Genomic DNA, 72,089 nt, shown 5'->3' with positions numbered 1-72,089 from the left:
CATGATAGTGGCTCAGTCTGAACCTTCAACCTCATAACAAGTAGAAGACATTGATCCTGAATGGAAGTGGGTATAATTGTAGAGAAAGAAAAGATAGGAGAAAACCAGCATTTATTAATTGTCTACTATGTACCAGGCACTGGGCTAAATGTTTTACAAAGATCATCTCACTTGATCCTCCCAACAATCCTCTGAATTGCTATTATTATTTCCATTTGCAGATGAGGAAACTGAGCAAATAAGGTTAAGTGACTTGCCCAGTGTCACACAGCTAGGAAATGTCTGAGGCCAAATTATAGCAGTCGGGGAAAGAGGTGGCAAAATAGAGTAGACTAGAGTGAAAAGATCTTCTAGAAAAATGAATATATATACTTAGCTATAACCTCTTTAACTAGGGTCAGAGCCTAATTATACCCCCTATCCCACCAATTTGAGAATATTGACAGCATCCAAATTTGGGATTCTGTGGAAGGGAAACTATGCACGACAATAGAAGAATGGGACAGAAAATAAGGGGGAGGGAGGAAACTGAAGCAAATTATGGAGAATAGAATAAGACACGAAGGAAGACCTAGATATAAGCCTAGTTTTCAAGCAGATAAATAAATAGTGAAATGCATGAAGAAAAAAGAAAATTAGCAAAATAGTCCTCAGAAAGGTCAGCACAAAATGAATACATATTTTTTATCTTCACTATTATTTGATAGAGTTCTTGAAATGCTATCTATTATCTCAATCTTATTAAAAAGTTTTCTCCATTAGAGAAGTGCTGTTTTGGTTTTAGATAGACACTATCTGCCATATTAAAGATTGCCATTTATTTCTAAGATTTTTTTGTGTTTTTAAAAGAAATACTTATTTTGTCAAGCATTTTTTGCACTTACTGATATAATTGTGGTTTCTACTGTTTTAAGCAATAGCCAGGACACAGACTGGATACTATAAGAAGAGTATTTACTCTAAACAAAGGCACCAAATTTACACTTCTTTCTACAACTGGTTCTTTTTTCTTATTAAATTTCAAAGTTTAGCTCAGAGGGTATTACTAATAATAAAGAAATTTTTTCTCTAATTTGCTCCTTCCTTTGTCCATACCCCATCAGCCTGAGCTGGGAAAATCTCTCCACTTTGGTTTGGAATTCCCTCTCTCAATTGCAAACTGTTGGTATTTAATTTTGGACTGAAATTGCTATATAAAAGAATGTATAGAAAAATTTTACATCTATATATACCTATTTGTGTCTAATAGTAGCCATCTGTAGGCAGGATGGGGGTGGAAGTGGGAAGGAGGAAAGGAAAAAAAATTACGTGAAAATTTTCTTTTGTATTTGAAAGGAATAGCAAGTTGTGCAGAGCAGATCTGAAGTTTCATGTACAATCATCTGTTTTATTGTACTGTTATGGAAATGTTTTTCCATAAATTAAAAATAATTTTTAAATCCTCAAAGAAAAAATAGCAGCTTCAAGGGACATAAAAATGCAACAACAACAAAAAGCATTTAAAGAAAAAGATTTCTTTTACGGAGGAGGCAAAGGCTACATATAACCAGGAGTTTGAACCTCTTTTCTACCCACCGCACTCCCCAAACTCCCCATCTCTTCTCTCACCAAGTGGTACGAAAAGTGGGTAAAGTGGAGCTAGAGATCATCCAGAAAGCATTCCAAATGGTAAGCAGAAGACCATGGTGGGACCTGGGTTCTGGGCTTCTCAGCAGCTGCTATAGATTCTCTATAGCAGGCCAGCTCTCTACACCTGTTTGTTCTCAATGGCTCATCCAATCAACTCTCTCCCTTCCCCTGTACACATTCCATGCCATCTTTATTTGCTTTTTCTGTTCCCTGTCACAAAGACAGTACACACAATCCTTCAGTCTCTTATCATCTCAGCAAGAGAAGCATGTAGGAAGCATCAATGCCCTTCCAACTCTCTCTCTATCTCCTCTCTCTCTCCTCATGGCTTCTCTCAATTTAAGCCACATGGATTTTTAGGTCTATAAGTTTTTTCAAGGCCAAAATCTTCAAAAATAAGGAACTGTGAACAATAACTCTGTACTATCATTCCTATTCCACCAAGTCTTCAAAACAGTATCCCTGGGAAAAGGACAACTTGTTATTAATGTGTAGTATTTATGACTTGAAGAAATGGTGTGGAGGACTGAGTTTGGAGTCAGAAAGCCCTGAATTCAAATTCTGCCTCACATTTACTAGCTGTATGACCCTGAGCAAGTCACTTAATCTTGCTTCTAGTCATCCTCTTTTTCTCTATAAAATGGTGGTAATAATAGTACTATATCACAAATGAGAGAATATATTTAAAATGCTTTGCAAACTGTAAAAAATTAAATAATTTCTAGCTATAAGCTATTATTGAACTGATGCTATATTTCTGTTATTAATTCTCTAGGTCACAGAGGATAAGCTTTCAAATCTATTGTGTCTTTTGGAGGCTATTGGAGACCTGGTCATGTTTGAAGGCAGCAGAGGAGGCTCTAGGAGAAAGGGAGAAATTAAGAATTACAGAGAGGATGATTGCAGAGGACATCTGGCCAGAGAAGATGTGAGATAATGTTATCAAGAATATAAGTAGATGGTTTGACTTTGGTGAAAGATGGGCTCTTTATCAGAGACAGAAATAAAAGAGATATTGGGGGAAATGATGAAAAGGAGTTTTAAGATCTAGAGTATGAAATAAGGAGCTCTCTGTGATTGGTTTCTATTTCCTCTTCTGAGAGGGAGGTGAAAGGGGTGATGGGGAGGCTTGAAGAAATAAGAAGTCTGGAGCAGCTGTGCTGTCCATAAATATGTATTAATTCTAAAAAAAATAGTTCATTTGCCTTGCATATGTCATAATATATTCAGTCTAGTACTATTTATCTGCATATCAGCTGAATTTGCTCCAACTTCCATTCATGGAATGATTCTTCCATATCTGCCTAACAATGTAAAGCATAGTGATAAAGACAGGAAAATGAGACATAGAGAGTTAGATTTAACTAGAACATAGAGACAACATTTAGGAAAGTAGAATAAGAGAAGGCTGGAAAGATAGATTCATGCTATTCTGTAGTCACCCTACGCAGGAGTTCAAACTTCATTCGACAAATCATTGCAGGATTTTGACCAAAATGGTCACATAAATAAGGAAGATGCTTCTGAAAAAGGAAGATAAGTCTGAAAGTTTGGGTCTTTAGGGATTGTGGCAGGGAAAGTTGCAGCAGATTTCTATTTCTGTAACTCACAAGTCCCCACTGGTATGCTTCCCATTATATTTTTCAGTTGATATCAAGTATTCAGCCAGATTTAGTTTTTAGAGAGAAATATTTACTACAGTAGCAGAGTTGGTATTCTCCCAAAAAGATTATTCCCCCACAATACATAAAGTCCAGGGAAAAATGAGCTCAAATTTGGAGAGCACATTTGGCAAAGGGGTGACATACGGCTCTTAGAAATCCTTTCTGGAGTCCTCAGGATGTTACCCTTAAGGATGACTTAGCTTTTTGTAAAACATTGAATCTGCTTTGTTCACTTTGTCTAGGCTGTCCCTGTCTACCCAAAGCAAATATTTCCACTAGCTGTTATAGAGATGTTGCTAGGATACCAAGAAAAAAAAATCAAAATCCTTTGGTTCTTTCAAAGTTCGTGAAACTTTTACAGCCAAGGGGAAAGGAAGAAAAGAACCAAACTGAGACTTGGGGGTCTGATCTGTTTGATTATCTCCTCTTCCCCTTCCCCCTTTTCCCCTTCCTGTTCTATACAACTTCATTCCTAGCTCAATCAGTTCCTTCTCAGGGCCTTTATCTGGAATGTTCTCTTCCCTTTCCCTGCCAGATGTGTGAATTCTCAGGTCCAAATGAACTAGACTATGCAGAAGGTGTAACCAAGGTTTCTCAGCCAAGCCAAACATTTCCAGAGCAATGTCCCTCCAGTAGATTAAGTACTTGTTCACATGTAGTCAGTCTAAAGCCTGTGCTTGAAGGATTTAATAGGGAAGGTTTCTCATCTCGTTAATGTATCAAGGCTTAACATCTAGATACTCACTTTATATGGGTAGCATTTATGTTGCACTTTGTGAAGAGCTTTACATTTTATTTCATTTCTTACAAATAGATGAGTATAATACAAAGGAAGAAATAATGAAGACAAAGGAGGGAGCCAAACAAAGATCTCTAAGAATATTTGAGGAGACAGAAAGACTAAAAGTTGAGGGAATCAGTACTTGTGAATCCCAGTGATGAACAGATGAATCACATCTTTTGAATTTAGACTTTCTACTTTGTTTGTCTTTTTATATTACTTGAACTACCTTATTTCCTTAAATTAGTTATTGTTGCTCTGGTGAATTTTTTTCTCCAAACTAGTTGTGTGTTTATCCACTAACAAGTGATGATATTTCACTTTTTTTAAATTAAAAAAAAACCTTATCTAAGAAAATAGCTCTCTGAAATTTTAGAATTAATGAAATAGAAGCTAATATCTTCATGAGACATCAAGAAATTTTAAGGTCAAAAGACTGAAGAGAAAAAAATAGAAGAAAATGTGAGATTATTGCATAGTAAAAATGACTGACCTAAAAACAGTTTTCAAGTTTCCCTGAAACCATCCCCTTCATCACTTCCTACATCACAATAGTATTTCATCACATTCATATATCATAATTCAGTCAGCCATTCCTCAAAGTATAGTCACTTCCTCTTTCCAATTCTTAATAAATATTTATTAAGGAAAATGAAGCAATATGCTAAGCAGTGGATATACAAATACTGTTCCTGCCATCAAGAAACTTATAAATGAATGGAGAAAGACAGCACACAAAAGAAAATTATAAAGGAGACAGGGAGAGTACAGGTAAAGATGGTATTCAGTAGACAGGATAGGAAAGGAGAATAATGAATTTCAAAAGCAGTGTAATTGGTAGGAAGTAGGGTTATGCCTTGTTTCTAATTCTTTGCTACTCTGACAAGAACAGCTATACATTTTTTGTACATATGAATACTTCTCTTTTTTTGACCTATTTGGGGATGGAGAATAAGTAGTGGTATTGCTGGGTCATTTGAACTGAAGTTAGGAAACAGAAAACTGGAGATCCATAGGATAGTAGCCCTGTTGCTCACAGTTTCCTGATTTGGTTCCTTCCCTGGAAGGAAGCTTAGGAGGAAAGATTTAATTGATTATGGAGCTTCTTTCTCCAAAAACATAAAGGTATTGATTTCACATTTTAGGGGTCAAGACAATTTGTGCTGTATAGAGAAGGTACACATACAAGGCATTATTCAATAAATACTCATAGTGCATTCACCATATGCACAGTATGGTAATAACAATAATCATAACAATAGCCATAATCACAAGTATTTATACATCACTTTAGGCTTTGCAGAGGCACTTCAGCAATGTTTTCTTGTTTGTATTGGTAAGAAAAGAGGATTTACTATCCAACCTGGCTCAAATATTTTGTAGAAAATTGATGATCAAAGAAGCCGAATGATTTTCCCATGTTCATACAACTAAATTTTTTGCCTCTGTGAGGGCTTAATAAATTTTTACTATGAGAAGCATATCCAAATTATATATGCTTTTGAGATGACAGTACTAGTTTTTTTTTGTAATATCTTTCCCATTCTTGGCTTATTAAAGGAAAGTATTTAGTTCTTACAAAGCTTTTTTGGAAGGCAATCAGAGTTAAGGGATTTGTCCAGAATCATACAGCTAGTGTCTGAGTCCTCATTTGAACTCAGGTGCTTCTGTCTGTAAGAATACTGCTTTACCAAGTACAACACTTAACCGCCCCTAAAAACTTTTTTAAAATTTATTTTGTACCCTTCAATCTTGCAATACCAATATCAATTTAGCAGCACTCTTTGCGGAAAATGTTGAGCATATTTCTCCCTTAACAGCTCTGAAGATGGACCCAGCAATTGCTTCTTAAGCTTAACAAATAAAAAGTGGATGTAAGGTAATAGCTCAAGAAAACAATTATAAAAAATTTATCTTATGCTTAATAGCTAATGAGTACTTTTTAGTCATATAATAGTCAAATGATTTCAGTAAACCATGAAGTTCAGGAAATAGTTTTATTTCAGTGAATTAACTGGAAGACCTCAAGAGCCAAGTTATACAAAAACTTTCCAGATTTGTTTTGCTCTCTGTAGATAAATAGTATCAATGATAGTATCTAAAACCTAATAATCTTGATTGTCTTTATCATGAGGAAATTCCTTCTAATTCAAGGAATTGTGCTGGTTACTATGGTATCCGAACTAAGTCCTAGTATTGTTGAATAAGGAAAATAAACCAATTGTAGCCCACCCTTGAAACAAATAGTTCTCACAGAAACCCCCATATGTTAGCACTGCAAGGAAGGTGCCATAAGGCAGGAGGGAATCCGGTGTAGTCATAGTGCCAAAAAGTGTATCAGTGGTTCTAATTTGGTGGAGGCTACAGATATATTTAAAGAGAGGGAATATCAGATTAATGTTTGAGCATTCAAATAGTCATTGTAATTATGGTATAAAAGACTGAAAAAGTGCAAAAGAGGAGAGAGAAGTCAGAATTTCCAGCTCATTGAATTATCGTCTTACTCGTGTGCTATCAATGAATAAATGTAACAAGGAGAGCAAGTTTATCATATATGTTGACTTGATTACAGCTGGAGAAGACCACCGCACACCTGGAAAAGATAGAGGTGACCTCAACTACATTGCTGAACTAACTGGACAGTAAAGGATAAGTGACCATTGTGCTACCCACTATAAAAGATATGTTGGACTTGTTTTTTGCAAGACAAGTTCAAATCCTACCTCAGACATGAGCTATGTGGCCCTGAGAAAGTCAAGAATTATATGAACAAAATTACAAAACACTTTCCACATAGTCAGATTTAAATAATTGGAAAAATATTAAGTGCTCTTCGATAGGCCGAGCAAATATAATAAAGATGACAATACTCCCTAAACTAATCTATTTATTTAGCGCTATACCAATCAGACTCCCAAGAAACTATTTTAATGATCTAGAAAAAATAACAAAATTCATATGGAAGAACAAAAGGTTGAGAATCTCAAGGGAATTAATGAAAAAAAAAAAATCAAATGAAGGTGACCTAGCTATACCTGATCTAAAATTATATTATAAAGCAGCAGTCACCAAAACCATTTGGTATTGGCTAAGAAATACATTAGTTGATCAGTGGAATAGGTTAGGTTCACAAGACAGAATAGTCAACAATAGCAATCTAGTATTTGTCAAACCCAAAGATTCCAACTTTTGGAATAAGAATTCATTATTTGATAAAAACTGCTGGGAAAACTGGAAATTAGTATGGCAGAAATTAGGCATGGACCCACACTTAACACCATACACCAAGATAAGATCAAAATGGGTCTATGACTTAGGCCTAAAGAACAAGATTATAAATAAATTAGAGGAACATAGGATAATTTACCTCTCAGACTTGTGTAAGAGGAAGGAATTTGTGATCAAAGATGAACTAGAGATCATTATTGATCACAAAATAAAAATTTTGATTATATCAAATTAAAAGGTCTTTGTACAAACAAAATTAATGCAAACAAGATTAGAAGGAAAGCAACAAACTGGAAACATATTTTCACAGTTAAAGATTCTGATAAAGGCCTCACTTCCAAAATATATAGAGAATTGACTCTAAATTATAAGAAATCAAGCCATTCTCCAATTGATAAATGGTCAAAGGATATGAACAGACAATTTTCAGATGATGAAATTGAAACTATTTCCACTCATATGAAAGAGTGTTCCAAATCATTATTGATCAGATAAATGCAAATTAAGACAACTCTAAGAGACCGCTACACACCTGTCAGATTGGCTAAGATGATAAGAAAAAATAATGATGATTGTTGGAGGGGATGTGGGAAAACTGGAACACTGATGCATTCATTGTTGGTGGAGTTGTGAAGGAATACAACCATTCTGGAGAGCAATCTGGAATTATGCCTCAAAAGTTATCAAACTGTGCATACCCTTTGACCCGGAAGTGCTACTACTGCTTATATCAAAGAGAAACTAAAGAAGGGAAAGGGACCTGTATGTGCCAAAATGTTTGTGGCAACCCTCTTTGTAGTGGCTAGAAACTGGAAAATGAATGGATGCCCATCAATTGGAAAATGGTTGGGTAAATTGTGGTATATGAATGTTATGGAATATTATTGTTCTGTAAGAAATGACCAGCAGGATGAATACAGAGAGGCTTGGAGAGACTTACATGAACTGATGCTGAGTGAAGTGAGTAGAACCAGGAGATCATTATATACTTCAACAACAAAACTCTTTGAGGATGTATTCTGATGGAAGTGGATTTCTTTGACAAAGAGAAAATCTAACTCAGTTTCAATTGATCAATGATGGACAGAAACAGCTACACCCAAAAAAACCCACTGGGAAATGAATGTAAACTGTCTGCATTTTTGTTTTTCTTCCCGGATTATTTTTACCTTTTGAATCCAACTTTTCCTGTACAACAAGAGAACTATTCAGTTCTGCACACATATATTGTACCTAGAAAATACTGTGACATATTTAACATGTATAGGACTGCTTGCCATCTAGGGGAGGGGTGGAGGGAGGGAGGAGAAAAGTCAGAACAGAAGTGAGTGCAAGGGATAATGTTGTAAAAAATTACCCAGGCATGGGTTCTGTCAATAAAAAGTTATAATTATTAAAAAAAAGAAAGAAAGCAAAGTACTCAAATAGATGCTAGCTTTGTGTAGTATCAAGAAATCTAAAGCTACAACTTACTACCTATTAGGGAACCCAAAGCCCGAGCATTTAAATTAAATACTACTGAATATTTTTAGGGAAATTTGGACCAGAGCAAAAATCACTGTGGGGTCAGCATGTGGCTTTCCTAATGCATGTATACAACTCCATTAGGAATCATACCACAACACTATCTTCTGATCTTTGGATCAGCCAGTCAATTAGTATTTATTAAGTGTCTACTATGTGTCAGACACTATCCTTAGTGCTAACGATAAAAAGAAAGGCAAAAAGTAATCCCTATCTTCAAAGAGCTCACAGTCTAATGAAAAAGACATGAAAATAACTATGTGCAAGATCATCTGGAGATACACAACAACATGAAGGCACTAGCATTAAAGGGGAAATGGGAAAGGCTTCTTGTAGAAGGAATGATTCTAGTTGGAACTTGAAGGAAGTCAGAGAAGCCAAAAAACAGAAATGAAGAGGAAAAGACTTCCAAGCATGAGATGCAGTCAGTGAAGATGCCCAGCGTGGAAATGAAGAGTCTCATGTGAGAAATAACAAAGAGAGTATGGCAAGATAAGTAGGGATCATGTTGCAAAGGATTGAAGATTTTATATTTTTGTTTTATATTTTACATTGGATCCTGCAGTTACTTCTATCTATTGATGTCCTTCAGTTTTTGACAATAAAAAGAATAGACACTCACAACCAGCATATTTCTCAGCTGAGAGCTATGCCCAGAGAAAGAACTCTGGGAGATGACTAAAAACCATTACATTGAATTCCCAATCCCTATATTTATGCCCACCTGCATTTTTTATTTCCTTCACAAGCTAATTGTACAATATTTCAGAGTCTGATTCTTTTTGTACAGCAAAATAACGGTTTGGTCATGTATACTTATTGTGTATCAAATTTATATTTTAATATATTTAACATCTACTGGTCATCCTTTCATCTGGGGTAGGGGGTGGGGGGTAAGAGGTGAAAAATTGGAACAAGAGGTTTGGCAATTGTTAATGCTGTAAAGTTACTCATACATATAACCTGTGAATAAAAGGCTATTAAAAAAAAAAAGAAAGAAAAAGAAAGTGATAGGGAAAATGTTAATAATGCAAATTTTAAAAAAAATATATTTCTCAGCTGAGAAAGAAGCTTACAACCTAGCTACAACTTCAGCTCTGAAGTTCAATTAGAGAAACAAATGATGGCATGGCGCCTGAGTCCACTGCCAAGTCCTTCGTTAAAGTGAAAGAATTTTGCTGAAAAATATTGATATTCAGGGAACACACAAAGTTGCAGGTCTACAGGAAGCTGATTCATCCCCCTTAGAGACCGGTAGGGGGCTTGTAAAAACACTGCAGCTACTTAGTACCCATAGCTAAGTTGGCTGAATTCCCTAATGAGCAGGGAGAGTCTGATGACAGATACTTACCTAAAGGGACTGTTAGCAAAAGACACTGCCTGCCAGTCATGAAAAAATTATCTGAACTGGAACATGACTTTGAATCACACATTTTAAATAAAGAAAGCTCTCTCTACTTTAACACTCAGCTTCTTAGACTGTGGTTTATACCTTATGCAATCCTGTAACTGAACATGGAGATCATTAAATTCTGATTCATTATCAATAAATGTCCGATTTGCACACTTATTTTATATACCTATGTACCTGGGGTCACAAAAAAATTCCTTGGGTAAAAAGGGTCATAAGCAGAAAAAGTTTTAAAAGCCTTGTTCTAACTCAAGAACCATTTGAAATAACAGGAAAAACCTGAATCCTAATCCCTTTTGACCTAGAAATTTAACTATAGAGTCACCAAGAGTATAAACATGTCTCATAGAGCATAGTATCACTGATGGCTCTTCAGATTTAGATTTACACAGACTGGAGTTATGACAAGGGCCATAACTAGCTTATTCCCTTCCTTACTGTGCTTCTAAATTTCTGGACATTGCTACTATCACTCAGCTGCCTTTTGGCCTGGAGTTTCACTTAATTCCTGGAGCCTTCTTATCTGGAACATTTCTCTATCATGCCAGTCTATTGGCCCTCTTTTTCCATTCGTGAGTTCTAAAAAACAAAACCAGCTAAATGGAAAAAAAAGAGGCACAAAAATTCACTGAAGAAAATAATTTTTTAAGAAAGAAATAGCGTTGAGGAAATGAAATCTAATGACTTTATGTGAATCAAAGAGACAATAAAACAAAATGAAAAAATGAAAAAAAAATAGAAGAAAATATCTGGCCTGGAAAAGAGATTGAGTACAGATAATTTCAGAATTAAATTTCCTGAAAACCATATTTTTAAAAATGGCCTAGACATTATATTTTGAAAAATTATCAAGAAAAATTTCTCTGATATTCTAGAACCACAGGAGAAAATAGAAATGGAAAGAATCCACTAATCACTTCTTGAAAGAGATATTAAAACTAAAACTTACTGGGATATTATAGTCAAATTCCAGAGTTTCCAAGTCAAGGAGAAAATATTGCAAGCAGGCAGAAAGAAACAATTCAAATATTGTGGAACTATAACTAGGATCACACAAGACTTAACAGCTTCCACTATAAAGATTCACAGGTCTTGTAATAAAATATTTTGGAAGGCAAAGAAGCAAGGATTACAATCAAGTATAACCCACCCAGAAAAACTGATTATAATCCTTCAATGGAAAAAATAGATATTTAATGAAATAGAAAACTTTCAAGCATTTCTGATGAAAAAAGCTGAATAGAACATTTGACTTTCAAATACAAGACTCAAGAGAAGTATAGAAAGTTAAACATGAAAGAGAAATTATAAGGAATTCAATAAGGTTAAATTGTTTATATTCCTATATGAGAAGATTATATTTGTAATCCTTAAGAACTTTATCATTTTTAGGGCAGTTAGAAAAAGAATATATAGATAGAAGGTATGAATGTAGGTTAACTATGATGGGATTTTTTTTTAATGAAATTAATGGGTAAGAAAGAAGAATGCACTGAAAAAAAGAGAAAGAGAAAATTGGAATGGGAAAATTTATTTCACATAAAAGAGGCAAGAAAGAGTTTTTTATGAAGCAATTGAGGTTAAGTGACTTTGCCTGGAGTCAAATAGTATCAAGTGTATGAGTTCAGATTTGAACTCAAGTCCTTCTGACTCCAGCAACAGCACACTATCCACTGTGTTACCTAATGACCACCCAAAGAGCTTTTATAGGAGAGGGGCAGGTGGTAGAGATGGTAGGCTATCATTGAAAGTACTCTTCTTGGAATTGGTTCACAAAGGGAATAACATACACACTCAATTTGGTATAGAAATCTATCCTACCCTACAGCAAAATAAGAAGAAAAAGATAAGAGGACAGGGCTGATAGGTAGGAAGGTAGATTAAGAGAGGCAGTTATTAGAAGCAAAATAGATTTTTGAGAAGGAACAAGGATAACCTAAGTAAAAAAAAAAAAAAAAAAAAAAGAGAAGGAACAAGGTAAAAAGAAAGGAAGAGAAGAATAAACAAGAAAAACAGGATGAAAAGAAAAATACAATTAATAATCATACCTATGAATGTGATTGGAATTAAATCACAGATAGAATGGACAAAAACCAAAATCTAACAATTTGTTGTTTACAAAAAAACACTTTAAATGGAGAGACACACACAGAGTTAAAATAAGGATATGGAGAAGAACCTAATATACTTAAAAAGACAGGAATAGAAATCATGGTTTTGAATAAAGCAAAAGCAAAAACAGACCTAATAAAAAGAAAATAACCAGGGAAACTACATTTTGCTAAAAGATACCATAGGCGACGAAGTATTATTAACACTAAACATGTATAACTAAATGCCATAATATCCACATTCTTAAAGGAAAAGTTCAATGAATTACAGGAGTAAATAGACAATAAAACTATATTTGTTGGGGACCTCAGTTTTCCCCTCTCAGAACTAGATAAATACAATCATAAAATAAGCAAGACAGAAGTTAAAGAAATGAATAGAATTTTAGATAATGTAATGTTCAGGCTAGCTTTCTGGAGGTCCTTCAGCCAGGTATTGGTCTCGGCAAGATAGACACCATGAGAATGGTCAGGAATAGAGTCTAGAGTCTTTATTCTGGCCAGTCTTTATCTTAGTGGTGGAATGCAGGAGGCAGGAGAGCCACCAAGAAGATGGTCAAAAATGGAATGTCTCCCTTCCAGTCCTTCTCAGCCCTTATATACCTTAGTACAATTACATCATTACAGCATACTGAATATGTGTGAACTAGAGAATCATTACATCACCATATTAAGTACATCTGCGAACTAGAGAACCATCATCTCATCAATTCTACTGAGTTAACACATTGTTTCAAGTGTACTTCTCCAGAGTTCCAGCCCTTTATAAAATAAATTAGATATGATAAAATTAGAGAAAATTGAAGGGGAATGGAAAAGGACACACCTTTTTTTCTCAGTTGAACATGGCACTTTTACAAAAATTGACTATTAAGGTATAACAATCTCACAATCAAATAAAAAAAATATTAAATGCCTCCTTTTCATATCATAATGCAATAAAAATTACATTTAATAAAGGGCTGTAGAAGCATAAATTAAAAGTTTACTGGAAATAAATCCAAAAGCAAGAGCAGGGGCAGCTAGATGGCACAGTAGATAGAGCATTGGTCCTAGAGTCAGGAGGACCAGCATTCAAATCCAGGCTCAGATACTTAGCACTTCCTAGGCATGTGACCCTGGGAAAGTCACTTAACCCAAATGCCTTGCCAAAAAAAAAAAAAAAAAAAATGAGGCAAAAAAACCCTCCTGAATTAAAGAAATAATAATTTCATAAAAGAGAATAACAATGAGACAACATAATAAAGTTTATAGGATGAAACCAAAATGATACTTAGGAGAAAATGTGTATCTCTAAATACTTAGATCAATAAGACAGAAAAGAGCAAATCAATGTACTGGGCATACAATTAAAAAAAAGAACTATTTTTTTTTTAATTTCCAATTAAAACCAAATTGGAAATCCTGAAAATCAAAGGAGAGATTAATAAAATTGAACATAAGAACTAACTAAATCATTGAACATTAAATAAAACTATGAGTTGGTTCTATGAAAAAAGACAAAAAAAAAACCAAACAGATAAACCACTGGTTAATTTGTTTAAAAAAAAAAAAAAAGAAAGAAAGAAAACCAAGTTAGCACTATGAAAAATGAAAACAGAAAATTCACCACCAATGAAAATGAAATTAGAGTAATTATTAGAAGCTATTTTGCCCAATTCTATATCAACAAATCTAGCAAGTTATATGAAATTAATGTTTACAAAAATATAAATTGCCCACATTAGTTGGTTTTTGTCCTTTGTTCTCAAAGAGGACCAAAATGACATCACTATGTTAGGCCGAGTTTCAGTGGTTCCAACTGTGACTAATCAGACCAACACCAGCTCAGATTGCTCTGCCACAGGGTGCACACAAATAGTCCCCATGAACATTTGGGGTGGATTCTCTAACTTTGCACATCTCATGTTTCTTCTGAGTTAATTCAATTCTGCACAGCACCTTCTCTGATGAAGACAGCCAGGCTGGGCCATACCAGGGTCTCCCATGTCATGCAATTAATTCCAAAGCTAATGAGAAATCTTGAGGGTGTCCTTGTATTACTTTTTCTGATCACCTTGTGAGCTCTTGCTCTGTCTGAATTCTCCACAAAATAATCTTTTTGACAAGCATACATTTGGCATTTGAACAATGTTGCCAGCCCAATAAAGTTGTATTCTGTACAGTGGAGTTGGAATGTTTGCCAATTAAGTTTGAGAAAGGACCTCAGTTTCCTATCTTCCCAAGTCATCTTCAGAATCTTCCCAAGATAATTCAAATGAGAGAATTCAAATTCAAATTCAAAATACCAGGAAACTGGTAGGCCACTGGTATCCTATCCAGATATCAGAGGTATACAACAAGGTCAGCACAATGGCTCTATAGACCTTTGGTTTGTAGTCAGTCTAATACCCTTCCTCTTCTTCAGAATTTCCCAAACACTGAGCTAGCTCTGGCAATGTGTGTATCAATCTCATTATCAATGTGGACATTCCTGGAGAGTATATTGCCAAGATAAGTGAACTTGTTCACAGCATTAAAACTTTTGCTATTACTGATGTTCCACATATGGATGGTGTGGTGCTGGCTGATGGAGCACCTGAGTTTTCTTGATGTTAATTGTTAGGTCAAAATTAGCACAAACAGTAGAGAATTGATCCATACTTTGTTGTATCTTCAGCTTCAGAGTCTGCATTGAGTGCACAATCATCTGCAAATAAACAAACAAACAAAAAAATCATGCACCAACACTCCCTCCACTTTAATCTTAGCTTGGAGCCTTTTCACATTGAAGAGTTTATCATCTATATAAGAGCTGACTTTGATTCCATATTTGTCTTCATTGAAGGCGTTTGACAACATGGCTGAAAACATCATGCTAAAAAAAAAAAAAAAAAGCATGGGAACAAGCACACAGCCTTGTTTCACTCCATCGGTGACAGGGAAAACCCAAAAGCATTGTCTATTGTCCAGAACCCAGACAAGTATGCCATCATGAAATGGATGTACAGTACTGATGAATTTCTCTGGGCAACTAAATTTTGACATAATTTCCCATAAAGCCTCATGACTGACAGTATCGAAGGCCTTGGTTAGATCCACAAATGTTGTGTATAGACTTCTATTCTACTGCTGACATTTCTTTCAGGTAGCAAATACTATATCCTCTGTTTCTTGGCCCCTTCTGAAGCCACACTGGCTCTCAGGTAGATGACCTTTTTCCAGGTGTAGGGTTAAGGAGAATTCTGGAAAGACTCTTGCCAGAAATACCGAAGAGAGAGACACCCCTGTGATTGTTATATGACAATTTATTCCCTTTACCTTTATAAAGCTGGACAAAGGAGGCATCCTTGTACTCCTGGAGCATAACCTCCTCTTGTCATATAATCTGGAAAATTTCAGCCAGCTTTTATATGAGCAATGGACCCCTCACCTTGTAAATCTCAACAGGAGTAGCATCAACATCTAGTGTTTTACCACACAAAAGTAGCCTAATGGCAAATTTCTTCAGTTGGAATTTTAGCTAGGAAATGATTGATTTCAACTTGACATAAATGGTCAAAAGCTTCAACATTGATTAATGATAATCTGTTGAGGACGTTGTTCAGCCCATTTCTTTAGAATCATATCCTTATCACTAACCAATGTGGCTCCATTGGCACTGACTAGTTGAGATGCACCATAGTTCTTTGACCCATAAATAGCTTTCAGTGCAACCTAAAAATGCTTTGGATTGTTACTCTCAGCATAAAACTCAATTTTGTCTGCTTTCTTACTGAGCCAAAAATCCTACATCTCTCTAAGTGTCAACTGTACTTTATTTTTTATGGAATTAAATGCTACTGTTTTAGAGATGGATGAATTATCCTGATAGTACATACACCTTGTAGAGTTCTCATTTTTCATTTAGCAGCTTCTGAATTTTCCCATCATTTTTTTTTTTAGACCAGTCTTGATGTTTGCTTGTTTTGGGCCAGAACTCTATACTTGAAACAAGGATTCTTACAAGGTGCAAACTCAGTGGAATTGATAAAGACAATGGTTATCTAGTTCAGCATGGTGATTAATAGTTGTCTAGTTCAGCACATGTACTTAGTACTTAATATAGTTCTGTGAGATTGGCACCTATTCTACAAGATTCACACCTGAGATGATGTAATTAAAACAGAGCATATAAACTGGGACAACTCAGCCAGATTCTTTCACTCCATCTCACACCACTGTGGTGGCTGGCCTGTCCTGCATTTCTTCCACTGAGACCAAGCCGGCCCAGGGCCCCAGGCAAGGAAACTAGACTTTGAAGGAGATAATAAAGAATTTGTATTTTAACACCTGAATATTCTCGTGGTGATTAATTTGCTGAAATGACAGCTGATCAGAGACTTCCAGAAAACCAAAAAGAGCATTACATTTGCTAGTGTTCTGACCCAGATGAGCAAATGCAGTGCAGTGCTATGCACCAAATCTCTGAAAGCTGCTCACTCCTTTTCTGTTCCATAGAATTCACAAATAGCTCTATCTTAGAAAAAGAAATGAAGAAATGGAATTACTAATGGGCTCCCTAAGAAAATATCCCCAGGGTCAAATGGATTTACAAGTGCATTCTACCAACATTTAAATAATAATTAATTCTAATACTATATAAATTATATGGAGAAAATAGCTAAAGAAGGTGTCCTATAAAATTCCTCACAACACTAATATGGTGCTGATACCTAAACTGGAAAAACAAAGAAAGGTAGCTATCAACCAATTTCCTTAATGAATATTGATAGAAAATTTTTAAATAAAACACTAGCAAGGAGATTACATCAATATAACACAAAAATCATATATTATGACTAGGTGAGATTTATACCAGATATACAGGGCTAGTTCAATATTAGAAAAATTGTCAGCATAATTGACCATATCAATTTTTAAAATCCTATGATTATCTTAATAAATGCAGAAAAAGTTTATTTTGACAAAATATAGCACTCATTCCTTTTAAAAACACTAGAAGGTATAGGAATAAATGGAGCTTCCCTTAATCTGTTAAGTAGCATTTATCTAAAACCATCAGTAAGCATTATCTGTGATGAGAATAAACTAAATATCTTCCCAATAAGATAAGGGGTGAAACAAAGATGGCCATTATCACCACTATTTTTAATATTGTATTAGAAATGCTAACTATAGCAACAAGAGAAGAAAAATTGGAAGCAATTAGAATAGGCATGTAATTGAGAAATAAAATACATTCAGTCTTATTTTCTTCTCTGGTTGCCCCAAAGTGGTAGTTGACTATTGTTATTTTGAACTTCATGACCTCCTTATTACTACATCCTACCACTCATCCCCCCTCCCAAATACCAAAACCACATAATGCACCAAATTTCCTTTTGTTTGAGGCTCTGTGGGAATCTTTCTCTTGCTATCACCCTTGAAAGGATGGTAAATGCTAAGAGAAAAGCATGCAAGGACAGACTAATTTACCTTCTTTCTCAAAATCTGAAAGCATTAAGAAAGCAGCTATTCAAAGCTCTACAATGGACATGTTTCTCTCAGACTAAGTTTCTCCAGCTCTAAAATGAGGAGGACACTGAGGCAGAGAAGTAAAGTGGAAAGAGGGAAAAATTTGGAGTCAAAGGACCTGGATTCAAATCTTATTCCTATTACCTGTGTTATCCTGAGCAAACCACTTAATCACCAATTTCCTCATCTCCTAAATAAAAAAGAGCTTAGACTGGATAACCTCTAAATCCTATTATCAGAGGAACAGGATCTTTTCAGTTCTTTCCTACTCCAGTGTTCTATGAGAAATAATTGTTGTTCAATCATTTCAGTTGTGTCCAATTCTTCATGATCCCATTTGGGGTTTTCTTGGCAGAGTTAATAGAGTAGTTTGCCATTTCCTTCTCCAGCTCATTTTACAGATGAGGAAACTGAGGCAAACAGGGATTAAGTGACTTGCCCAGGATCACACCTTACTAAGTATCTGAGGAAAGTTTTGAACTCAAGAAGGTGAGTTTTACTCCTTCCAAGCTAAGGTCTCTATACACTACACCAAGAGATATAATAGATGAAGTTTCTTTGCTTTGATCTTCACTCTAATATTATTTTTTTTAATCTAGAGCTGAAAGCAATCTCAGAAGCCATCTAGTCAAATCTCTTATACTCACAGCACATTCAAATTTAGTTTGTAGTATGAATATTTTTCTCCATCCCTTTCTTAGCCCTGCAAAGGTAGTAAGGAGAAGAGCCAGGGACCCCAGAGGCAGTGTTCTTCTTGTACCAGGCTTTTGTTTTCTAGAAGAGTTTGGTCTGCTTACAACCACTCAGATAAAGGATGACTTTCTTACTTTAACATTCTATATTTCAAATTCTAATCATATTCTAGTCAGTCACCTGTGTTCTTGTTAACTGACTATAAATACAGATAATAATTTCCTAAATAAAGTAGTCCACTTGATTTGGATGGAGGCAAAAAATCCTTTTTCTTTGCAAGTTGCCTGGAACCCAGTAGCATCATCTACGGTAGAGTAAAGACAAGTCTCAAGATGTCAGCCCAATGATCTGGGAAAAATTGGGAATTCTTAAAGCTGATTTTTCACTATTGACCATTTGTATAAATTTTGGGAAAAGAAAAAAGAGTACAAATTGTTTTAATCAGAACTAATTTAAGTAATGTTTTCTCAAAGTGAGTGGTAGTAAGGGTAGTTAAGCTTACTGGGGTGTGATACATAAGGTTCCCAGTTAGTCTCACAGGGGCAGCAGAGTTTCAAGTTCCCAGGCAGACAGCGATAGACTGTTTTTCTTATGAGGAAAAAGAAAGAAAAGAGCTCTTAGAGCCAAGATCCAAAAGGAAAGCAGAGCTTTTTAGCTTAACTGGAGTACTAGAAAGACAAACTAATGTCCCTTCAATTAACTTGGAAACAGTCAATTGGGCTCTCAATAGAAAGAAGCAATTTAAAATCTGGGAAGCCAACAAGTGGTAAACAAAGTTGCTGGGAGGTCTTGCCACCAAATTAAAACAGAGAAGGATGTTAAGATTAGCATTATATTTGAAGTCCTGGAAAAGATTAGGGTTAGAATAAGTTGCTAAGGAAACAGGAAAGGGTTAGAAAAAAATGATACACATTTGTATTTTAGGAGTTAGTTTCTTTTCAAAGTGTTTTTTTTTTTAAACCAATCTGGAATTATGCTAAGAAAGCGATTAAAATGTTCATATTCTTTGACCCAGAGATTTCATTCGAACACTTAGATTCCAAGGAAGACAAAGACAAAAAGATTCCATGCAATACAAAATATTTGCAGCAGCATTTTTTTGTGATATCAAAAAACTGAAAGCAGATACCCATCAATTGGGGAATAGGTAAACAAATTGTGGTGCATAAATGTAATAAAATATTATATTAAACTAGGAAATCATGAATTTGAGGAATTCAGAAATGCATGGGAATATTTTTGTTACCTTATTTAAGAGCAAAGTCATCAGAACCAGGAAAATTATATCCACAATGGCCTAAATGCAGCTAAATGGTACAATGGGTAGAGTTCTGAGTCTGTCTTCAAATCTCATATTAGACATTTACTAGCTTTGTGACACTGGATATGCCACTTAACTGCCTCAATTGTTTTATCTGTAAAATGGAGATAAACATATCACCTATTTCCTAGTTATATTTCCTGAATATAAAGTGAAGTAATATTTGTGAACTTTAAAGTACTAGATAAATGCTAATTATAACAAAGTAAACTTTTCAAATGAATGTGTGTTCAAGTTCACTTTGTAATTATAATGATCAAGTGCTGAGGTCTTGAGTAACTAGGTAGATTTGGCTGAGAAAGACTGAATGAAGTATTGATGAAATTATTGTCTAAGGCAAGCAGGGAAGGGTATTAATGGGGATCAGTTTAATCTTAAAGTCCCATCCCTGTGGAGGTCATCCAGTTAGAAATCCAAGTTATGTCAAGACCCTGAAATCAAAGTTCCCCTAAAAATTTGACCATGGCTCACACCATATTTGCTGAATCCCTTTTGGGGTTATAGCCCACCAGAGCACTCTGCCTTGTGGTGAAATTCTCCTTTCCCCCTAGCCCATGCCTCATGGAGTCTCTCTCCTTCCTATATAGCTACTTAACTCTATTAGGGTGCTAAATCCCTTTTAGCATTTAGCTGTCAGTGAAGGGCATACTCCAACCTCATGGGGTATTCCCTTTCTCTTGGTTAATTTTGTGGATTCCCCTAGGGAACTTGTCTTTTCCATCATTAAATGTTAAACCCCTTTCCTTGCTAACCATATGCTTTCCCAACTCTTACTCATATTTATCACTTCAGGTGTCTGTTATATCTCTTCATTTTGTCTGTAATGTTTCTACATAAACCTATATTTTGCCAAAGAGAACAGCCATTGTGAATTCTTCACATGACCAAACTCCAACATTTAGTACCTATGATCTCATCATTTTCTGCTAAACCCCAAACACATCATTTGGAACTAGGAATTGCTCTCCTAAATCACATCACAAGCTTGGTCCTTAAAAAAGATGAAAAAAATAATAAAGATGGTGAACTCTATATATTATGTGTTATCTTCCCCATTAGAATGTAAGTTCCATGAAGATAGTGACTGCCTTTTATTTGGCTTGTATCTGTAAAGCATTTTTCAAACTTTAAATCCCTATACAAATTTATTTATTGTCAGTTTTATATCACCAGCAGACTTTTATCAGCTGAAATCCACTTTTAAATAGCCTGAGATTATGACTCAAAAGTATTTACATAATGTTTCCCTCCCTCTCTTATGCCAAACTTGGACCATTTCTCCAGCTCCCTGACTCATATGGAAACACAGAAAGGAATTAAGGGGGCAAATACCAGCCTTTTAAGAGCTGAGCTTTCAGAAGCACAATCATGAAATGGAATGAAGTATATAAGCATGTGTAAAACACATTATGTGCCATACACTTTTCTATTCTCTTTACAAATATTTGATTTGATCATTTGATCTTTACAACTCTGGGAGATAGATGGTATTATTATTTCCATTTTACAGTTGAGGAAACTGAGGTAGAGATTGGGTGATTTGCCTACTGTCACACAATAAGTTTCTTGGGGTAGATTTTAAGTCTTTCTTTCTGATTCAGATCTAGCATTTTAACCTCTGTGTCACCTAACTGCAGCTTTGTGATATTCTTCCCAAGTGCCCCTAAAATCTTTGTGAGCATCACTATTACTTTGAGAGTAGATATGTTTACAAGTTAATTGTCTAAATCAATTGAAATTTTGTTATGGTTATTCAGTTGTTTCAATCATGTCTAATTCTTTGTATCCCATTTGAGGTTTTCTTGGCAAAAATACTGGAACAGTTTGCCATTCCCTTCTCCAGCTCATTTTACAAATGAGTAAGCTGAAGCAAACAGATTTTGCCCAGGATCACACAGCGAGGAAGTGTCTGAGGCCAGATTTGAACTCAGGAAGATGAATCCTCCTGACTCCAGACACAGCACTTTATTCACTGAAACACCTGCCTGAAATTTACAGTGCTTTATAGTTTTCAAAGTGCTTTATATACTTCATTTGAAACCTCACAATAACCTTTTGAGAGTAATGCTATTATCATTGCCATTTCAATCTGACAGAAAAGGAAGCTGAGGCTCAGAGTAAAATTTAAGTGACTCATCAGGGTAATACAGCTACTAACCATCAGAAGTAAGATTTGAACTCAGATATTCCTGACTCAGTATTGTATCTACCATTCCACTCTGCCTCTCTGGCAGCCCCTTTGAAAGATAGAATTTTCCCTATCCATTTTCTGATCTCTCCAAAAGAGATTCTTTGAGAAATAAAGTTCTTCTGTGTTTATTGCCACCATTCACTTTCATGGGTTCTCAACCTGGCTCTGTTATTTATTAATGGAGTGAAATTGGGCAAATTTACTTCCATGTGATGCAATGAAAAGAATGCCAGATTTTCTGTTTGTCATATAGACAGATCCTACTTCTCTCTTTCTCTGTTTGAAAAAAAGAAGATCTGGGCCTCCACATGCTCTTTGGTTCCTTCTGGCTTTAAATCTATGATATCATAGTGAACTAGTTTTTATCTGTGCTCTCTTTCCATCTCAGTCTTCTTTCTTTTGCTTTATTCTTGGCTTTGCTAGAGTTGGCTACCTCCCTTCAAATGCTATATTCCAACAGTCCAGTAAGAATTTTCATAAAAAATAGTCTTTTGTCATTGTCATAGGCCATCATTAAAAACAATCAAGAAACCATAAATCAAAAAAAAATCGGGGTGGGTCTTTGGTGGGCTTCTATTTGCACACATAAGAATGGAGCACGCACTCACTGCTTGAGTTCTTATTCACTCTCTGTTCTCCTAATTTGTCCCTATACTTATACTTCAGCCACTCAACACCATTTTCCTAAGGACCCAATAGATGAAGAACATTGTTCTAAGGGATAGAAAGTAAGGTCAGGAGATATGCAAAGGCAATCCCGAGGATTAAATATCACTCTGGTCCTGAAAAGTCAGGATTTCTAATATTAGGAAAGGTTACAGCTGGGTTTAATAGAAAAGCATATTGAAAAACTTCTACTCTACTAGAACAGACTTGTAGAGTATTTCTGCAAATCTAGGTAGATAAATACAGCAGCATAGTGTATTTTGAGGTTTTTTTTCCTTCTGAAATGAAAAATCAACTATCATCTCTGACTAGAGCTATTGTTTCCCAAGATGAAAAATGCTCTAGTAAAATCACTTTTTATGGTTTGTAAGAGTGAGACCACTTGGAAAACTGAGATTTAGTCACTGATGCAAATCTGGGGTCCTACTGTTGAGTGGTGATCAAAGATTATGAGGCATCAGAATCCACCTAATTAAATATTGATACCACATATCTCTCTTGGAAGTTTCAAAAATGGTGTTTCAGGCTTTCCTAATGGGAAAAGGAAAAAAAAAAAGCTTTATAGAAAGTTCAGTAAGAAGAAAAATAGAAGCAGAATCATTGCCTGAGATCACAATATCACTAGCCAGGATCAAAAGTTGTTTCTAAATGATAGAGTTGGATAAGCTCAAAATAGCATTTTGAAAATCAAGTAGACAACACTAAAGGTTTTGATGTGGGGGTGGGAAGGAGGTACTGAGGATGAAATAATGCCGAAGCAAATGTCAGTGTCTGATGATTCAATAACATTTGTGCTGGGATTTTAATTTTTCCCATGCAGTGGAAATATTTGTCAGGCAACAACTGCACTTGGTAATTTTACAGAATAAAAGCAAAAAAAAGAATCTTCTAGAAATGTAGAAATGAAGGCAGGATCATAACTGTGTTGAGACATTTGAATGTATTTCTCTGGGAAGTCTGAACCTCATTTGGAAGCCCCTTGTTCTCTCCTTCCCCCCAGTGACTGATAAAGTGATAAGAGAGGGAAGAGTAATTGGGCAGCATCTTCAGGTTAACATCCCTTCTTGTTCCTTTATTTCAGGGGCAACAGCAAAGACCCATTTAGAATCCTCAGCCTTGTGCTCCTGATCCTTAAAAAAAATATACAATTTTTATTAATGTAGAGGTTTAAATAAGAAGAGTTCCTTGATCAACTTAGAGGTTACAGGGAAGTCAATCTTTATAATTTTATTTTGCATCTTCCTGGAGAGAGGCTGGGGAAAGAAGTGTGGATATCCCTGTTGTCACTTGTAAACAGAATCCTATCTCACTAAGGATTACTAATTGGGAAAATATTTGGGGAAGAAGCGATTGAGTTAATTATTGTGGAAAAATATCTGTGTAATCCAGGAAAAGTCATTTAATTTCTCTGGGTCTCACTTTTCTTACCTATAAAATGAAATGGTTAACCTAGAGGATTGCTAATTTGCTTCCAGTGCTAAATCTACTATCCTTTGACTAGGCTACTATGGTTTGGAGCTGTCCCTTCATGGTGGCCTATATTAAAGTGGCTTTGAATGCAGTCAGCCTTATCTTCCTTGTTGGAGGTCAGACCAGAAAAGAGAGTTTGTATGTCCTAGGGTGCAGCAGAATTCCCCCTTCCTCTCAAAAAGAGCTAACTATAACTAAGCCCCTCTTTTTATAAGACTAGGACAACAGCTCTAATCTCTCAAGGCACATGTCAGTTAATAGACAAGATGAACCTAGAGTTAAAGCTGGAAGATCAGAGTTCAACCTTCTAATATTATAGATAAGGAAATCAAGGCTCTTTGATGTCAAGAAGTTTGCCCACACTTTTGAAGCTAGTAAGTATATGAGGTAGAATTCTAATCTGGGTCTTTTCTGACTCCAAGTCTGGCTCTATATAATACTGCCTCTGAAAAGCCTAAGGAAGGACTAGCTAGGTGGCTCAATGGATAGATCACCATCCCTGAAGTCAGGAGAACCTGAATTCAAATTCTGCCTCTGACAGTTACTAGCTAGGTGACCCCGACAAATCACTTAACCCTGATTGTCTTCAAAAATTTAAAAACAAAAATAAAAACCAGGATATCCAGTATGCCCAAGGGGTCTCTGATACAACTACTAACAAGCCCCAACTCTCCTTAGCTACAAAGATCACCAGATCTTAGTCTGAGGGAAGGTTTAAGGGGAATCTGAAAATTGTATTCAAGCATTTGAAGAGCTATCAGATAGAAAATGAATAGATTTATTCTCTTTGATCCCTAGGAACAACAGGTGTAATTACAAAGAGTCAAATTTAGCTTTACTGAAAGGGGAAAAAATTCAAACAATTAAAATTATCTAAAAATGAAATGGCTGGCCTTATGATGTGGGCTTGTCCTCATTGAATTTCTTTAAGCAGAGGCTGGATAACCATTTGTTCCCCGGGTTCTGGTGAAGATTTTTTTCAAAGTCTGACTTGGACTTCATAGATTTTTAATCCTGGAATTCTATGATTCCTGGAATATCCTATATTCTCTGGAGTACACACAGACAAGTTTCCAATCTTATATAAAGAACACACAGGGAAACACAGAACTTATAGAGAACTTAAAAATCACAGATCACTGCTGGTTCAGTAGGGCCAAACAAAGGTCCCTTCTCTTACTAAGGGAACCCTAGCTCTAGACTCATATACAGATTGAATTTAGTTTTGGGGGCAATCCTTGTCTCAAAGTGGGTCAAAGCTCTTTTCTCATACTCTGGATTTTTGTATCTCAACTAGGTTTTACTTATGAATAAAGTGTATAGGGTAGCTATTTATTTTTCCCACTCAAAATAAATGCAAAAAACACAAAATACTCATAAATAGGCATTGGTCAAGACTTAAAAACATGATACAATAATCTTTAAATTATATTATACTCTTCTAGGAGGCTGATATTTGAAACATTAACATATGGAACATTTAACCGAACTACTGAGCAGCTCTTCACCTTCAATCAACTGGACTAGAGTCAAAAAGACTCATCTTCCTGAAGTGAATCCTGAAAACAGCTTATTCTCTCTCTCAGGAAGTGCTAAAATACTCATCCTGGAAACTTAGTTTCCCAAAATGACTTATTGCCATAGTTAAGACAACCATGATGTGCCCAGACTGCCTTAATTAGTATCTTTAAGATACTTATGATGGGAATCCAGGTTTTCCCAGACTACTTTTGATAATATCTTCAACATTTCAATACACATTCTTGTTCCCATCTTTATTTCCCTTCCTCCCTTGAGAACCCTCCAAGGTTATGTTTCCTCTATAAAAGATATGCTTATGATGAAGATCTTTGCTAAATTCTGTGTGGAAAAAGGGAAAGGAGGGAGGGAAGAAAGTGAAGGAAGGAAGAAAGGAAAGGAGGGAGAGAGAGAAAGAGAAAGAGGGAGGGAGGGAGGTAAGAGCTGCATTGCCCAACTGGAAATGGTTGGTTGGGTCCCAGTGGCCAGCTCCTCCTCCTCACAGATAATTGGTTGTTGTTTGTTGTTTTTTTCTTGAAGAGGACTTGAATTGGTTTTAAATGAGGCTGGGCAGTGTCAAGTCACCAGCCTCACTCTCTCTTCTGGAGCCATCTGGGTCCAGTGACAAGATAAGATCGGGACAACTGGAGATGTCCCAGGTTCACTCTGCTTTGGCTTCTGCTGGAAGAGATGCTATTAACTGACTGAGGAAATTGAAATGACTTAACAAAACATAGTGTAATACAGGCCTGGAATATAGACTTTTCTAGTTTGGACTCTGTTCCAAATTCTTCTGATAAACATGGAGATTGAGGAATTCCTTGGAATGAAGATTAGGAACTCCACCCATATCTTGTTCAGCATTTGCAGGTATTTAAGCTGTCTGCATTTCTTTTAGTCCTAATTACCCAGGAGACCAACTATATCTTTGTGTTAGTTATTTGGAGGAGTATGGGGAGGGAACAGGAAGGGGGAATGTGAAGAGGGAAAGGGGAATTGTGACCTGCAGGTAAGGCCCCTAGAAGATGACAGTGAATAATCTGAGATGGCTTGAGTTTTTCCTATCTAGTCTCTCCAGTAATTTTGTGTGGTCCTGGCTGCTGTACCTCAGGGAGTATTGTCACTCAAGAGTTTTAATTGATGTGTCTTTTAGAAAGTATTACACCTTTAAGGTACTACCTTTTTCATATGAAGTAGTTTGTAGCTGTGTTCACTCAGAGTTCTAAGAGAAATCGTTACTCTGACTCAGAGTTCTCAGACAGATGTTGCTTACTTCGAATGTAACAGGTTATTGAATACTTAACCTAATGGAGGACTGTGTACTTCAATGGTTCATAAATGAAAATTATGGGGTATAAGCTGTGTTCAGGAAAGACTAGTACCTCTGTTGTGAGGACTGCCAAACTCTTTCCACTTTTGGTGTCCATTTGGTCCACCTAACTCTCACCTGCAACTCCAAGAAGCTATAACATGCATAGCCTTCACACCCAAGGAAACTTTTGGCAGAAGGGCTAAATTAGGTTGAAGGTAACCCAGGGGTTTCAGACGTTCAGTGAGTTAGGAGGGTGTGTACTCCAAGCATGTGAAAACTTCCCCTGGGGTAATGATTGTTCCAATGATCATGAAGGCAACTGGATAGATAGAGTGCTTAGAATTTAGACACTGAAGGTGACACAGTCATCCACTGCATCTCAAATCATCACCAGTTGTTTTGACATCATCAGACTGATGATTCTGGAAGAGAGAATGGAAAAGAGAACTTTGCCATTCTGCCTTACTTAAATCCAATTTATGCACTAATCAATCTTCCCATTTTACCATTTCTCTCTATCTCACAATACCATGTGGAGACAGGCAAGTGATGAAGCAACAAGTAACAATACATCAGGAGCTATAGTCACAAACCTGCACAAAGGCAGCCCAGACCATAGGGTCCTCTTCTCACTGGAAGCAGCAGTGGGATTCAGCAACCCCCTGGATGTCTGAGAAGTTTTTGTTTGTTTGTTTGTTTGTTCTTACTGAGATAATTGGAGTTAAGTAACTTGCCTAGGGTCATATTAGCTAGGAAGTGTTAAGTGTCTGAGTTAAATTTGAACTCAGGTCCTCCTGATTTCAGAGCTGGTATTCTATCTACTGTGCCAACTAGCTGCCCTGTCTGAGCAGCTTGTTAAGGATTGCACTGTTCACTCCCATGTGCAAGGAAGAGGCCAGAAAACGTGTTCTAAAAATTGCCTGCTTACTCAACCCTGGCCTGATTATCACAACAAGCAGGGGTCCCCCCACTTTGTAGTCAAAAATGTACCCCCCCAAATAGTACAAAAACTATACAAAGATGATTCTACCCACTACTAATACATGGAATGTGTGTACACTTATAGACAATACAAAATCTAGTAGAACTGGAAGACAAACATCTCTCATTGTGAGATAACTCGTCAGGTATCGTATTCAAATAACAGCCTTGAATGAAACAAATGGATGAACAAGAAGTGAAGGACAGACTCCTGTCAATGTGATTGCCACTTGCAGGAAAGTGCTACACTACTATCATCAATGCCTATGACAAACCCTGATGAGGTCAAAGAAAAATTTTATAAAGATTTGGAGATCCCGTATCACTGAGGTGCCAAAAGAGGACATGATTATAATTCTAGATAACTTTAATGCTAGAGTAGACATAGACTTCCAGACATGGCAGGGAGTCCTTCAGAGGAATAAAATTGGGAATAGCAATGTAATGGTCACTTATTGCAAAAGACTAGTGCATTTCATGACCTTCTTATCACCAACACTGTATTCTGAGCAGGAACAGTTTGTTGCCAACTCAGAGGGAAAGTTGAACCAATACACAGTTGGCAAGACTGGAGCAGAAAAGGACTGGGCAGATTTCAGAAATTTGGTGCACAGCACTGCGTTTGTTCATCTGGGACGGAATGCCACAAACATCAAGACTAGTTTGAAGAAAATGATGGGGAAATCCAGAAGCTGTTAAGAAAAAAACAAGAACTTCACAAAATGTACCAACAGGGTACAGCATTTAATTTCTAATAATAATAATAATAACAAGGCAGCATTTAATTTCTAAAGCTTGGGACATTATACCATCCCTCCTGGAAGCAGGGTCCTACTTTAACAAAGTGTTAAAAGACAAATAATAGGCTGGGAAAATTAGTAAACAAAAAAGATTCTTGCAGAGAAAATTACTATGGTGACAATAAAGATCAAAATATATGCTCAGATACCATTACACACCTGTTAGATTGGCTAGAATGACGGGGAAAGGTAATGTGGAATGTTGGAGGGGATGTGGGAAAACAGGGATACTAATACATTGTTGGTGGAACTGTGAATACACCCAAACATTCTGGAGGGCAATTTGGAATTATGCTCAAAAAGTTATCAAACTGTGCATACCCTTTGATTCAGCAGTGTTTCTACTGGGCTTATGCCCCAAAGAGATACTAAAGAAGGGAAAGGGACCACATGTGCAAAAACATTTGTGGCAGCCCTTTTTGTAGTGTCTAGAAACTGGAAAATGAATGGATGCCCATCAATTGGAGAATGATTGGGTAAACTGTGGTATATTAATGTTGTGGAATATTATTGTTCTGTAAGAAATGACCAGTAGGATGAATACAGAGAGGCTTGGAGAGACTTACATGAACTGATGCTAAGTAAAATGAGCAGAACCAGGAGATCATTATATACCTCAGCAATGATACTGTATGAGGATGTATTCTGATGGAAGTGGATTTCTTCAACAAAGAGAAGATCTAACTCAGTTTCAATTGATCAAGGATGGACAGAAGCAGCTACACCCAAAGAAAGAACACTGGGAAATAAATGTAAACTGTTTGCATTTTTGTTTTTCTTCCTGGGTTATTTTTACCTTCTGAATCCAATTCTCCCTGTGCAACAAGAGAACTATTTGGTTCTGTACACATATATTGTATCTAGGCTATACGGTGACATATTCAACATATATAGGACTGCTTACCATCTGGGGGAGGGGGTGAAGGGAGGGAGGGGAAAAGTCGGAACAGAAGTGAGTGCAAGGGATAATGTTGTAAAAAAATTACCCAGGCATGGGTTCTGTCAATAAAAAGTTATAATTTAAAAAAAAAATATATATATATATGCTCAGAAGATGATGACAAAGTCAAAGTTCCTATATCCAAAGCCTCCAAGAAAAATAAGAATTGATCTCAGGCTATGGAAAAACTCAAAAGGAATTTTGAAAATCAAGTAACAGAGGTAGAGGAAAAATTGGGAAGAGAAATAAATGAGAATGATGCAAAAGGAAATATAAAAAGTTAATGAGAAGAATGCCTTTAAAAAGCTAAATTGTACAAATTGGAAAGGAGGTACAAAAGTGTACTGAAGAAAATAATTTCTTAAAAATTAGAATTGAACAAATGGAAGCTAATGACTTTATGAGACATCAAGAAACAAAACAAAATCAAAGGAAAATTTTAAAATGTGAAATATCACATTGGAAAAACAACTGACCTGGAAAATAGATCTAGGAGAGATAATTTTAAAATTATTGGTCTATGTGGGAACTGAGTGTGGTCCACAACATAGCATTTTCACTCTTTCTGTTGTTGTCTGCTTGAATTTTGTCTTCTTTCTCAGGTTTTTTTTTCCTTCTTGATCCAATTTTTCTTGTGTAGCAAGATAAAAGTTGTTATGTATATAACTATAGATAGATATAGATATATTGGATTTAACATATATTTTAACATATTTTAACATATTTAACATGTATTGAACTACATGTCATCTAAGGGAGGGGTGGGAGGAAGGAGGAAAAAATTTAAAACAGAAAGTTTTGCAAGAGTCAGTGTTGAAAACTTACCCATGCATATGTTTTGTAAATAAAAAGCTTTAATAAAAAGTATATATATTGATCTGCCTGAAAGCCGTGATCAAAAAAAGAACCTGGATATCATCTTTCAAAAAATTATAAAGGAAAACTGATTTCATATCATAGAACTAGAGGATAAAAATGGAAATTGAAAAAAACAACAACAACAACAACTACCCATCACCTCCTGAAAGAGATCTCAAGATGAAAACTTCCAGGAATATTATAGCTAAATTCCAGAACTCCCAGGTCAAAGAGAAAAGTCTTACAATCACCCAGAATCTAAAACTCAAAAATTGAAAAACAAATGTAAAAAATGTTTTACATGTAACTGGGGAAAATTAAAATATAAAAATATTTTTTAAAAAAGAAATAAAAGGAAGCACCACCAAAAAAATCCATCTCAGATGTAAATCATCAAAATGCTTTGTCATGAAGATTTAAGACAAAATTTTTAAAATAAAGTATATTCAATAACCAAAAAATAAAAATAAAGATAAAAGGAATAGATCAGCCTATGAAACTCACAGGGCATTCTTTATCTTAGTCATTTCTCCAAGATTCTTGCTAAAGTCCTCCTTAATGGACTGATCCTTCATCTGGAAGATGGTCATCCACCTGAAAGCCAGAAGGGCCTGAGGAACAGTAGATATGGTGTTTGTTCCCCTACAAATCCAGGAAAAATTCCAGGAGCAGAACAGAGGCATATATATAACATTTGGAGATCTGACCAAAGGTTCTGATATAGTCAGTCTCAAGGGCTTATGGAAAATTCCAAAAGTTCATTTCATGACGGCATATTTGCATGGGTTTTGAATAATGAGTAATGTTCTCATGCTTTTTAGTATGAAGTTTTCAGTCATACTGTCTAATGTCTTCATTGAGGACAAACATGACATTAAAGTCAGGTACTGCAATGATGGTAAATTCTTCAATGTGAAAAGGCTAAGATTAAAATGAAGGGAGTGTTGATGCATGATTTTTTTATTTGCAGATGATTGCACACTCAATGCAGACTCTGAAGCTGAAATGCAATAAAGTATGGATCAATTCTCTGCAGCTTGTGCTAATTTTGACCTAATAACACCAAGAAAACACGGTATTCCATCATCACACAATCCGTATATAGAACCATAGTTTATAACAAGTGGAGAAGTTTTGAATGCTGCAGTAAGGATATTTATTACCTTGGCAATATACTCCCCAGGGATATACACATTGATAATGAGACTGACACATGCATTGCCAGAACTAGCTCAATGTTTGGAAGGCTCCGAAGGAGCATCTGGGAGAGGAGAGTAATAGACTGACTACCAAACTGGAGGTATACAGAGCCATTGTGCTGATTTCATTGTTATATGCCTGCGAAACCTGTTCAGTAAACCAGAGCCATGCCAGGAAATTGAATCTCTTCCATTTGAATTGTCTTAGCAAGGTGCTGAAGATCACCTGGAAAGATAAGATATCAGATACTGAGGTACTGAGGTCATTTCTTGATTTAAACTGCCAGGTATTCAAACTCCACTGTAGAGAGCAAAATTACATTGAAGTGGCCACATTATTTGAATGCCAAACATATACTTGCCAAGAAGACTATTTTATGGAGAACTCAGGCTAAGTACTCCCATGGTGGTAAGAAAAAGTGATATAAGGACACTGTCAAAATCTCTGTTAGGAACTTTAGAATTCATTGTATAACATGGGAGACACTGGCACAGGACCACCTGGCAGGGCATGCCCTCTTCAGAGAAGGTGCTGGGCTCTATAAACAAAGCAGAATTGAAGTAGCTCAAAAGAAACGCAAGAGGTGCAAATTTAGAAAATTCATCCCAAATGTTCACATAGACTATTTGTGCCTGACCTGTGGTACAGCATAGTTCATACTGATTTGATCAGCCACACTCAAGACACAAAGTAACTTAATTCTAACATAGTGATATCATTTGGGTCCTTTTTGAGAACCAAGGACAACAACCAATATGAAAAATATAGGCCAAATATGATTTACCTGATCATAGACAGAAAATGAGAGTTTGGTTACTAATTTTAAAATAAGATAAGAGTTGTTCACAGAAAGAACCCAGAGTCTGAACAAAGATAAGGGAGGTTGAAAAAACACATTTCAGAACTCCCATCAGCTAAGCCTGAAGCTAGAAGTGATGGATACCACAGCTGTTGTGGAGGAATAAGTTGAGTAAAACTAAAAAAAAACACCTTGGAAGCAGAAATTAAAAGAAATTTCCTGTATATTCTTTTCATTAAAAAAAGAGACATGTCTGTGTATATCCCAGGGAATATAGGATAGTCCATTAGCGACTTGGTGATTTAGCTAGTTTGGCTTATATATCCTGTCCAATGAGAGTTTGGTCAAATACAGCATGAATCAATTCATCTTAGAAGTTATGTTCAACAACAAAATTTTACTTATAATTCCTTGGGCAGAAAGAAGACAATGAAATTTACAATTTCAAAGTGGTGAGTTATCTTAAACACAAGAATTTTCTTTACTCATGAATATCCTTGTCAGGTCTCTCCCCCAGTTACTGAGTATATTGGTGTGAGACTAACCATCAAGTTTGTATAAATTGTGATGTATTTTATTATTTCTATATTTGCTTTATACTTTTTATCTTATTTTCCACTTGTCTTGTCATTAAGTAAATAGTTAAGTATAGTATCTAAAAGTATCATTATTAAAATGGGGATAAGAACATTTGTATTATCCATCTCACAAATTTGTTACAAGTTTCAAATGAGACCTGGCTGCTCTTCATTCTTGAATAGGACCAGAATGACACTTCTGTGTTAGAATCAAAGTACAGTGTATCCAACTGCGGCTGATCAGACCAATACGAGCTTGGGATGCTCTGCCACAGCGTGGGCACAAATGGTCCCTGTGAATATTTGGGATGGATAGGATCATTGATGTAATGCCAGAAAGGACATGAGACATCCTATAATCAAGTTTCCTCATTTGCAGATGAGGAAACTAAAACCCAGAAAGATTAAATGACTTGTATAGTATAACACAGCTAGCAAAGCAGCAGAGCTGAGATTTGAACCCAGGTCCTCTTCTCACAGCATTAGAAGATTAACTACATGAACAAGATTTAACTGGAAGGAGCTACCATTGTTATTCCACAATTCCACAACTGTGCTGCTGGCAAGCCAGGCTGGCTATCAATTACTGAGCTTTCTTGAGAGCTCCCTTCCCATTTCCTTTGCATGGGCAGTCTCCCTAGCAACTCCCTCTCTTCTGGGCTGTGACTTTCTTACAAACCTAGTGCTTTTTGCCACCAAGGGTGTTTTCCTGGAGTTGGGAGGTCTCTTTTTCTTTCAGAACCACTTAGATTAACCTAATAAACTCATCTCTGTTGAAAGTCTAACTCAGAATCTCCAAGTTCAACCCTGCCCTTTATGCTTGATCCAATAACTTGTCTCTAAAATAGAGAATATCCTCTTCTCATCTATTATATGTGAGCCTTACGTAAGAATACAGCACTTTGCATGCATGTTGATCAGCAATTTTATCATATAAATGAATTACAAGTGAACCTGCATATTTAGAAAAAGGCTAATGCTTCTCAAGCTCAGAGGGAAGCAGAGTCAACCAACTAAATATTTATAATGTGCCTACAATATACTAAAAGTTGGAACAGCAAAGGGGAAAAAAGAGGCATTTAGGTGCCTACTATGTGCCAGACACTGTGCCTTTAAGTGCTTTCTAAAATATTTCCTTTGTTCCTCACAACTCTAGGAGTAAGTGGTCTTATCACCCCATTTTACAGTTCAGGAGATTGAGTTTAAGTGACTCATCCAGGGTCATACAACTAAAAAAATATGTGAGATTGGATCTGAACTCAGATCTTCCTGATTTTAAACCCAATGTTCACACAATCAATTATGCCATTTTAACAAAGTAAGGTAGTCCCTAGAATTAAGGACCTAATGAAGAGAACATATATTTATAGAAGGGTATTCAAGACACATACAAGTCCAATATCAGGTAACCTGAGAGAGAAAGTACCTAGAATCTGGGGAGGGATTGGAAAAGGTCTCTTGAAGCAGATGGTCCTTGAAATGAGTCTTGAAAGAAACCAAGAATTTCAGGAAGGAAAAGGATTTCAGGCAAGAAGGGATATCCCAGGCACAGGTACAGAGGCAGAGGATGGGGTGAGACGAACATAAAGTTAGCCAATATGATTGGATTGCAGAGTTCATGAAAGGGAGTAATTGAGAAGACAGGAAAGATGAGAAGGATTCAAGTGATGAAGAACATGAAGTCCCAAACAAAAGAGTGTGTATGTGTATATATGTGTGTATACATATATATATATATATATATATATATATATATATATATATGTAAAATAGGAAATCATGACATCTATTATTGAGGGAGAATGTGACATAAAAATAGTAATAACCATACTAGCCATAATAATTACTAGCATTAAATAAATTTTCTTTAAGAGTGACAAAGCATCTTACATATGTTATCTCATTTGATCCCCACAAAAATTATGTAAAGTACATATTATTATTGTCTTCATTTTATAGATGAAGAAACTAAAGCCAGGAGGCTGGGATTCTGACTCACCCAAGATCACACAGCTCATAGGTATCTGAGTGGTTGAATTTTAAATCTTGATTCCAAGTGTCATGCTTTAGCCACTATACCACTTATGTAGTGTATAGAATATGTGGTGTAATCATAACTGAGGAAACAATCCAAGCAAAACTGGATAATAAATGGATCAGTGGACTCCCAAGTCACTTAAAAAACCCTGAATACAGAGGGAGACAGATTTGTGTATTAAAACCAATCAAATAAGCCAGTTAATATAAGAAAACAATTAACCAAGATTCAAACCAGGATATAAAATTAGCTAATCTGATTTCTAATTGGAGGAAAGATTTAGGGGCTTTCCCTTTTAGGAAGAGGAAAGAGTGCATTTCAGTGGAATTGGAAGGAAACCAGTAGATTTCAGGGGCTTTCTATTCTCAAAACGGAGAGATGCTGATTAATAGCATCCACCTGCATTTGTGAAACAATAGATGACTTATACTATCTAGTTTCCCAGGGATGATTTACAGAAAAACAACAAGATGGAGGAGAACATATGTGGCAGAACAAGATGGAATCAGTGTTCATGAAACAGAATCTGACTGGTTTTCTTGATTCCGATACCAAACTAACTTCACTTTGTAAATGGACTTCACCCTATTTCATCATTTACCTGCCTGATATAGTCAAACCTGTACTTTAGGAAAAAATCACTCTGCTGGCTTTGTGAAGAAATGTATTGAAGTAGAGGAGATTTAAGCCAAAGAAATAAATTGGGAGGCTATTGCAATAGCCCAGACAAGAGGTGATTAGAGCTGAACTAGGATGGTGGCTTTGTGAGTGGAGAGAAGAAGATGTATGTGAGAAAAATTGTGGAAACAGAAATAAGAAGACATGACAGCTAATTGGAAATGTCAGATGAAGAAGTCAAGGATAACTTTGAGGTTATAAAACTGGATGATTAGAAGAATGGTGGGGCCCATGAGAAGAATGGGGATGTTTGTAAGAGGGTATATGTGGGTAATCCAGAATACATTCAGAAGAGAGAATAGTATGTCACCATCTCTGTTCCCTAGCTGAATACCATTAATAATACAGATTTCACCCAGGACATGGGTTGTGTTTGGATCATCTTCTCAGCCCCATTCAGAAATTCTAAAGCCGCTAATTCTGACTTAACCCCTGACATCTTCTTCCCTTCATTGCTCTCTCTCCGGTCTGTTTGCCTGCAATGGCTTCCCACTGCTTCAGCTTACACTAACTTCTTTCTTCTCCTACCTGCAAATCCATTTCAAAGTCACAGGTAGGACTCCCAAGGCTTGGAAGAATCTAGACAAAAAGCCCACCCTAATACCCTAACAGGGCACTCACCTGGGTTTGAAATCTCTCAGATCCCTCCTCTTATAGGTGCAAATATTGAACATCATTATTATTATAGTGATGTGAAAGATTGCCTTCCTTACATCCCAAAGCTAAGAATAAAGGTTAAGTTTCTGGAAAGGAAACCAAGAAACTCCTAGAGCACAATCCTTACATTCAGGCTCTGTTTTGCTCCTACACAGAATCCTTTAGCTAAGCTCACATTATTCTTCAGAAAACATTTTTCCCCAGGACTTGAAAGCCCCAGTCAGTTCGGAACTCAGTGTTGCTCAGCATTCATTGGCACAATGAGACAGCATCTTTTCAACTGACCACATGCCCAGTGACTCATCCAGCCCTGCTGAGAAAAGCTGAAGTGATGGAAAAAGCCCAGTACCCCTAAACTGTATCTTTGTTTCCTCCAGTCAGTCTGCACCAGAGCTATTCCTCAGACTTCACTCACTGTGCAGGCATTAACAAGACACAAAACCGGAGGACTGAAGGGGCCCTTAAAGAGCTTCTGGTCCAGCCCCCTCATTGAGCAGGTGTGGAAACTGAGGCACAGAGTTATTGCCCAAAGCCACATGGCTAGTTAGTGTTGGCAGAGATGACAGGGTTCTTTCTAAAATATCATGCTGCCTCATTGCTTGTCATTTGCTAATGGTATTCTGCCTTTGTCATCTGCCAATTGTGGGCTAGCAAGATAACAGTAATAGTAATAATAATAATGATAATTATAGTTAACCTTTATATAGTGCCAGGAACTGTAGTGAGTACTTTTACAAATATGGATGTGTCTTTATCAAATTAATCATTGCCTCATCTTTACTGAATAATCAATCTTCCCCCAACGCCTGTTGTCATTAGGAACAATATCCTTCCAGACCTCCAAAGACCATTTCATCCTCAAATCCTGATATGGGAGGGTGAGGAAAAGAAGGGAAGTAGGACCAGCCAACTTAGGGCCTTGCCACCAGGCTGGGATGTCCTAAATGGTGTTAAGTGCATGAAAACTCAACTCACCCACCATCTATTCAGCTCCAGACCATCTTTTGCATCTCATATGGTCATCCAACAGGACACCCAAGGCAACTCAGCACAGGCTCTTGCCATCTGCCAAACCCAGGAAATGCTACCCTTCCTTTTCTCCATCCTTTTCTATTTCTTATTGTTTCTCTGAAAAGAATATCAAAGCAATCCTGCCAGTGCCACTGAGAGAACATTTTGTCTCCATAAGTAATCCTTGTGACTCTCTTGTTCAAAATTCTTCTTTGTGGCTATTGCTCTGCTTTCTGTGTTATGTGCCCTTGTAGAATATAAGCTTCTTAAGGGCAAGGATGGTTTCACTTTTTTATTTGTATCTTTAGTGCCCAGGACAATACCTGAATACCCTGTAAGTAATAAATAAATGCTTGTTGATCAATGGATTTAAGTACTGTGCCAATCTAGATTGTGATATAATTAGCTAAGAGAAGCTCCCAAATTTTGGAATGTTTCCAGAACCAAACTTAAAAAAAAACTGTTAATATATTCCATTTTAGAATGGGAAGGGAGAGGTTGGTGAAGGTAGAGCCTCATGATGTACTTAAATTTCCTTGTGGTGATTGTTCACCAGAACCAAAGTAAAAACAAAAGCCAGAGCAGATACCAATGTATGCAGTCCCATATATTCTGCTCCGGGAGCTATAATATATCTTACATAGTAACGAGGTGAATTGAAAATTTTATCTTTGTCACTTTTGAGTCAGATGGAGCACATTTGTTAATTATTAGGGAAATGGCCAATCCCTGAAAAGGCCTGCTGGGATCCAACACCATTTAGCTGCCAAATTCTTCATCTCCATTTGGCAGGTAGTTCTGGAAGCCATCTATGAGGGTGAGCCAACAGGCTTTTAGGTACCACAGAGATTTCCTTGAAAGTGAATCTACTTTCTTTTCACGGCCTATTGTATTTAACTACTATATGGCAGCTGTGCCAGTCACACTTATTTGGAAGCGGCCTTCCTGACCTGTTAAAGCTAAAAGCTTCAGGTAGGCACCAATACCCAGGAATAAAAGCCCTAAATGAAACACGTGTTTAACAACAATTCTCTCCCTAATATTTAAATCAGTTCCTAGAAAGCACAATGATTAAATGAAACTTTTTTTTTTCCTGAGCCAATGGGGATTAAGTGACTTGCCCAGGGTCACATAGCTAAGAAATATTAAATATCTCAGGTCAGATTTGAACTCAGCTTCTCCTGATTTTAGGGCTGGTGCTCTATCCACTGAACCACCTAGCTGCCCCTAGATGAAACATTCTTATAGAAGATAATTTCATAGCAATCTGGATGGATGACTGACTAAACAATGTTTCATGATCTCCTGCCATGATGGCCATTTAGTCTGAAGCTACCAGCGACTGGGAACTAGAGGGGTACTTGAAGTTTAATTTATGGAAAGCTGACTTTTCAGTGGGTCTCATTTCCTGAGCCTTGGCAGAAAGGGAAAAGGAATAAGCATTTATTAAGTGCCTACCAAGTCCCAAGCAAATGCTTTTTAAAATATTGTTTCATTTTATCCTTATAGCAACCCTGGGAGATAGTCAATAATAAAATCTCCATTTTATAATTGATAAAACTGAGGCAGATAGAGGTTAACCAGATAAAAAGTGTCTGAAGTTGGATTTGAATTCAAGTCTCTGTAACTCCAGGTCCAGCACTCTATCAACTGTACCACCTAACAGCCTTAATTAAAAAATTATTGACCTGTGGAAAGAACGCTGGATTTGGAATCAAATTTGGTTCAAATTCTGACTCTTCTATTTATTACCTTTGTGACTTTTCATTAGTCAACTTTATGCTTCTTGGCTTTAGCTCCCTTCACTGAAAAATGAGAGGGGTAGACAAGATGGTCTCTAACATCCCATAAAGCACAATATCTAGGATTCTATGACTTTCTGTTTGACCTAAACAACACCCTATTTTTTGTCCTTGCAGCACTGTGATACTCTGGTATCAACTCCCACTCTCACTTGAAACCCTACTTTCTGCCTCTGTCTGCCCTGCTTTAACAACCTGTATCCCTGGTAACCAACTCCATACCTCTGCTCAGCCAATCCCAGCCTTCTGGTTCCTCTCCAGAAAGGAACCTTCCACCTGCTGTCTTTGCCTCCTCCCTAGCTGGAGAGCCCTTAGCCCCAGCTTATTCAAAACAGAACTCATCAGCAATTCTGCCCTCAGGTGTGGCCAGAAGCAGTTACTCTGGAGATTATAATTCATTCATGACATTATTTCAAAGTACTGTCAGTTGATATAATATCACATGAGGTATTTGGATATGTTATGTTATACAAGCACATTTGGATAGCACTCCAATTTTACAAAGTGTCTTCCATAATTTTTTTCCACTTGATCTTTAACTATGATATTTTTAGAATGTTTATAGGTTATACTGTCCACATTTTATGTAAGAATAGTTATAGGCGATAACACAGTTGAAAGAATGCAGGATGTGGAGTTATAGAACCTGAGTTAGAATCCTAGCTCTTCTGCTTATTACTCATGTAACCCTGGGGTAACTTTGCTAAGCCCAAGGGTCATTTATAAAACAAAAGAATTAAACCACATAACATCAAGGTGCCTTCTACCTTCAAGTCTATAATGTTACATTATGTACTTTTACCATAGCTTTCTTTCTTTAAAAAAAAAAAAAAAAAAAAAAAGTTGTTATTTTTCATTTATTTCATTAAATATTTCCCAATTATGTTTTTAAAACCTTTTAGCATTCACTTCTTAAAATTTTGAATTCTAAATTCACTCCCTTCCTCTGTCTCTTCCCCACCTTGGGAAGGCAAACAATATAATAACAATTATATATGTGAAATCATGAAAAACATATTTCTAAATCAGTATGATTTGGATTCCATATCTACCAAACAAAAGGATCTTAAATAAGCAAAATAAATGCTGATTTATTCAGACTGATTGAGAACAGAAAGTTTTTGATCACTATCCTGGTTAAGTGAAAGCTACCAGACATTCCATCAGGGTTGCGTAGAAGGAGGAGAGTGGGATGAGTAGAATGAGGATTCCTTAAGAACCTTTCCCCTTCACTTTAGGATTCTTCAAGAAGTGGCCCATGGTAATTTGTTTTCTATATTCTGTGGAATTTGGTCTAAGTTATTCAAAATCCGATGGTGAGAAAGTAAGAGTTTAAAATCCAGGGTTACAGGGAAAATGTTCACATAAGTATATTGGAGGAGAGAGGAGGCAAATAGTATTGATTCATTATGAATTCAAATCAAAATTAAAGGTAGAACTGTCCAATTAATCCAAGAGAACAGGTATTTCCACAATACCCTAAAGAGATCTTATATGAGGGAAAGTGAGACTCCCAGAGTATAAAAACAGTTTCAAAAGGCCTGAGGCACTCCAGCCAAGAGTTGTGACCGAGCTTTAAGTGGTCAATTGTCACACCAGGGTCATCTCTAGATAGCCGTATGAAGAAGAGGTCATGAGCACCATCTACTGGAAGAGATCTAAACTAGAAAGCACATTGAAACATCCCCATCAGAAAGCAAGAGGGATCTTAAGAACTTCAGAATCCCTCCAGGCCAGTGAGACTGGCAGAAAAATAGCTCATCTTTAAAGTGGCCCAGTGGATAGAGCTCTGGGCCTGCAGTCAGAAAAACCTGAATTCAGATCTACCCTTAAACTCTTGCTAGCTGTGTGACTGTAAGCAAGTCTGTTTTGCCTCAGTTTTCTCAACAGTAAAATGGGGACAATAATAGCATCCACCTTTCATGGTTGTTTTGATAATCAAATTAAATATTTTAAAGTGCTTAGAACTGTGACTGACATATAATAAGTGCTATTTAAATGTTAAACCAGATAACCTCAAGGTCTCTTTTATCTTCAAGGCTATAATGATACACTATATAGCTTTTTTTTTAAGTGTGATATTTTTTCATTTATTTTATTAAATATTTCCCAATTATATTTAAAAAACCTTTTATCATTCATTTCTTAATTTTTTATTTACTATTATTACTTATATTCATATGTGGATAACATAAGTCATTATTATTATTACTTAGGATCAAACAGAAGCTTAAAAAGCTGACTTTACTACAGAAAACAAGAGGGAAGCCTTATTATTATGCCTCACACATAGTAAGTAGATTTTTGCTAACTGTGGAATCCAGGGTGGCTAACATGAACGCTTGCATTTAAAGGGGAAACTTTCCATTTTCAGGAGAATTCCCATATTAACAAATGAGGTTCTGACTCCTCCAAGAGCTCTTTCCTGTTTTCCTTTCCCTCCTCCCAGTTGTTAGTAATCTCTCTTAGAAATTCTGTTTGCTCATCTGTGTCCATGTTGTATGCCCCTCTTTGAGGGCACCCACTGTTTTGGAATGACAAATATGGAGTTGACAAGACCATTATAAATCACCTAGTTCAACACCATCATTTTATAGAGGAGAAAATTGAGATCCACTCCTCTGAAGATAAGATTTGCCCATGAACGTACAAAGAAAGAATTTGAATCCAGGATGTTGGATTCCAAATCCATCACTCCTGGCACTCACTGCAAAAGGCTGCCACGTGTTTCTGTCTTGATATTCCTAGGAATTAACAGAGTACCTTGCAATCCTAGGGCTTATTAAATAAATGTTTCAGTGCATTACTGTATGTACCAATACCAAAGTAGGTCTTGAGTTCTTCAGGGGCAGAAAAAGCAAGTTGGACCAGAAGTCACTTTAAGCTTCTGAACCTGGATCCTGGAAGTTTTGGACACGTAGCAGGGCCACGTCAGCTTTAACTGTGCTCCAAGGGAGAGAGCAGTTTCTACTCAGCCCTTCCAGCATGTGCCCCAAAGGCTTCCAACCTCAAACCCTAATCTTCTGGGAGCAGGACAAACAATGGGTTATTTACCCAGCAGTCCTAAACTGGCCAGTTCCCCAGGTCTGCAGAAAAAGAAAGGATCTGGACCTCCGGCCCAATTGATAAAGGGGCCTGAGGGAACCTCGGAGGGTGAGGGCCAATTAACGCCTGCCTCCTTGGCAATCCAGCAAAGACCAACCGGCCTGCTTTGAAGTGAGTCCAGGACCAAAAGCCACTTTACCTCAGAGCCCAGTTGAGCACAAAGTGCTCTGGCACTACCTGCTGCTGTCAGTGATAAGACAAAGTTATCAGATTCAAATGAAGGGAGAAGACCCGTGGACTGAGCCATTGCTGGCAAAACGGTGAGGTGACCCTTGCCCTACCACCACTGCTGCACAATTTTAAGGTCCCCTCAGAGGGTACCCTGTGCTTCTGTTCTTACAATCTGTCAGTGATTCTAAATCTATGATCTGAGGCCCTCTGATCTAAGAATGTTCTGTCAAGATTGTAAAAGTCTTCCAACCTAGGGATATAATAATATTTCTTCCCTTAAACTTTAGGGAAGATCTACTAGTGATCCTGAGATAAGTAACGGGTGGTAGCTGATAACTATGCTTCAGGCTTCAGTCATCGCCTCTCCGGAGTAGCTTCAGAAAATCTGCCAGCACCTAGGAACCACTTCTGCCCTCAAGGAATGTGTTTTGTAGTTAACAGATAAGGGAAAAGTGAAAGTGCAAAGACAGAACTTCAGGGTCCTCACAGAATCATGGCAATCCTTCATAACAATAATGATTACAAACGCACATATTATGTATATATACACATAAATACATACATATAAATATGTAAGTGTATACACACACACACACACACACACACACACACACACATACATTTTTATATGTCTATATATTCATCCTTGCCTAATCTTGGAAGCTTAGATCACAGCGAAACCCCTGGGGCCTGAAAGGAAAACTGCTATAGCCTGTGTGACTCAACTCACCTGCCCTCCAGGGCAACAGGAGACATCTTGTTCCCTTGCAAAAACCCTGATAGGTCTCCATCCCTCCAGCACAAGTTTGGCATTCTGGACTCAAACCCCCTGAAGATACACTCTGTTGCCTCATGACAGGGAAATTACAATAAGCTTCCCCTTCTCTTAGGCCCCTAAGGGTTGTTTTTTCAATCAGCCCCCTCCTTTGCTAATTCCCTGACACATCTTAGGCTGCACAAGGTCTAAGGGCATCCCCAGATAAGGAACTAAAGCCATTTTGTTTTGTTTTTGTTTTTGTTTTTTTTTTGCTTCTGTACAACTATTACTTATGGTGATGAGGACCCTCCCCCTCCCAGTTCTTGCTCCTTAAAAGCTAGAAGCTTTATCCATTAAGACCTGCTCAGATCCATGTAGCCACGCTTGCCTGTCCATATTCCATTATTAATAAATTTCCACATCCGTTATAGCACAACACTGTGATGTGGGGTTGGACGCCAAATGATGGGAAGCACCAAAAGTTGGGGTTTGGTCATGTGAAGAATTCACAATGGCCATTCTCTTTGGCAAAAGGTAGATTTATTTAGACAAAATGAAGGGATACAATAGACCCTGGGAATGATAAATATGAAATAGAGTGGGAGAGCATATGAAAGAAATTCCTCAGTGGAACTCACAATCACCCAGTAGAAAGGGAGCACCCGTTGAGGTTGGGCACCCCCTTAGTTGGCAGGCTAAATCCCGAAAGGGACCTACCTCCATAAAAGTTAGTTAGCTGTAAAGAGAAGTGGGGTTGGGATGCACAGTGGAGTTCCATGGCATGGGGGAAAGGGAAGGGGAAAGACACCACAATTGTAACACCAATTGAAGTGGGCTAAGTACCAGAAAAGATTTAGCAAAGAACCAGGAGCAAGAAGATAAATTTATAGGAAAAGTATGTTACTTATTTGCTAATTTTGTGGCTTACAGGTGGGTTTGAGGGGTGGTCTATTCACTATTGTCTCAGGAACTTGGTTATCATTGATCAACAGACTGTCTACCTGACAGTCAGCAATGTTTGTAGGACTATATTATAGTATTAATAAGGCCAAGAGACTTTAGAATCATTGACAGATTGTTAGAACAATAGCACTCTAAGGTCAGAGGATCTCAGGAATACTGCTATATTTCCCCTAGAAGTTGCACCCCATAATAATTATATCTTGTAAACATTTGTATATAATATTTATATACATTAAAAATATTTATATATTTTATATTGCAAACATATATATATATATATAATTACCATTTACCATTACCAAATTTATGTGATTCCTTCAAAAATCTTGTGCAACAGATAGGGCAGACATTATTATTCCAATTTTAAACATGAGAAAATGAACTCAGAGAAATAAAATGACTTGCCTGGGTTATCTATTGATTAAAAGATAAACCTGGGGATGTTATCACTCAGATTTATTAAACAAATATATTTATTGAGGTTAAGAAGCAACCCCAAGAGGTTAAAGTCCAAAAGAATTTAGCAGAGAAGTAGAAGCAAGGAGACACATTTATCCAGTTCTTCATGTCACTGGCATGCTAATTTTGTGGCCTTAGAGGTAGAACTGAAGAGTGATTTCAGGAATTTGGTTATCACTGACCTGCAGATCTAAGACTTTAGAATCATCGACAGATTGTTAGAACAATCGCATCCTAAGGTTAGAGAGTCTCAGGATAACTAATATATCTTCCCTAAAGTTTAAGGGAAGAAATATTATTATATTTCTAGGCCAGAAGACTTTTACAATCATTGACAAAACAATAGCATTCTTGGATCAGAAGGCCTCAGGATCATAGATTCCAAAGCCAGAAGATTTAGAATCATTGACAGATTGTTAGAGCAGAAGCACAGAGTCACCTCTAAGGTCAGGGGACCTTAAAATTATTGCTATCTCCCGTAGAAGCTATGTTTCATCATATTGAGATACTTTAAATATGCAAAAGTAACTGGATTTTTGTATCTTCAGGGAACCATCCATCTTTCCCATTGAACATTTTCTATCCCTTTCCCCAGCCTCTACATCTTGCTCACTTCATTCCCAGCTTCGACTCCCTCCCGACAGCAGCCCTGCTTTCCCCAAAAAAATGCCTCCACCCTGCAGCCTACGTTCCTGATTTGTGTGTCCCTAGCTTGGGCTGTCACTTATTTCATGCTAACTCTACACTTAAATGGGCTTCCTCCCAAGCCCAGCTTCCTTTCATTTCCCAGCCACCGACCCTCTTCTTCCATTAAATGTATTACCTTCCCCTATGAGAATGTAAGCTTCTTGAAGGCAGGAACTATCTTTCTTTCTGGTTGTATTTGTATTTTAAAAGAGAGCTCAGACAGCCCTTTTTGTAGTGGCAAGGAAGTGGAAATTGGATGCTCATCAGTTGGGGAATGGCTGAATAAGTTATGGCATATGAATATAATGGAATAGTATTGTTCTATAAGAAATGATGAATGTCATATAAAAATAAAATTATTTTATGAAACATATCTATGGTAAATAAAATAATATTGCTATGTGGCCCAAATACTTAATTCAGTCTATATATAAATCAGTTTCCCGGTCCACACTCTGCAGGATAAAGACCAAGAAGTGAAAATCTAAGGAAATATTGTTGAATAGATTTTGAAGCATTTTATGAATCCTTTCTGACATATGAATAACCAATTTTGATTTTTAAAATGTCAACAAAAAAAGTGTATTACAGGCATTGAGTAGAGTCATGTTATTGGTTTTAGTGGTTAGTATGAGATGCAGTTTTGTTGCTTTCTTAATATCCATTAAAATTCCTTACAGACATTCATAAAAGCAAAGGACTAAAAGGACTAAAAGAGTTTGTAAAGATTCAACTAATTTATAAATAAATTGTGATGAATGAGATTAACTTATAAGGTATGTCGAATGAATTGCTTCCTTATCAGATTCTTCAAATGAGTAATTTAAGTTATTTAATCAAACAAAACATACTTCTGATTTTAAATTTGTCCTTTTTTCCATTTGTGTCATTCTTTCTTATTGCCAGTTAGTTATTTGGTCATAATATTTTATGATGGTTTGAATAAACATTTAAGTATTGATTTAAATTTTTTTAAAAGATGGGCAGACTGATTTCAGAAAAGCTTGTAAAGAGTTACATAAATTGATACTGAATGAAGTGAGCAGAATCTAGAGAAAACTGTACTCCATAATAGCAAGATTATATGATAATCAACTGTGATGAACGTGGCTCTTCCCAGAAATGCCATGATTCTTGACAATTCAAATAAACTTGGGGTAAGAGAGAACTATGGAGCCTAAATATGGTTGGTTCGAGGCATAGTATTTTCACTTTTCTTTGGTTTGTTTTCTTCTTCTTTCTCACAATTCTTTCCTTTTTGGCCCGATTTTTCTCGTACAACATGACAAATGTGGAAATACGTTTAAAAGGATTGTGCATGTTTAATCTGTTAGATTACTTGCTGACAAGGAGATGGGGGAGAGTAAAAATCTGAAACAGGATCTTGAAGAGATGAATGTTAAAAACTATCTTTGCATGAAGATATTTGAAAAAATAAAGTACTACTGAGAAAAAAAAATAAAGAATAGAGCTCAGCAGAACCAGGAGATCATTATACACGGTGGCAACAAAAAATTTATACGATGATCAACTCTGATGGACGTGACTCTTTCCAACAATGAGATGACTGAGGCCAGTTCCAATGATCTTGTGATGAAGAGAGCCTGCTGCTCCCAGAGAGAGGACTGTGGGAACTGAATGTGGATCAATCACAACATAGCAGTTTTACTCTTTTTGTTGTTTGCTTGAATTTTGTTTTCTTTCTCATTTTTTTTCTTTTTGATCTGATTTTTCTTGTGCTGTAAGATTATTGTATAAATATGTATACATACATTGGATTTAGCATATATTTTAACATGTTTAACATATATATATATATATGATTACTTGCGTTACAAAACACTTTTATAAGGGTCGATGTTGAAAAATTATCCATTGGGGCAGCTAGGTGGTACAGTGGTTAGAGCACCAACCCTGTCGTCAGGAGGACCTGAGTTCAAATTTGACCTCAGACACTTAACACTTCATGCTTCCTAGGTGTGTGACCCTAGGCAAGTCACTTAGCCCCAATTGACTCAGCAAAAAAATAAAATTATCCATGCATATGTTTTGAAAATAAAAAGCTTTAATAAAAAATAAAAATAAAATTATTTTATCAATACTCAGAGCCGAACCTGGTACATAATAAGCACTTAAATGTTCTAGCTAGCTACCTACCTATATTCAGCTCACCACTCTTCTACATTAAATCTTTACTGACTTTCCCCACACCAATTGCTAGTGAGCTTATGTTTAACTTATTTGTATTTATTCTTTATATACATATTGGTATGCATAAATAGTTTTGTTCTCTTACTCCCCTCCCCTCCAAGTAAAGTCCTTGAGGGAAAGGATTATTTTAGCCACTGTATTTGTATCCCCAGTGCCTACCCCATGTAGACCCTTAATTAATAAATACCTGGTGATTGATTGACCAGAACTGGGTTTCTCTCTCTCTTTTTCAGATTGCAAAGGGACAAAGGACAAAGAAAGAAAGAAAGAGAAGACTTTCTCTCCTGCAGGTCTCCTGATGAGCCCTGGAGGTAAAGTCGTATTTCTTTAGAATTTTGCTGTTTGTCTGTGTGATACCTGCGGAGACTAGCTTCAGGCTCTCGGTAAATGCTGTGGATGCCGGGCACGTGACCGTGGTCTGAGAATAACCCTTCTAGCAGCGAGCCTGATTCCTTCCCCCGAGAGCTGTAAATTCCTGGGAAGTCTGTCCAGAGCATAATTTTAGCTTTTTTTTTTTTTAGTACCTATTACCTATTTCTCTGCTTACCCATAACTCAGTGGGCAGGGGAAGATATCAATTTGCATTTATATAGAAACTCAGCTTAAGTTAATTAATCAGAATACTAAGCTACCTCAACAAATCCTTCAGTGAAAGCCAGCAGCCAGAACCCGGGCGTGCCTGGTTTGAAATGATGATTAAAGCTGCCACTCGGGCTCTCTTACAAACCTCTAAAATCAGCCTCCTAATGGCCTGCAGAGATCAGGCCCGGCTGGAAGACCATTCATTTCTACAAGTTAGCCCTCCTTTCTTCGGCTCACCTGCCCCTCCAACACTGCAACAAACACATTCACTTAATGAAAAAAACCACAAAAATATTCCAAAGCATAAGTCAAATACTATTTCCCAGTAGGACGCATTTCGCTCCCTCTTCCCCAGGAAAATATCCAAGCTTTTCCGACCTGAATGGGCCTGACAACCATAAGTAAGAAAACCTGCAGACTTCTTAAAGTTGAGCTGGTGAAGAGGCGGTTAGTGGAGAGAGGAGAGGAAATCCCGTGTTTAAGGAAGCCCAAATGTAAGGAAGCCCAAAGAAAGAAAAATATCAGTCAAGAAATACTTATCTTGATTCCAATGAGGATCGGGAAAGGGTGAAAAGCTTATTTTCTATGAATCACTGATTCTTCCTATAGGTATCTGCCTTCTTTCATTCCTTATTCAGAAATGTAATTCAATACAGCAAATATTTATTAACGTTTTACTATTTACAAGACCCTGTGCTAGTTATTGTATTATCAAAGATGGTCAACATTTTTTAAGTGGTCACTAGGTAGCAAAAAGTGTGAAATGTCCTTACCACCACTACCTCACACAGGATAGAGGCAATTAAGTGGTATTGTGGGTAAAACTGTGCCTAAAGTCAGGAAAAATCTGAGTTCAAATGTGTCCTAGCAAACTTACTAGCTGTGTAATCCTGGAAAGTCATTTAACAGCTGTCTGCCTCAGTCTCCACATCTGTAAAATGGGAATAATAGGGGGCAGCCAGGTGGTTGCAGCAGAGAGAGCCCTAAAGTCAGGAGGACCTGAGTTCAAATTTGACCTCAGACACTTAGCACTTCCTAGCTGTGTGACCCTGAAAAAGTCACTTAGCCCCAATTGCCTCAGGGGAAAAAAAAGAATAATAACAATATCTACCCCACAGGGTTGTTACAAGAATAAATTCTCAAACTATAATTTAGCTTCAGACCTTTGTCTCTGCTTTTTTAGAAAATTAGTATCCTAATTCTATCACTCACTATCTTAGCTATTCTCCCAGCTTCGTGCCAGTCATAAATTTTATAAACACGGCACCAATGCCTTAATCCAAGTCAATTTTAAAAATCAATGAGAAGACTAGAGCCAAGGGCAGAACCCTGTGATATTCTGTACTAGATTTTCTTCTAGTCAGATATTTATTCATTAATCACTCTCCTTAAGATCCAGTCCTGTAATGTTTCAAACCCAGTCTATACTTGCCAACTTTATCTGTAATGATCTTGTGAAAAATTTTGTCAACTTCCATCACTGAACTACAGATATACTTTATGCCATTTCCCTGAATTATCTGTTTAGCAACCCCATGATAAAAGGAAATGAGGTTATTCTGGCCTAACACATTCTTAACGAAACCATCATAGTTCTTAGCAATCTCCTTTTTCCTTTCACTAATCCAAGTTAGGATTTTATTTTATTTTTTTTTTTTTATTTAAGAGGTAAAATATAGTACCTCTTCCAGTCTCCATAATTTTTCAAAAATCCCTGATGAAAATTCAGCAAACGTTCACATTTCTTTCCTCTAAACCCTCTCTGCTTCTTTTTTTTTTTCCTGAAGAGGTTAACACCATCCTTCCAGTCTCTTGGGTTCACAACCCAGGTCTCACCCTGGATTCCTTACTACCTCTCTCACAATCCATATTCAATCTATTGCCAAGGCCTATTGACTTCATCTTTACAACATCTCTTGGATATGGCCAATTCTGGTGAAGGCTTCTGCCTCTCATACCTGGATTATGCTGATGAATCTCCTAGTCTCAAATCTCTCCCTACTCCAATTCATCCTCCAGTCAGCCACCAAAGTGATTTTCCTAAAGATCTGGAAATCACCCAGATGTCACCCCTCATGTCAATCCAGGGTAAAATACAAAATCTTTTCATAATGGATCTCTCCTCTGTCTTTCCAGGCTTCTTATATCTTTGTTGTCATTCAGTCATGTCCCACTTTCAAGACTCCATTTGGGGTTTTCTTGGCAAAGGTATTGGAGTAGTTTATCATTTCCTTTTTTAGGTCATTTTACAGATGAGGAAACTGAGGCAAACTGGGTTAAGTGACTTGCTCGGATTCACACAGCTGATATCTGAGATTGTAGTCTTCCTGACTGTGCTACTCAGCTGCCTTTACATATTACACTCTTCCATATCTCTTTGATCCAGGGACACTAGCCTCTTCAAGATATTTCATCTCTTGACTCCAGACATTTTCTCTGGTTATACCCCATTCTAGGAATTCTCTCCCTCCTCATCTCTGCCTATTGGCTTCCTTTAAGTCCCAACTAAAATTCCATTTTCTGTATTGTAGGAGGAAGTCTTTCCAGTCTCTCTTAATTCTACTTCTTTCCTTCTTAATTATTTTCTATTTATCTTATATATAGCTTGCTTGTATATTCACTTGCTTGCTGTACCTTCCATTAATTCCTTGAAGGAGGGAAATCCCTGTTTTTACCTTTTTCTCATGTCCCCAGTAAACACAGTAAGCACAGTACCTGGCACATAGTAGGTTCTTAATAAATGTGTATTGACTATATAATATCAGTAAAGGCTTTAGGTGGTGATGAATCTACCACAAGTTCAGAAATAGCTGCATCCTTAGCAACACTCTGCCATTTCCTGTTCTCTCAGGTGTGCCTTTGTCAAAGACTACTTGCTCCCTGATATTCTTTTCCTCACTCCTGCTTGGGTGTCTGAGAATGCCATATCTCCATCCAGTGCGACAGCAAAGAAAGTGGGTGTTTCCAGGGAGGTCTTATTGACTAATAGAAACCTAGCTCTAGTGACTAGAAAACAGTTTAGCCCTTAGTTAACCATAGCCAGGGGATCAGCAGCTATCTCTTAGGACAGCTAAGACTGTCCCTGGACAGTCTCTCCACCAAGAGACTGAGAATTCTGTCCAGACCAGAGCATACCTAGCCCTTCACCACAGTACAGAGTTAAGGACGCCTTATCCAAATTATCTCCAAATTTCCTTCCTTCTCTAAATTCCTATGGATCTTCTGCATTGTTGCCAAGGCTTTGACAGGTGGTCGCTGCTTAGTTAGGCAAACAGGGATTTCTATTACCACATCTTTGAGGAAAATAAACCTTGAGGAATAAGCATCTAGAAACAAAAGAAGCATCTTATCTCCACTTACATATTATCTCCTTCCCATGTGAAAGATAGGGTGTGACAGATTTCTATCCTAAAACATTACTATCCTCATTAACTTGATCCCTCTACTGCTTAGCTCATTTGTGTGCAGAAATGAGTAGAAGTCAAAAGTCTCTTAAGATACTTTTTTTTGAACCAAAAATTTGCTGCATCACAAAAACCTATAACTGGGATGCTGAATTTGGTTTTCTCTCACTTTGCCTTTCAGCACAATCTTCAGCTATCCCCATATCTCCGTCAATCATAAGGTCTCCTCATTCTCAATTCTCCAACTGCTCATCCATTTGACTGTTTGGTACCCTACAAGCTGTTTGTTTTGTTTCCTTTCCATATCTATATAAGCAGGTTATCATTCAATCTACGTGTCCACAAAAGACCTTTACATAGTGGTCATTTGTTCAAGGACCAAGAATGACTACTGTGGAGGAGTGAATAGGACACTTCATCTTCTGTGTTCTGTAAAGTATTATGCTGACCTTGCAGGGAAAATGCTGGCTTATTTCTTTGGATCTTTTAAAGACTGTGAATAGGGCATCATCTTGGCTCTGTCAGCTCATACAATCCATCTATCTCCCTACTGCAAAAGAGAGGGAGCAGTTAAGACCTGGACTTAGAGTTTAAAAGATCTGAATTCAAAACTCTGCCTGACACTTATTAGCTATTTAGTTGGATGAGTCACCTTTTCTTTGAGCCTCAAGGTCCTCCTCTTTAAAATGAGGAATTTGTATTCTCCAATCTCTAAGATCCTTTCCAAGTCTATGACCCAATGCTCTATGCTGAGATCTCAATATTCATTGACATCTCCAAACTTCAGTTTCTCATCTTCCTCATCCTCATCATAAAATACCTATATTTTCTATTTCAACTCCCATTTCAAATCAATGAGACAAGATAAGTAGGATGTGGGTCATAAGGTATAAATATAAATACTGTAGATCAACTGCTTTATAAATCTTAAATTTCTATGTAAAATGCCAGTCAGCTATTGTTATAACTGCCTAGATCCCAATAATAGTTAGAGGCATGTAGAGGAAAAGAGATGAAAAGATAAGGATAAATGATTATTTACTTTACAAGTTAGCTGGTGGCCCTTCTGTCAGTCCAACTGCTCTGATCTCAACTCTAATGGGACAGATTACCTGTTCTGATGATTCCTAAAGGAGGTGAGTCAGAGATGGGTCAAATTGCTTCATTCTAAAATAATGTGTGGAAGAAGAAAGTTGGCTTAAATCACAGAAGATCTATGATGGATATGGGATAGGAGGAATAGGAAGACTGAAGGAGCTGGGATTCAGACATTTTCTAGGGTTAGTCAAAGGGAGCAAGAATGGAGGAGAGAAATTATCTAAGAGTCAGCATATCTTCATTGATTGCCCAAGATATTATGGTTTCCAGAATATAGTAGGGTCCATAAGTGGTCATCCTTAGGTAGGGAAGGTCAGGTGGGATGAAGATGGTACAAATGCTCTTTTCAGTCCTTCCAGGGATATATGTTCCCCTGGGAGAAGTAGATTGAGTGATAGATTGAAAGGGAAATGCCTCCAAACATATTTCTCATATGATTTGAAATTATACCTATTCATACAGTTAACAATACTTCATCTGAGAAAGTTAAAATAGAGGAAGCTGTCATTCTTAATCTAGTCTAAACTCATTTAGTCATTTTGCTTTCCTCACAAGTTAAAAGAGTAGGAAACAGTAGGAGTTTTGATGAGAGTAGAGGAAGAAGATAGAACAAGAGAAAAGAGAGAGGGAAAGCTAAGTAGTAGTGATAGAGGTGTTGGGTTTGGCAGACATTTAGTGACCGCATGATTTTGAATAAGTTGGATAATCTCTTTGGGCCCCAATTCTTCATTTGTAAGATGAGAGAATTCTATCCATCTCTAAATCTCTGATCATGTGATAAATTTAAACCACAAAGTCTTACCTGGACTAGGATGCTCTGTTGAAGATCAGCATTAGAATACTGGGCTTCCAAGAGACAGAAAAGGGAGACACAGGAGGCAAGAGAAGAACAGGTTTATAGAAAAGGAAGATGAGGGGGAGACAGGGCAAAAACAAATTTTATCTATGTTAACATTTTGCCCAAGGTCAGCCTTCTTCCTTTCATCCTTTCATACACCAAGCAGAAAGGTCCTTCAATGCCAGGTTCCTGTGCAAATGTTTCTCCTTGCCTTTCCCCTGATCAGAGGAAGATTAGAAGAGATACCCAGGCTTGAGCCCAGTAGTTGTATGTTGAAGGTACATAGAAGGATGCTTTTTGACGTGGATGGCCACACACAATTTGTTTGGCCATTCCTGAATTGTTGGATATTATGTATGACTTATTTCCAGGTATGGAGTCTCCTCTCTCCCTTTGTCCCTCCCATTACAAATAAAGCTGCTTCTGGAACATTGTACATGCTTTGTAAATGCTTGTTGATTGATGTAAAAATAGCCAATGTTTTCCCATTAATAACATAACCTCCATCTGCACATCCAATGGCATCTTGAAGGTTTGCTGCCTCCATGATTAAGCGTCATTTTTCTCTCACTAAGAGTTATGTATAGCTTAGGGAGCATGATGTTTACAGTCATCCATACTAAGGGATTTTTTTTTCCCCTGCTCTTGAAAAAGATGTGGCTAATATGTTTATTTAGCCTTAGTGTATTGCTGTTTGTTGATAAACCTAGTCTATCATCTAAATCTCCCTGCTTCCACAAAGGACAAGTCAAAGAAAACAGAAGAGATTTCTCAATACAAATTCTAGGAGGAGGAAAGCTTTCTACTTGGTGAAGGGAAAATCCTGACAAATTTACACATTGTCTCCAGAAATTTGACAGGATTGTTTTGTGCGCATGCTGGCATATGTGACTTATATTCAGATTAACTATTCAAGCTGCAGAGATAATAGGAAAAGTATTACATCAATTTATAGGCTGTGTCTTCAGGTATTGCTGACAAAGAAGTAAAAAATGCAAGACAAGTGTTTGTTAGTATTACAGCTTCCTAGGGAAGAAAAGAAGTCTAACTATGCAGATTGTTATAAGATAAAATATTATCTATCTCATTCCATTTTCCCCCTGAAGTATAACCTCAGACACTGTGTAGAGTAGGAAATTTACCATTGGCTCATTTCTGGGGAACTAGGTTGCACAGTGAACAGAGTGCCAGACCTGGAGTCTGGAAAACTCGTTTTTCTGAGTTCAAATCTGGCCTCAGATACTAGTTATATGACCCTGGGCAAGACATTTATCCCTTTTGCCTCAGTCTCCTCATCTGTAAAATGAGCTGGAGAAGGAAATGGCAAACACTCTAATATCTTTGCCAAGAAAACTCCAAAATATCAGATAAGATTGAAACAACTGAACAACAGACATCTTTTGGATTAAAGAAAAACTGACTTAGGGAATCATAGTTCTTGGAACCAGAAGCAGTCTCAGGCATAATATTTTTATTTCTACTTAACCATGAAGCAATTAAAGTCTCATTGAGTTACAAGCTCCCACAGCTAGTATTTGAAGGTAAACTTGTTTCCTAGTATTCCACACCAGTTCTCCTATGATTATATAGGTATGGATAGAGTCCTCTATTCAATTATATATGCTATCCTCACCTCTGATACAAATATAACAAAATTAGTTTACATTTAAATTTATTATGTCACTAAAATGAGATAAGAAGCTACATGGTAGAGTTACTATAGTACTAGACTTGGAGTTAGGAAGATCTGGATTCAAGTCCAACCCCATGAAACTACTAATTGTATCTCTCTGGGCAAGTCATTTAACTCAACTAGGTCTCAGTGGCCTCAGATATAAAATGGTAATGGTGATGGTGATTATAATAATAATATCACAAGGTTGTGATGAGCAAATTATATAATGCAAAATGTTTTGTGAACTTTAAAGTGCTATATCAATGTAAAAACATTTAAATGTTTTAATTTTATGCCAAGCATAAAAGTAAATAGTTAAATAGTCCCTCACCTCAATGAGAAGTCTTCCATTGGGAGGAACAATGTGTACTTATATAGGTATATATACAAAATAAATATAACATACAGATAGAGCTGAATATTCGAAGCTAGGGGTAGGGGAAGCTCTTCTGCCTATCTCTAGTGGACAATTGCACCCCAGCTGACTCAAAGATGATGGAGTAAGCATGCTGGGCTGAGAGGGAATCCATAACATAGACTGCATTCATTATATCTGCTATTTCTAGAAATCATAGATTGTAATAAAAAAAAAAGGCTACAGAAAGTTTAGAGAGAAAAAGGAAGAAGGAAGGAAAGAAGGAAGGAAGAGAGGGAGGGAAAAAAGGAGGGAGGGAGGAAGGAAGACCAAAATCAATTCTGAATTACATCTTATGAAATCATTGGCTCTTGAGCTGAAAAGAACATTAGAAATCATCTAGTCCAATCTCTTTTACACATGAAAACACTCAGAGAAGTTATGATTTGCCCTAAGTCACACAGGTAGTAATGGGAAAAGATATTTTGAATTCAGATCCTTTGGCTACAAATCAACCACAGATGCTAACAATGATGATGAAAATAATGATAATGATGTTGATGATGATGACAATAATGGCAATGTTGATGTTAATGATGATGATGATGATGAATAGTAGGCAGGATTAGGGCAACTTCAAGACAACCAGGTCAAATAACTCCTCCCTCAAAAAAAAAAAAAAAGGAAAATGGACAAAAATAAAGACAGTGACTTTGATCATTTGTTAGAGTGGTTTAATCAATGCAAAAACTAGCACCACATCTGGAGATAAAAAAGAACTCAGAAACTATCTTGGCCAATAAATACTTGCCAATCTTCCTGACAAGTGGCAGCCAAGAAAAATATTATTTCCAAATTCAAATTTCTCTGAAAAATATTATGGAGGATATTTATTTCAACTAGCATTTTCTCTCAAAATACTAAAGAATACTATAAGAGAAAATGAGCACACAAAAAGTTTGATGTGAGACTCAGGTCATATCATCCCAAGAATATCCTAAATCAGGAGTACAATAAATAAATGTGAAATAGAATCAAACTGCTGGTGTTCCTCTGGCAAACAATTCTTATCAGTGAAAGAAGTATATTCTACCAACTCAATATCTATTATCCCATATGATTAAGTAGTAATTGTGTTATTCTGAAGTGAATCAAAAATAGCAGCTAGATCTAACAGTCACATGAGGAAGAAAGCTGTGTTGGAAGTAACATAATTTTAAGAGGCAATTTTCAAAATATCTCAAAGAATAAGATTCTAAAAGAATGTTAGAGATCACAATGTTATCTTTTTAAGGCACCAAGAAACATCTATTGTTGTTCAGTTGTTTTCAATTGTGTCTGATTCCTCATGATCGCATTTCGTGTTTTTTTTTCAACAAAGATCTTGGAATGGTTTGTCATTTCCTTCTCTAGCTCATTTTCCAGATGAGATAACTGAGGCATATAGAGTTGTGACTTGCCTGAGATCACACAGCTAGTAAGTATAGGAGGCTAGATTTAAATTCAGGAAAATGAGCCTGATTATTTTCTTATCTGTATAGAGCTTTAAGTGTGTTCTATATAATACAGAGGTCAAAGACCTATAGTTTATTCAAAAATTCTATATATCCTGACTACTTTCTATAAGAAGAATTTGAAGGTTTAATCAGCAAACTGTATCACATGCAAAAACAACAAAAAAAATGAAAAAAAGTGAAAATATTAATAGATAGAAATAACTGGTTACAGATGAGAGAATAATCTCCAAATTGATTACCTATGTAGCAATATCACTGGCTTATTATGTCAAAAGCCAATATTGATAATAATCAAAAGAAAAAATAGATAAAAACTGCATATAATTATAATGGCTTCAATATGATCTGTTCAAAGAAGCTATTGACAAAATAATAGACTTTGACACTAATGGTCATTATTTTTTTCTACAAGAGTTAACTATTGTAAAGCAGACATAACAATCAATGAAGCCCAGAAACTATTTCAACCAACACTTAATCTTCTTGATAACCAGGAAGACATGGAATCCAAGGGAAACATTTATTTAGATTTTAAACTCATTTTCAAGATGATATGGAAAAGTATCATGGGAGATTATGAATGGGATTGCTTCATAAAATTGACAAAAAAAAAATTAGAGGAGGAAGTCATCTGCTGAAAGTTTGGCATATGATCAAACTCAGGTCAAGAACATTTGTACATGAGACTGGAAAGAGAACAACAAATACGTAGAAAACAAGAGATTTGTCAGCATTTCTGTAGCAACATAACTTCATTATTTGATGACACTGAAACTACCACTTTCCAGTTCTAATACCTAACCTACCTGATTGTACTTTATAAGGCTATATAAATGTCATACAAGAAGATAAAGGGAGAATGAATAGCTAGGACAGATCGTGTACACACAAAAGAAATCCATATTGAAAGAAACATTTTGAAAACATTTTTAACGAAAAGATCAATTACTGATATCTTTTATTTTTATATTATCTTCAATGTCCTTCCAAAAAGCCACCCCTTGTAATAAAGGAGAAAAAAGCTCAGTAAAACTAATACATCAGTTATATGTGATATAAGATAGATTATACTTTAATAAGATATATTCATGTGAAGTTTATTCAGGAACCAAGGGTTCATCTACCAAGGTACACATAAAAATTACATGAATGTAGCTACAAAACACTCTGAAGGAATAGAGACTTAAATAATTGGAAAGAGATTAATTTGCTCAAGCTTGAGCAGAATAACTCCATCCTTATTTTGCCAAGTTTTCTCCCAAGGAGAATGATCTTTGACCATAAAGGATAGAACAAAAATGGTATTTAATGGGATGTATTGAGACAATAGAAAGCTTTTCAGTAAAAGATCCAAACTTCCAGTGCCAGCACTATGACTTACTGCTACATCGTTGGACCAAGCATTTAATCTCCCTAGGCTTACTTCTCTCTATTATAAAATGAGAAGTTTAGACAATATGATTTGCAAACTCCTTTGCAATTCTAAATCTATACTCATTTGAGAACCAAGATAAGAAATAGTACAAGAATATGTGGCTTCTCATTTCCAAAATATATAGAGAATTAACTCTAATTTATAAAAAATCAAGCCATTCTCCAATTGAAAAATGGTCAAAGGATATGAACAGACAATTCTCAGATGAAGAAATTGAAACTATTTCTAGTCATATGAAAAGATGCTCCAAGTCATTATTAATCAGAGAAATGCAAATTAAGACAACTCTAAGATACCACTACACACCTGTCAGATTGGCTAAGATGACAGGAAAAAATAATGATGATTGTTGGAGGGGATGTGGGAAAACTGGCACATTGATTCATTGTTGGTGGAGTTGTGAACGAATCCAACCATTTTGGAGAGTAGTTTGGAACTATGCTCAAAAAGTTATCAAACTGTGCATACCCTTTGATCCAGCAGTGTTACTACTGGGATTATATCCCAAAGAGATTATAAAGAAGGGAAAGGGACCTGTATGTGCACGAATGTTTGTGGCAGCCCTTTTTGTAGTGGCTAGAAACTGGAAACTGAATGGATGTCCATCAGTTGGAGAATGGCTGAATAAATTGTGGTATATGAAAATTATGGAATATTACTGTTCTGTAAGAAATGACCAACAGGATGATTTCAGAAGGCCTGAGAGACTTACACGAACTGATGCTGAGTGAAATGAGCAGGACCAGGAGATCATTATATACTTCAACAACAATACTAGATGATGACTAGTCCTGATGGATCAGGCCATCCTCAGCAACAAGATCAACCAAATCATTTCTAATGGAGCAGTAATGAACTGAACTAACTATACCCAGAAAAAGAACTCTGGGAGATGACTAAAAACCATTACATTGAATTCCCAGTCCCTATATTTATGCACACCTGCATCTTTGATTTCCTTCACAAGCTAATTGTACAATAATTCAGAGTCTGATTCTTTTTGTACAGCAAAATAATGTTTTGGTCATGTATACTTATTGTGTATCTAAGTTATATTTTAATATATTTAACATCTACTGGTCATCCTGCCATTTAGGGGAGGGGGGGGGGTAAGAGGTGAAAAATTGGAACAAGAGGTTTGGCAATTGTTAATGCTGTAAAGTTACCCATGTATATATCCTGTAAATTAAAGGCTATTAAATAAAAAAATAAATAAAAAAAAAAAAAAAAAAAAAAGAATATGTGGCTTCCCTTAACAAGCTAATCACCAGATTCAGATAAACTACATCTTATAGCTTGAAACAACTGGTATGATTACTAAAGCATTGTCAATATAGAAAAAAATGGAAGAGATTATGTAGAATTACAAAAGGAAAAATGAGCCAGAGAAGAGAGAGAGAGAGAGAGAGAGAGAGAGAGAGAGAGAGAGAGAGAGAATAGAGTCTGAGAACCATTAAGTCAAATAGCTTTAAGCTTGAATTCCTAACAAAACATTGGAATGGATTCTAACACTGAAAAGATCTAGAGATGAGAACATAGAGTCATCTGTTATGAACCAGTTAAGTACAAATAGCTTTAAGGCTATCAGAATGGTAATAAGATAATATGCAATATGAATTTATGATTTAGTAAAACAAATGATAAACTTGATATTTCTCTTGCAGAAAAGATGCAGCGCAACCGAAAAGAGTACATCAGTGGTTTCTGGATGGAGTATGACACAAGATTACATTACACAGCTTTATTGTCTCTTTTAATGGGGTTATTTTCAGTACAGGATCAGAGTATGGTTAGCTCTATCTGTTTATTTATGAAATTTACCTAGATTAATTGGATAAAGTAATAGATGGCATACTTAGCAAATTTACTGATGACATAAAACTGGGAGGGATAGTTAGCGAAATCTGGAAAATAGTATAAGTGTATTCTAAACATGCAGTGTCAAACTGGACTGATCTAACAAAGATAAAAATCAAGTTGAAAATTACAGAGATTTGAGCCAGTTTAGTAGCTCTTTGAGGAGCTTATTGTTCAAGTTTATTATGAGCATCAACCAGAGGTGTAGACTACAAATCAGCTTGGTTATTGTTTATTATTTGTTCGGAATTTACATATTTAGAAATGATGGAAAAGTTTAATAGATGCAGTTAAACTTAGAAATTTACTGATGACATTTCAAACACTGTGGTAGGTTATTTTCCTTCATTCTCCAGAGAACTAAAATGACATCATTATATGACTATCTAAAGTACAATGTGGTCTATAGCTGTCAAACCAATAGGAGCTAAGTTGACTGAGTCTAACAAGATAAAAATCAAGTTGGGAAAATTACAGAGATATGTTGAGCCAGTTTAAAGTAGCTCCTGAGAGCTGATTGTTAAATTTTTATTATGAGCACAACCAGGAAATTGGCAACTACAAATCAGGGCTTGGTTTATTGGTTTATTGTTTTGTTGATTGCTTATATTTAAGAAAGTGATGGAGAAAGTGTTAATAATGCAGATTAAACTTAAAAATGCATCCTGTTTACATTTTTCCAAGAGCCACTTGTTGGTAGGTTATTTTCCTTCATTCTCCAAGAGAACTAAAATGACATCATTATATGACAGTCAAAGTACAATGTGTTGGTCTATAGCTGATCAAACCAATAGGAGCTCGGAATGCTCTGCCACAAGTCGGACACAAATAGTCCATATGAACATTTGGGGTGAACTCTCTAACTTTGCACATCTCACATTTCTTCTGAGAACTGAGAATTCTTCTTGAAATACAATTCTGTTTTGCTCATAAACCATAACACCTTCTCTGATGAGGGCACGCCATGCTGGACAGTCCTGTGCCAATGTCTCCCATAATTGCTAGTTGTTAAGTATTTACCAGTGCACCACTGAGAAATGTAAACTCTTGCATTGATTTTTTTGTGATTTTTATTTATTTTGCTAAATATTTTCCAATTATATGAAAGAAAAATCAACACTCATTTTTAAAAAGTTGGAATTCCAAATTCTCTTCCTTCCTCCAATCCCTCTCCCCTCTTGGAAAAGACAAACAAATAGATATAGATTATACATTTGAAATGCAAAACACACACACAATACAAGTAAAGTAAATGAAGAAAAGCATACTTTGTTCCACATTCAGAATTCATCATTTCATTCTCTCTGGAGATGGATAACATCCTCCATTATGGATCCTTTGGAATTGTTTTGAATCACTGTTTTAACTGGAGTAACTAAGTCTTTCGCAAATGATCATTCTTACAATATTGCTGTTAATGTATACAAAGTCCTCCTGATTCTGCTGACTTCACTTTGCATCAGTATATCACATAAGCCTTCTCAGATTTTTCTGAAACCATCCTGCTCATCATATAGCATAATAGTATTCTATCACAATTATATATACCACAATTTGTTCAGTTACTACCCAATAAATGGGTATCCCCTCAATTTCCAATTCTTTAACATCACAAAAAGAACTGCCACAAATATTTTGTACATATGAGCCCTTTTCTTTCATCTTTAATCTCTTAGAGATATAGACTAACTAGTGGTATTGCAAGATCAAAAAGTATGCATAGTTTTATAGCTTTTAGGAGTAGTTCTGAATTGTTTTCCAGAATGATTGGACTACATCACAACTTTACTAGCAATGAATTAGTATCCCAATTTTTTTTCAAATTCCCTCATTTTGTGTCATATTAATCAATCTGATATGTCTGAGGTAGAGTTGTTTTAATTTGTATTCTCTAATCAATATTGAATTAGATCACTTCTTCATGTGACTATTGATAACTTTAATTTCTTCTTCTGAAAACTGCCTGTTCATACCCTGTGACCATTTATTAACTAGAAAATTTTTTTATAAATTTTTAATTTTTATTTTTATAAATTTGGTTCACTTTCCCATATATTTGAGAAATGAGGTCTTTATCAGAAAAACTTGATGTAAAATTTTCCTATTTAATGTTTTCCTTCTTGCTTGTGCAAGAGCTTTTTAATTTCATGAAATAAAAATTATCTATTCTACTTCCTATAATCCTATCTCTTATTTAGTTATAAAAATCTTTCCTTACCCACAGGTGTACTTTTCCATGTTCCCTTAAGTTATTTCTGATATCACCCTTTATGTCTAAGTCATTTATCCATTCTGACATGTGGGGTGAGATGCTAGTCTATGCCAAGTTTCTACCAAACTATTTTCCAGTTTTTTCAGCAATTTTTGTCAAATGGTGAATTCTTACCCCAAAAGATTGGATGTTTGGTGTTATATTTCGAAATTGAAGTAAACTGAGAAAAAAGATTTGAGCATGATCAATTTGTTAGTTAGGCTAGTAATACCAATAAATTGGATCAATGACCTTTCTGAATGATGAAAGACCATGAGGTAGGACTTATTAGCCTTCATATAGTTTTGGGAAGTTCAAGAGAACAAAGAATAAGAAGAATCGTTAATAAAAAGTAATATGATTGGTATGATAAACAGCAAAAACATGCTCATTGGCTGGACATTTGGGGCTAGCAACAATGTTGTCTGATAGAGTCCATCTGCTCATAAGTTGAACAGAGATAACAGACTTCTTGGCACTCTTCTACATTCTGTAAAACTTGTTAGTAGGAGAACAGATCTCCCTTAATTGCATGTGGATGTGAAAGGCTGTATAGAGATAAAATATCTTTGACTTAAGGTGATTTTGAGGACAATTGAATTTTAAACTTAACTCAGAGAGGGAAATGGAACTTCTGAACTTAACTTGGATACAAAGAAATGTGGCTCAGGCAATTATAGAATAGAATCAATTACAAACCAGAATTAAATATCAAATACTAAATCAATATTAGATTTTCTTATTGAGTTTGTCAAATACTAGCTATTACTATATTCATTTGCTATTCTGCAGTGTGTACCTAATCCACCACTTTATTTCTTAGCTAGTACCAGACAATTTTGATGATTACCACTTTGTAATAGAGTTTGATATCTAGAACTGTTAGCTGCCTTCTTTCAGATTTTTTAATTGATTCCCTTGATCTTGACATTTGGTTCTTTCAGATGAATTTTTTATTATTTTTTCTGTTCCATAAAATAATTCTTTGGTAGTTTGGCATGGCACTGAATAAGTAAATTAACTTATGTAGAATTTTCAAAATTATATTGCTTTGGCCTACCCATGAGCAATATTTCCCCTGTTGTTTAGATCTGTCTTTATTTGTGTGAAAAGTGTTTTGTAATTATATTCATATAATCCTTAGGTTTGTCTTGGCAGGCAGATTCCTAATTATTTTATGTTGTCTACAGTCATTTTTAAAATAAATTTCTTTTTTTTTTTTACTGTTAGGTTTTGTTTATAGTATATAAAAATGTTGATGATTTATATGGATTTATTTTATATTCAATAAGTTTTTCATTGTTTCAACTAGTTTTTAGTTGATTTTCTAGGATTCTCTAAGTATATCATGGTATCATTCTCAAACGGGAATAATTTTGTTTCCTCATTACCTATTTTTATTTTTTCAATTCCCTTTTCTTGTTTTATTGCTCTAAGTAGCATTACTAGTACAATATTGAGTAATAGTGGTGATAATGAGATCCTGATCTTATTGGGAAGGCTTCAAGTTTACCTCCATTATAGATAATGGATGCTTTTTGTTTTAGATAGATATTACTTATCATTATAAGAAAGACTTCAACAATTCACATGCTTTCTATTGTTTTAATAGGAATGGATATTGTATTTTGTCAAAGGATTTTTCTACATCTATTCATATAATCATAGGATTTTTTCTTATTTTTGTTATTGATATGGTCAATTATGTTTATAATTTTCCTAATATTGAATTGCATTCTTGGCATAAAACTGACCTGGTGAGAGGAATATGATCTTTGTGATATATTGCTGTAATCTTCTTGTTAATTTTTAAAATGTTTGCATCAATATTCATTAAGGATATTGACCAGTGTTTTTACTCATCCAATATATGAAGCACAGTTTTATATGTAAAATGGTTAGATTCCAAAAGCCTAAATTTGCTTGATGTAAGGAAAAAGTAACAATTAGAGCTATCCAAAATTATAATAGGATGCCTTGAGATAGGGTTGGGAATAAGGTGGTATAGGTATTCCCTAACTAGGCAACTTGTTAGGTCCTCTATAGAGGGGATTGAGTATTGCTCAAGAATGAGTTGCATAAATAGATTATGAAGTTTCTTCAGATTCAGATTAAGTAAAGAGGTATACGAGATGAGATTTCACTAGAATGTGATCTGTCCTATTGTGTAGCTATATTAATGTGAGCAAAGATTCATTGAAGGATTAAAATATACTTCACAAGGTATTTAAAAGGGTATAAACTTTACTCTAACAATTGCCAGTCTCAGGCTTCCCTTGTGTGGTTAACTAATTCTCTTTTTTGTTGTCAGCATTCAAATTATGCCAAATAAGCCAAAGTATATTAACATAGTTCACTATCATCTGTGCTGTAAATATTTGGCCTAGAAATTAATCCAAACACCGTAAATTGAGGTGTTTCTAGGGAAAATTTATGTTGATGCTTCCTAAAAATGAACAGTAGAACCTTATTTCTTTTCCCACTCTCCCTACCTCTCTCCCACACAAGCTCACTTCCTAGAGAACTACTATATTTACCTATAAGGAAGAAGAGGGATTTTTCCAAAGTACTGTAGTTTAATTTTAAAATTAGATATCATCTGTAATTCACCCAATGAGCACCATCTAGTGGTAAAAGAAGGGAATTGGGTACCTGTTTGGTCACCAGATTCCATATTAATTTTATCCCCATCACAGTATGGTATGAATCCACAAGTTGTAGCTGAAAGGCTTAAAAAAATACTGCATTTCAGATTTCATGGATAAAACTTAAGGTGACTGTTCAAAATCTGAAGAAGTTAAAAAGAGCGTAGGTGGTAGAATGGGAAAGAAATTGAAGATTAATCAATAAACATTTATTAAATGTGTAATAATTGCCAAAAGATAGAATGACAATGATGGGGATGGATGAAAAATGAATGCACAAAAGTGAGTTATTAAGACTGTATAGCACTGTGTTAGGCCTAAGTGATGGGACATAAATACAAGTAAGACACTTCCTATCCTCAAGGAATTTATGTTCTCCTGAACCAGTTACACCCCGAGAAAGAACTCTGGGAGATGACTAAAAACCATTACATTGAATTCCCAATCCCTATATTTATGCCCACCTGCATTTTTGATTTCCTTCACAAGCTAATTGTACAATATTTCAGAGTCTGATTCTTTTTGTACAGCAAAATAACGTTTTGGTCATGTATACTTATTGTGTATCTAATTTATATTTTAATGTACTTAACATCTACTGGTCATCCTACCATCTGGGGGAGGGGGTGGGGGGTAAAAGGTGAAAAATTGGAACAAGAGGTTTGGCAATTGTTAATGCTGTAAAGTTACCCATGCATATATCCTGTAAATAAAAGGCTATTAAATAACAAAATAATAATAAAAAAAAAAAAAGGAATTTATGTTCTCAAAGGGAAAGACTATCTAGAATGGGAGGGGCTTAGTGTGGAAAAGTCCAGGTAGTAAGTGCATGGGTTCCAAGGCAAATAGGCAAAGGCTCATCTGTTAGAGCCCAGGGTTCCATTGACAAAGTACAACTAAAGCTGGAAGGAAGAATATGACAATGACAGGTAGGAAGAAGTAGGAAAGGAAGAAAAGAAAGGAAAGAAGAATAGGAAAAAGACAGAAAGACAGAGAGGAAGGGGGAGGAACAAAAGGAGGAGGAAATAAAGAAGGAAGAGGAGGAAAAGAAGAATATAAAAGAAGAGGAAGAGAGAGAAGGAAGAGGAAGATGAGGAATAGAGGAAGAAAAAGAAGAAAAGGAAGAAGACAGAGAAGAAAAAGAAGAGAGGGAGAAGAAAGATAGTTAGAATGGAGGCCCACATGATTGGGAAATATCCAGAAAGCGCACAGAGGATTGGATTTCTAAGACAAGTCCAGTGTCCCAGAGGCAGAGTCCAAGAAAAGGGGTATGATATATAACAGCTAAAATATACTAATTTCAGGAAAATACTTAGTGAAAAACTTTGCTGTTCATTGATTATAGGTGTGTTTTTTTAATATAAAAATTTTAAGTTTATATTTAAAATTGTTTTTGTCAGTATGGTCTAGTTCTCTCTCATAGAATCAGAAAAGCAAAGTCCCTGTTTGACAATAAGGATTAAGAATGGTTTTGGTGCTGGCCCTGACAAAATTGAGAATCACAGGGATAGTAAAGAGAGGTCATTAAGAGGTCATCCATTCAACACCACAAAAAGATTATTTATAGGGGATACTGGGAAAGCATGTGGTAAAGATGCCAGATCCCTGCTGTCGTGAATGCAGCTTTGTTTCTTAGAACTGCCTCTGGCGTAACCAACCTCATTCATGGGAATTTTCCAGATGGGAAAATTCCCAGAATAGCATGATTTGCTGAAGGCTCATCTCATTTCCAAATTCTGATGGATTTCCATGTGCAAAGAGACTAAGCCTATTCATATTAGGTACTTAATAAATCTTTTCAGCTAATTTTTAAAAGTTATCCTTTAAGATAATCAATCAACCCACATTTATTAAGTGCCAATGATGTGCCAGGTCTTTTGCTAAATGCTGGGAATAGAGGCAAAAGACAATCCTTACCCTCTAGGAGTTTACAATCTAATGAGGAGACAATATGCAAACAAAGCAAGCTACAGAGAGAAGACATAGGAAGTAATAAACAGAATGATGGGAAGATAAATTTTAGTTGTGACTTAAAAGAAGTTTGGAGAGAGCAGTAGTCAGAGTACAGAAGGAAGAATATTTCAGGCATGGTAAACAGCTAAAAAGAATGCCCCCAAAGGAAAGGATGGACGGTCTTGTTTGTGAGCCAGGGAAGAGACCAGAGTAACTGAATTTACTTATCTAGAGAGTAACAGACACATTTATTGAGCAACTATCATGTTGTTATGCTTGGTCCTCTACTACCCTGGGGATACAAGCACAAAAACAGTCCCTGCCCTTATAGTCCAGTCTATTGCCAAATCTTGTTTTCTCAACCTTTACAATATTTCTTCCATCCATACAACCAATGAGTTGCCAAGTCATTTCATGTTTCTTCTTTTCTCCACTCCTACACTGACCACCCTAATTTAGAGAGAATTATCTCTCACTTGAATTATTTCAATAGCTTCCTAATTGGTCTTCCTGCCTCAAATGTTTCCTTATTCCTATTCATCTTCCACGCATTCCACACATGTCAAAATATTTTCCTCTTTAAAGTACAGACATGAGCATATTATTCTCCTACTCAATAAATCCCAGTGGATCTCTAATGCTCTTCAGAGTACACGAGTGCATCCGTACACACACATACACACATAACCATAAACACAACGTTTCTCAGACACAACAGTCCATCAGCCAATTCCAAATCTTCATAGTGATGTAATAGGATTCTTTGGTCCCCTGATTTTTAGGGGCCTGGATCAGGAAACCCTAATTCTTCCGGCTTGAAGTCTGTCTCAGGAAACTCTCCTGATTCTGACTGCCCCTTAGCCAGAAAGCGTCTAATTTCAGAAAACTCCTAAAATAATCACCACCTTTAATTCATCTGGAGATTACTCCTTAGCCTAGAATCATAGAATCAACATGTACTCCTTAGCCTTAGGCTATAGAAGACTGGATAAAGTTCTCTGACTTTGAGTTCTTTACTATTTTCCAATCAGGAATCTAGCCCATTAAGAATTCTCAGTGTCAATAAATCCTTTTTTGCCAACTTATCTTGGAGACTGGGACTGTGAATTTTTTCACAATACCTGAGACACCAACCTGAGGACCCCCAAACACTGCTAGAGTGTCTCATCCCTCAACATTAGTGCCCATCTCTTAAGCCTTTCCTCTTCTTACAATCCCAATTTTCCCTAAAACTTAGCTTAATTGCTGTTGTTTGTCCTTCATTCTCCAAGAGGACCCCTGACATCAGGGAGATGATGCTATGACATGAAAGTAAATTGGATTTAAGTGAGGGAGGGCTGTGCAAGGTCACCTGCCTCACTTTCCCCTCCAGAGTCTGGATCCAATGGCCAGATACAGATCAGGACGACTGGAGATGGCCCTGGATGCAATGGGAGACCTTGGCCTTTTTAAGCTAAAGTCTACAACAGGTCTCAATTTCATTGAGGCTGCACCCATTCATTGATTAAGGCGACTTTCTACATGAAGCCTTTCCTAATGTCTTGTCCTCCTACTATTGTCTCCCTCCCACCCCTACCTTATTTTTTATCTATTTTACATCTATCTGTTTCTTTGCATATTATCTACCCCAATAGAAGGTAAAACTCTTTAAAGGCAGGCAGAGACTTTCATTTTATATCTTTATATCCCCAGTGCCTGACACATGCTCTAGATTCTTAATAAACTGTCATTGATTGATAGTACTCTGTTGAGGGAAACAAGGTACCCACAGATAAGTAAATTAAAAAAAAAAAACAATTTTTTTAATAACTAGTGGGGAAGAGAGAATCCTAACTGATAACATAAAAGAAGGGTTTGTTTAGGATGTAGCACTCAAATTGAAACTTGAAGGCAGCTAGCAACTCTTATCTAAAATGAAAACTCCCATAGTGAAGTAGCCAATAGAGACATCATAGTATGGAAGAGGCCATTGGTTGGTGACCTTGTACAACTCTCCCTCACTTAAATCCAATTTACTAGGATGTCCCAGTATCACCTCTCTGACATCCTCTTGGAGAACAATGGATAGACAACAATAAAGCACTGAATTAGGAATCACAAGTCATGGGATTGAGCCCCTGTTCTCCTATCTACCAACTGTGTGATTTGGAAGTAATCAATTAATCTCCCTTTCTCAGTTTCTTCATCGACAAAATAGGTGTAATAATACCAGTCATATTAGCAGCTTTATAAACTAGAAAGCATGGAAAAAGGAGTCAAACTGTGGTTGCTGATCAGTCATTTTTCAGTCTTATCAGACTCTTTCTGACTCCATTTGGGGTTTCCTCCAAAAAGTCTGGAGCGGTTTGTCACTTCCTTCTCCAGCTCATTTTACAGATGAGCAAACTGAGGCAAACAGTGTTAAGTGACTTGTCCAGGGTCACCTTGGCTCAAAGCATCTAAACTTGAATCCTGGCTCTGCCATTTGCTACCTGTGACATTGTATGAGTCCTTTTAGCTCTCTGTGGCTCAGTTTTCTGATGTAACAGAGTTTTGGACTATTTCCCCATGGAAATGCTGAAGAGATAGTTTTCAGAACAATAATGATAATATGTAAGGGAAGTGTCTTAGAGAGAATATGAAGTACGTTTCAGTCAGTCAACAAGCACTGAAGTCAAGGAGATTCCTCTTCCTGAGTTCAAATTTGACCTCAGACTAGCTATGTGATCCTGGACAAGTCATTTAATCCAATTCGCCTCAGTTTCCTCATCTGTAAATGATCTGGAGAAGGAAATGGCAAATCACTCCTGTATCTTTTCCAAGAAAACCCCAAATGGGGTCACAAAGAGTCATATAGGACTGAAAAATGACTGAATAACAATGTGCCAGGTTCCAACATTAATGGTTCCAGGGTTGATCATTTAACCTGTATGCTCTGGCCACACATGCCTGGTATATCATTCCCAGGCTTCCATAAGGTGTCCTGAAGAATTGGGTTATGTCTCCTTTACCACCATTGCCCTAACCCCCTACAAACTGTGTTCCCTCCACTTGTAAATCAATCAGTGATGAGTGCTCCATTTCCATTTAACCCCTTAAAATGGGGTAGTCTTTTACAAAAGGGATGTTTACTTAAAAGATATAGTAAGAAATATGTAAACATTTCTGGAATAATTTCTTTCTCTTCTCTCTCTCTCTCTCTCTTTTCTCTCTCTCTCTCTCTCTTTGTCTCTGTGTGTCTCTGTCTCTGTCTCTCTGGGTTTCTTTCTCTGTCTCTTCCTTTCTCTGTCTCTCTGTCTCTTTTTGCCTATTTATCTCTCTGTCTCTGTCTCTCTATGTCTTTCTCTGTCACTCTGTCTCTGTCTCTCTCTGTCTCTGTGTGTCTCTGTATCTCTGTCTCTCTGTGTATCTGTGTGTGTGTCTCTTTCTATCTCTGTCTCCTATCTTTGCTCTGTCTCTATCTCTGCCTCTTTTTGTCTCTGTCTCAGTCTCTCTCACACACACACATACACACACACACACACACACATCACATCACATCACATAGGTCTTAGAGAATAGGTTTAATACTTAGCTCAATTCCTGTGAGCTGGTGAAACCAAGTTTGACTCAGCCCCCCCATTTCAGCCTCTTGCTGGAATGGTTCCATTAGGGTTAACTTCCCTGTTTTGCATTCCAATCTCCTTATTTGGCAATTTAGAAAATAACTTAACTTTACTGGTCTGGTAGATAACAAGGCAAGCTCCTCTTGATAATATACTGGCCCTTTATCCAAAAGGATATATAAAACCCAAACCCTGAGATTCCAGGGACTTTGACTGGAGCAGAGAATGGTCCCTGTACTTCCAGCTGTGAGCACAGAGGCCAGACCATTGAGACTATCCCTGATAGTCTTCCTCTTTCATTCCCTTATGAGTAGAAGTAAAGTTTGTTAAAGTGCTCTCTCTCTCTCTCTCTCTCTCTCTCTCTCTCTCTCTCTCTCTCTCTCTATCTGCCTCTCTCTGTCTCTCTGTCTCTCTCTGTCTCTGTCTCTCTCTCTCTGTCTGTCTCTTTGTGTTTCTCTGTTTTTCTCTCTCTGTATGTTTCTCTCTCTTTCTGTCTCTCTCTGTTTCTCTGTATGTAATGTTTCTCTCTGTTTTTCTCTGTGTTTCTCTCTCTCTGTCTCTCTGTCTCTCTGTTTCTCTCTCTGTTTTTCTCTCTGTATGTTTCTTTCTCTCTCTCTCTTTCTCTCTCTCTCTTTCTCTCTCTCTCTCTCTTACTCTCTACCTTTCTCTCTCTAGCTATCTCTTTCTCTCTGTGTCTCTATGCTTCTGTGTCTCTGTCTCTTTCTCTGTGTCTATCTCTGTATCTCTCTGTCTCTCTCTGTCTCTGCCTCTGTTTCTGTCTCTGTGTCTCTGACTCTGTCTCTCTCTATCTCAGTATGTAGGAGAGTGCTTTCCATGTGAACTCCTCGGCATTGTACAGTTCCTACACAGCATTTTCCCACAAAGATTATAGCCAACTTTATAGGCTACTGCTGCCAAATTTGTCTTTCCGCTGGGCTAGAGTACTACAGGTCATTCCTGAAAATTGCTTTTTTCCTCCTCAAGAAAACCTGGCACCTCCCAGACCATGAAAATGGAAGGCCTTTGGGGAGATGATGCAGCTCTGGCTTTGCCGCCGGTGAAGAAAGGCCATCCCAACCATCTACATCATGGGTCTGAATCAGTTGCAGAATGTGAACTGGACCCTCCACAATCTCACCGAGGCCTTCTCTTGTGCTCATCAAGAGCAAACTCGACCGCCCCTCC

The 72,089-nt window shown here is 36.5% G+C and overlaps 1 long non-coding RNA gene across 1 annotated transcript; it reads left to right on the top strand.

Annotated features, from left to right (window-relative positions):
- Window positions 1–26,299: 26,299 nt before the first annotated feature.
- Window positions 26,300–60,296, top strand: LOC116422760. The gene is made up of 3 exons (XR_004233282.1): window positions 26,300–26,573; window positions 47,944–48,021; window positions 60,279–60,296. It is a non-coding gene; the product is annotated as an uncharacterized LOC116422760 (long non-coding RNA).
- Window positions 60,297–72,089: the final 11,793 nt, after the last annotated feature.

The sequence above is a fragment of the Sarcophilus harrisii genome, chromosome 3 (genome assembly GCF_902635505.1).
Source record: "Sarcophilus harrisii chromosome 3, mSarHar1.11, whole genome shotgun sequence".
In the NCBI taxonomy this organism is placed as follows: Eukaryota; Metazoa; Chordata; class Mammalia; order Dasyuromorphia; family Dasyuridae; genus Sarcophilus; species Sarcophilus harrisii.
The sequence above is the reverse complement of the archived record's forward strand: the minus strand, read 5'-3'. Positions and strand labels throughout refer to the sequence as shown.